The sequence below is a fragment of the Camellia sinensis genome, chromosome 14, assembly GCF_055761805.1.
Source record: "Camellia sinensis isolate YWXY chromosome 14, ASM5576180v1, whole genome shotgun sequence".
Taxonomy (NCBI): domain Eukaryota; kingdom Viridiplantae; phylum Streptophyta; class Magnoliopsida; order Ericales; family Theaceae; genus Camellia; species Camellia sinensis.
The window spans coordinates 79890295-79962383 of NC_138974.1; the positions used below are offsets into that span (position 1 = coordinate 79890295).

At 38.5% G+C, this 72089-nt stretch overlaps 1 protein-coding gene across 1 annotated transcript; it reads left to right on the plus strand.

Moving 5' to 3' along the window:
* Positions 1-8652: 8652 nt before the first annotated feature.
* On the plus strand, positions 8653-16620 carry LOC114272385 (histone deacetylase HDT1). The gene is made up of 10 exons (XM_028214074.2): positions 8653-8907; positions 9901-9971; positions 10104-10318; positions 10910-10926; positions 11018-11071; positions 11170-11339; positions 14197-14292; positions 14387-14477; positions 16068-16209; positions 16290-16620. The coding sequence occupies exons 1-10, from the start codon at positions 8895-8897 to the stop codon at positions 16348-16350; spliced, it is 930 nt and encodes a 309-aa protein (XP_028069875.2). The 5' UTR covers positions 8653-8894; the 3' UTR covers positions 16351-16620.
* Positions 16621-72089: the final 55469 nt, after the last annotated feature.

Sequence of the window (72089 nt, forward strand, 5' to 3'; positions counted from 1 at the left end):
TGGAACCCACTTGATTTCAACATTTTAGCTTCTAAACAAACCCAAATGCATCATGCACAAGATCAAACCATGATTTAAGGTGAAGAATCATAACTATTCATGTAAAAGCTTCATTTCTTCATATCCATGGAGGTTCTTCCTCAAAAATGCCAAATATAAACATAAATCATCAACTTATGCCATACATGCTCAAATTTAAACATATTTCTTCTTCAATCCACTTATTTACCATGAGGTCATGCATGAACCAACCTTATTTCAAGAAATTAGAGAGGAATCCTTACCTTAATCACTTAATTGTAGAAGATTTAGCTTGATTCTCTTTTTCCTCCTCTTCTCCCCCTTTCTCACGAATTCTCTCTCTCTCTCTCTCCTTTCCAGATTTTTCTTCTCTTTTGTTTTGAGTCAAAACATGGTCAACATCTTTATCTATATATATATATATATATACCATAAAAATAGAATTGTGCCATTATCTTGAGCCAAACAAGACTTAACGAATCAGACGAAATTCAGTTCTCAATTTATTTTCCCAAATGGTTCTACAAACTCCCGGTATCACATAGGCGTGTTCAATTTCGTTTTCCGAACCCATTACGGTCATCAATTTCAGTCCCAAAGTTCTCATCTCAACAGATATTCTTCTAAGTTCAACAGATAATCTTCAATTAAATCATGCTAACACATAATTAATTATTGGTAATCATGGTATATGGTTCTGGGTCGTTACACATACATACATACTCAATGCAAGGCGACACAGGCATGCAATCAATGTAAACAACAACTAGCATACACAATGCAAATGGACGTGGCATGCACAACGCAATGAACCACATGGCATACACAATGCTCGATGAACTTAAATCGAAATGGATAGGCCTCAGTCATGTCCCAATCAGTGGCCATACATGCTAAGATGGAAACTCAAAATGCTATACAAACATGCATGCTTAACGGCCCAAGCTTATGGCTTATAACACAACTCCCCAAAAGCATTGAAAGGATGAAACATGGGGTACAATGGCATATGTTCCAGCACTGAAATGGCATGCAAAATGACTTAGAATCATGCCAATAACCCGTGTAATGCATGTTGGAAAGCTCAAGTGTCGAAGCTAGTGAAGTGTATTACACTAGAGGCATGCAAGACAATGCTCAAGTGGCCAAACCAACCCAAACAGACCTTATGCAGGCCAAAACAGTAGCAAAGATAGGTTGAGATGATGGCTTTGAAAGGCATGAAAATGAGGCTCATGTAATGGCTCACAAATAGGGCATAAAGGCACAACCCTCAAGAGCACTTAAAGAGCGGAAAATATGAAAGTGTAAAAGCCCTACATGCTCTAAAATATCATTCTCAATGATGCCAAAACATGCAAATACCTCAAGTTAAGCATGCAAGAGACCTCAAAACTCAAAACTAGTCAAGGCTATTACACTACAAGCATGCATGACAAGCCTCAATCGACCAAGAAGCCTCAAAACAGAGCTAAGACAGCCCAAAATAAGAACAAAATCATGCTAGAACATAGCCAAAATATGCTAGGATAATGAGCCAAAACATCATACAAACAAAGCTAGTAAATGAGATTTGCACTACAAGTATATGAAGCATACAACAGGCTACCAAACCAGCAAAAAATAGAGTCATGACATGTCAAATGATGGCCAAAAATCTACTGAAATGGAGCCAATACATGCTAGAAAGACATGCTACTTTGATGAGCCACAAATGAGAATACACTACACATACAAGAAGCAAACACAAGGTGGCCAAACCAGCCATAGACAGAGCTAAGGCAGGCCCTAAAAGTCATGAAAAAGCGCCTAAACCAAGCCTTAAAAGTATGAAGATGCATGCTCCTTTGATAGGCCAAAAATGTAAGCAAACAAAACAAGAAGAGAGGGGATCACCCCCCTTTGATTTGAGGCCTCAAAACTACATGCCTACCACTGAAAATCCACTGGATTTCAGTGGCTAGAAGGCCAAGCAAGGACTAGCTCAAAGGCCTTAAACCATGGCACAAAACAAGGCCAAACAAGACATGCAAGAGGGTAGAAGACCCTTAACACCCAAGAGGCCTTAAACAAACATCAAAAACACTTAAATACAAAACTTTTTCCAGTTGAAAGCAAGGCCTAAATAAGCATGGAAATGAGACCAAGAGAGCAACCAAAAATAGAGCTTAAAACAGGGAAAAGAGGTTACCCTTGAAGTACTACAAAACCAGCAGATTTCTTGAGCCAAAAACCACCTCTTGAGCTCTCTCAAGACCTTCCAACAACTCAGTAACAAGGCAAGAGAGGTTGTGTGCACAAGTGTGAAGCAAAACACCAATATAAAGAGAGAAAGAGAGGGATCTAGAGAGAGTGTAAGCCTATCTCCTCAGCCCAAAAATCAGAACCTCTGGAGTGGAGAGGGAGCCCTTCTCTTATAGAAAAACCAAAGTTAAAGCTTCTTAGAGAAGCTAAAACTTGGATGCAATCCCTCCATAGACGTGTATGGAGGATACAACATGTGCCTTCCAGCTGGCACAGCTGGCACCCACACAATCTGCCAAAACAGGGGGAGAGGTGCCAACCATTTAGAGTGGTCGGCCTGCTACTTGCAATGGTCGGTCGACCACTTCAAGTGGTCTCCCAAAAAAAAAGTGGTCGGTCAGGGGAATTGGTGGTCTCCACACTGAAAGCAAGCCAATGGTGGGGGGGAGACCAGAAAAGGTGGCCTAAAGACCATGAAAACCAGTTTCTCGACCAGAAAATCGGCTGGCGGGAAGAAAAGTGGTCTCCAAGGGAAAAATTGGTCTCCCACCCTTGTACCACCTTCCAAACAAGGAATACAGGATTTGTACCTAAAACAAACCAACACGGATGCAAAACGAGAGTTCGGGAGGCAAAGCGCGCAGCTGGGAGCCTCGAAACCCAGCTGTTGAGCACCAAAAGTGGTATACGACCACAAAAGTGGTCTCCCAGACCACAGTGTCCTTCTAGATAGAGGAAACAAGGTGTGGTTCAAAAATCACGCCAAACGGAGAACGTTAAGCAGTCCCGAGACAAGGCGCATGGTCGAAGGCTCCAAAAATCGAAAACTAGTCACTAAACGGGAAAAGTGGTCTACGACCACAAAGAGATAGTCTACAAGACCTCTTCCTCCCTCCGGGAAGGGAAACAGAGTTCAGTCCTTACACCGAGCCGAAGCACAAAAGAGTTCAGAGGCCCGGAGGCAAGGCTCTCAGCTAAAACTCTGAAACCTCTAAATGAGCACAACATGCGCCATCACCGAGCGCTCAATCGATGACATCTGAGTCTTAAGGCCAGTCAAAAATGGGGTGTCTACACTTCCCACCAATCGGAAGCCCTTTCAACCACTTGTAGCTCAACTTGCATCTGGAACACATTCTTTGCATGACAGCTGCTTCTAAAGAATCATCATCCCGTGCCTCTTCATCAAAGTCTTCCCTCTGGCTTGTAACACCTTTAGTTTATATTTATAAAAATTTTAAAAACTCAAATAAAAACTTGTTTGGTAAATTTTTTATTTATAAATCAATGGTCTCAGTTTATAAATTTGGCCAAAAAATGTGAATTCAAAAAATGTGTTTCCGTTTTGAGTTTTGAGTTTTTTTTTTTTTACCCACTAAATACTAGCCACCACCCGCCATCATTTTCCACCACCATCTTCCGCCACCACCACCCACCCCCTGCCACTACCACCCACCCCCCACCACCACCTGTCACCACCACCCGCAACTTGCCACCCACTCACCACCACCACCCACCCCTCGCCGCCGCCGCCACCGCCACCACCACCACCACCACCACCACCACCACCCACCACCCACCCGCTACCACCACCCACCACCATTACCAGCACCCGCCACCCACTTGCCACCACAACCACCACCACCATCACTACCATCACCATCACCATCACCACCACCCACCACCCGCCACCCACCCGCCATCACATCACCCACCACCCGCCACCACCACCTGCCACCTACCCGCCACCACCACCCACCCACCACCACCCGCCATCCACCACCCATCTGCTACCACCATCCACCCACCCGTCACTGCTTTCCACCACCGTCTTCCGCCGCCACCACCCGCCACTTGCCACCACTTTCCACCACCATCTTTCGCCACCACCACCCACCAGCCACTTGCCACCACTTTCCACCACCGTCTTCTGCCACCATCACCCACCACCTGCCACCATTTTCCACCACCGTCTTCCGCTGCCACCACCACCCGCCATCGTTTTCCACCACCGTCTTCTACTGCCACCACTCGTCACCACCCACCACTACTTGTCATTTCTCACTCTTTTTTATATTTTTAATTTTTTAAAACATTTTGTCTAAACCAAACGCATTTGTAGTTTATGTTTTTTTAAAAATAAACAAAAATCAATTTATAAAATTTTTGTAAATATAAACTGAAAACGTAAACATTACCAAACAGGCCCATAGCATCTTTCTTGACAGTAGTCTAGCTGGCAACATGCATTTGCACATTGACCTCTTCCAATTCTTTCAAGGATAAGTTCTGGAAGTCTGGCACAATAACATTGGCTGCTACTTCACTAATTTCTGGGAATGGATTAGTGTCAATCCCTATGGCCTTTTTTGCTTTAGCTGGGAATTTTAAGCTTCTTTTTTGAATTTGCTCTTGGATTCTGTCTCGAAAAACAATGCAGTTTTTAGTTGAGTGAGACCACGAATTATGCCATTTATAATACACTCTTCCTTTAAGTTCTTGTGGAGACGGAATTTTGACTCCTTTTGGTAATTTCAAGAAGTTTGCCGCAAGCAAATGATCAAAAATTTCATCTGTCTTCATTAAATCGAAATAGCATTTCCTATGAAGGTCTTTCTTTTTAAACTGCTGGTCTATTGTTGTGTCTTTATGAATTAATGCCTCACAGATCACAGGTTCTTTTCCTACAATCTTTGCTGCATTAATCTCATAATTAGGATCTCTATAATACGTCTTGTATAATGCATTACTTCGATCTTGTTCTTCCTCTAGTAATGCTTCATACGTAGACACCTTATAGGTTAGTTCCACTAAGTCTCTAAACTCAGTTGAGTCGAACTTCTTTCGAAGCCTAAACTCTAGACCATTTTGAGCCAATCTCACAAATTCAAACTCTGGTAGGATGATCCTATATTTGTTTCGTGCTCTTTTGAATCTGGCAATAAACTGAGTAGCCTTCTCATCAGGCTTTTGACTCAACCTTGCCAAGTCTGCCATGGAAACTTTTGCCTCTGTTTGGAAGAATTGGGCATGAAATGCCTCCTCTATTTGTTGCCAAGTTTGGATAGAGCCAGGTGTAAGGTTAATAAACCATACAAACGCTGCCCTAGTTAGAGAATTTGGGAACAATCTTAACTTCATGTAATCATTATTGGTAAATTCACCACATTGAGCAGCGAACCTAGCAATATGCTCAACCGTTGACTGGTTTTCATTCCCATAAAAAAGAGCAAAGTCTGGTATCCTAAATTCTCTTGGGTATTCATGTACCCTATCTACCCTATTCTAGATATGGCTTCATGTACACAGGAGTTTGAACCCCCTGAACCATCGGTCCACATATCTCTCTAACAATATCAACAATTTGGTCCCTAGAAACCATATTTTGTACCTGTTGAACCACTACTAGAGGAGCAAACACAGGATTTGGTGGACAACCTTGTGCCTGAGATCCTCTTGGTCCATAGGGCGACATATTTGGGACTGGTTGTCCCTGTGGTGCTGGCTGTTGTTGAGGGTATGAGTGACCCCTCTGAGCCTATCCTACGAAAGGACCTGCGAAAAGTGTTGGAACAGGTGTTGTGTCTCTTCCAGTTGCAGGAAACTCTACCAACCCCCCGGGTACAAATTCGAACAAAGGATTAGTGAACCCCCTCGTGCCGGGTATGGCTTCGAACATGCTATTTGGAAACATCCTTAGGTCATTTTCTTGTGTTGGACCAGATCCACCAATTTGCATGGCATCATTGTTAAGTAATGAGGCATTTTGATTTGTCACAGGCCTTGAAAGAAGCTCATACCAAGACGGAGGTGATGGTCTTTCATAGTTTTGGTTACTAGTTTAACCATTAGTGTGTCCATTACTCTGTATAGGCTGTTTATCTCTAGCCAATCTTTGCTGAGGGACATTTGAAATTTCCTCTATGTGCCTTGTGTTAGTTGGTTGATGAGTTGATGAGTGTTCATTCGATCCACAAAGGATGTTGCCAATCTTTCCATTGTGTTCGTTAACTGTTGTCCCACAGCATCTACTAGGCCTCTCCATGGATTTATTGACTGAGTAGATGGAACAGTGGATGGTCCAATTCCTTGGCCTCATCCAATATTTTGAATAAGTGGTACTTGTTCCGAAGTGCTGGTCTGTTCGACCATAGGTTCTGACAAAACAGGTACTTTCACAGGATGTGTTATCACATTATCCTCTGGATTAGACATTTCTACCTCTCCTTCCACGCCTTCTTCCAATCGTTCATTTTCTCCTTGTCTCCTATGTCTAGCCATTTCAATTAGTCCCACCGGACGTGCCAAAAATATATGTTGACTTTTTTGGTTTCCGAAGGTTATTATTGTAATTTTGAGCGTGCTAGCAAGGATCAATCAGTCCTTATAGAATATTAATTGCCAACCAATTTTCAGACGATTGTGTTTTAGTTCTTTCAGCCTTAATGAAGAGGATTTTTACTGGTGGCTTTGTTTAAGAGAATTAAGCAAACAATGGTTAAATGAAGAACAATTGCAGCATTTCATTGAGTAAAATGAAGACTTACAAAGATCCAAATCAGCCTTGTAGAGGTTTACAACAACAAACTACTTGAAACCACTCCTATGAACGAAGTGTAGTGTAAGAATTTGAAGTACAGAAATGTAAAAACTGAAAGGAAACACAAAGTAGATAAAACTGGTTTTTTTGGATCTGAGTTTGAGGGCTCTTTCTAGGGCCTTCTCTACTATTTATACTTCTCAATTACAACCGTCGAAATGCATTTCTAACCGTCGAATCATCCCTCCATGATCGCTGATCATGTTGCCTTATAGGTAGCTCCACTATGCCATATCTGCAATTAGGCTTCCTTCCTGATTTTGAATTTAAATATGAGTAACCATTGAAGCCACATCATTTTACATCTCTTTGCTGATCTAGTGCTATGCAGATCCACAATAACCAATACTAACTGTCACGTGTGTGATTACGATTGAAGATTTGAATTATTTTCCCGTATTGTCCTCATCCTGCCACGTGTCAAACTGTGATTAGCTTATACAAAATATGTAGCCAACAGTATGTTTTAAGGGCTTCAAGAAAAAAAAATACAGGACTTATATATTTTCTTTTCTAGAATTTTTTATTTAAATTCAATTTTGATCCATCACTATTCAGCTTTCATAAAAATTTTAAATGATAAAGTGGCTAGGGGATAACATTGGATTTGGAACACAAGTTGAAATCTAAGAACTTAATGGTTGTAATGAAAAAGTGAAAGACCAAAATATAAAAAATATAATTTACTCAAATAAAAAATATAAAGAAGTGGGGATCATGCCATTGTCTTTAATATTTGGTTTAGTTTTTAAAATCTATTTTTTTTTTTGAAAAAAATAAAAGTAGTTTGGTGAAATAAATACATAAAATCTATTTTCACCCTCAAAAGAAAAAGTTATATAAAAATGAGTATTTTTTTGATTATCTTTATCAAATTAGTTTTTAGTTTTTCTATAACAAATTTGTTACAGTATATTAAAATAGGGTATGGCTTCTGTCCAGTTTGGCATCGGATTGGACCGTGTTGTTGGGCCCGTGGAGCCCATCACAGGTCCCGTTTTGACAATCTGAACCGTTCAATGTGTAGAAATCGTTGAGTACTGTATGCTTAAAAAAATAATGTTGATCGGATATCAATAGTTATGTGATCAAAATAGTTTTTTGTCAACCGTTAATTTGTTCACCGTTCAATTTTTTTAATACGAAACTGATTTGATCATATAGCTATCGATATCCGATCAACGTGATTTTTTACAGGCATATAGTATTCGACGAGTTTTACACGTTAAACGGTTCAGATTATCAAAACAGGACCCGTGGTGGGCCTCTATGAACCCAATAATACGGTTCAATCCGATCCTAGACTAGACAGAAGCCATACCCATTAAAATATATACTCCCTCCGTCCCAAAATATTAGTCCCTTATTCCATTTTTCATTGTCCCAAAATATTAGTCCCTCTTCAAAAATCAAGTTCAAAAATAATATAAATTTCCTATTTTACCCTTCTTTTAAATTAATAAACAACATAAAAAGTACAATTATGCATTGATATTCCCAAAAAATGTACTATCAAAAGGATAATTTTGGAAAATCAACTTTTTTCAAATACAATAATTGTACTACTAAAAAAAGTTGAATTCCCCAAAAGGGACTATTATTTTGAGACGGAGGGAGTATATAACAAAATAAGATGAATAATACGAGTCCAGCTTAAGACTTGAAAGTGTGCTTTCTTCGAATCTCAAATTTACCTAAAATTTGTCTAATTCATATAAAAAGAGCGGTTAAACTAATCTCGACACCTACTCATAAAAAAAAAAATAATAAAAAAATGAACACATTGTAGAGTTGCATTTTTGCAAAAATCCCAGGCCCACTAATTTCTCAATTCTCATTAATTCACAGTTTCAAAAAACAAAAAAAAACTCTCTTTTTTCTCTCTCAAAAACCCTAGAACCTCAACCTGGCGGCAACTCCGTTATAAATTCTCTTCAAAATCTCCTCTTTCTGCCTCTTTCAAAGCCTCCTGCCTGCTTTCCTCTCTTTCTCTCTCTACAAAACCCTAGTTTCTCTCTCCTCAGCTTCCATGGAGTTTTGGGGTAAGCTTCCTACACCTTCATCACTCTCTTAGGGTATTCTTTTATTTTCAGTCGATTGTTCGTCTATGTAGTATATGTTCCTTGGGTTTTCTGTGTTTAGAGATTGTTTGGTTCGATATTCTCTCCTCATACTTCGTCTGTATCCCTTGCTTGGGACGTTGCTTGATTCGACTTTTTTCTTTTTATAATTCGTTTGTTTGCCGAGTAAACTAAACTAAGAAAAGAAGAACAAAACACTAAATGGAACATATTTGTGTTTTGCCTCTGCTCTGTTCTTGATGTTCATGAATGTTCTCAAGTATATCTCTTTGTATTTTGCTTTAAAGATAGCTGATCGATCATTCAGCAAGCTTCTAAGATGTGGGTTATTTTCATTTATCCTTTTTTGTTTATTGCCATGTAAATAATATATATTAGATCTTATTGGTGACTACCCATATATTGTCTCCCTGAAATGTGGTGGTTGTGATCATTGATTTCTTAACTACTGGTGCATAAATGTGCCTTCTATTACCTTTTAACATTCGGAATGAAATGAGTTCATTTGTTAAACATGCCTGCTTTGATACATGCAGTTAATTGCAGTATTTTTTTGACAATTTAATAGATGTTATCAGGGCTGTGTTTGGTTGGAGGATTTGATGAGGGAAATGGAAATGGAAATTGAAATAGAAAGAAAAGTTGGATTTGAATTCCAAGCTATTGGTTGAGTTGGGAAATGCAGAAAGAAAAAAGCATAAACGAACTAAAGGACAAAAAGTGGCATTGCATTTCCCTCTCACTCTCTTTTCCCCTTTGTTTTCCATTATAACCAAACAAAATATGGGGTTGCATTTCCTCTTTCCTTTTCATTTCTCTCATCAAATCCTTCAAATGTTATGAAATTCAATTTTCTTCTAATTCAAATTTGTCTTTAATTTTTTGTTTAATACAGTTTGTTTAGTTTTTAATTTTCTGTTAATTTTGGGCGTAATGTTTGCTTGCTAATTCCAGGTGTTGAAGTCAAAGCTGGACAACCCCTTAAGGTCACACCTCAGCTTGGCAAAGTCATACATATTTCCCAGGTTATTATCAACATATAATCAATACACTTGCCCTATGCCAACACAATGACAACCATTTTTTATTTTATCTTTTTTTTTTTTTTTTTGCATGTCTTTTTGTTTGACAAATGTTGGGATGTTGCTGTTTTCCAGGGAGCATTGGGTGAGGGAAAGAAGGAAAAAGGAAATGACCTTATCCCACTCCGTGTGAAGATTAATGGTGAGAAGTTCGTCGTGGGATCACTTTCTGCGGAGAATTTTCCTCAAGTTGCATTTGATTTGGTGTTTGAGAAAGATTTTGAGCTGTCACATGACTGGAAAAATGGAAGTGTCTACTTTTGTGGATATTCAGCAGACAATCCTTTTGTATATCCTTCAAATTCATTCCTTATCATGCTTAATTTCATGCGTTTGCAAATTATCATATTCTTTATTATCAATGTTTAGAGTGTGTGATATGCCAGCCTCAGCTCTAAGATGAGGCTTTTTGAATGCACGCCACATTATTGTTCGCTCTCAGGCTTGTCCCGTGATTTCGATATTTCCTTTATGTAAATATTTTAAGCCTTCACTTGCATGACAGATACATACAGGAGAAGGGTTTTATAACCTGATTAGATGTTAAATGTTTTTCTTCTTCCCATCCTATTAGTATTCAATTGCCTGTGATTTAATTAATTTGAAGTGAAGTTGGATTTTTTGTTTCTCTTGTGAAACTACAATAGTTCTGTTCCCATGTTTTTTTTTTTTTGGTTTCTCACCAAGCATATACAAATGTATATCTTAAAGATTGCTGTTGTGTGATATTTCAGTATCTGTTGTTTAACTTTTTATCTGTAATTATTTGTTGCAATTTTACATTAGAGACTGAGACCATAAATACTATGTTGATGCATTGGGTTGTTTTGTTTCAAATTTATGTTTTGTTTCCTTGACTGCCTGATGTCTTCTCTCTCCACTGATGATGATGAATTTGGTGAGTCCTAAGACATACCTTGAGTAGATATGGTTGTCAAGTGTCATATTCTTTTAGCTGAATGGTCCTTCCTAAATATTTTATTTTTCAGAATCGGATGATTCAAGTGATGATGAAGATATCCCTCTACCCTTGACTGAGAATGGTAGAATTTGTATTGTCATTTGGTATAGTATTTTTTTAAATTATTTTTTTTATATCAGATTCTAAACTGTTGATTTTTTTTCTTTTGAAATTTGTCAGGGAAAATTGAATCTAAGGTGGAGGAAGTGAAACCAGATGCAAGTAAAGGTAAAACTGCTAAACCTGAATCTTCTGCTAAGCCAAAGGTGACTGTTGTGGAGCCAAAAAAAGATGATGAGTCTGATGATGATGATTCAGATGATTCATTTGAGGATGACTCAGATGATGAGGTAAGTCAGTCACACCTTGATTTAAGGATTATTTCTGTGATCCTTGTATAATTACGATAAATTATATGGACATCATTTTCCAATGAAAAATTAATTGATTTTTATGATATATCCATTTTTTTTTGTTTTATAAATATTATACAACAAATATTGTCAACTTCATTTTCTGAGTAAAGCTGTATTGTCAGGAAACCTTTAACGGTAGGTATATGTATTAAGATGCATCTTTCACATCTTTGTTTGCCTATTGTTAATATTATTCGTTTAGAAAGAGTTTGGAATTATAATGGCCAGAAAGGTTGAAAGTTTATGAGTCATAATATAATTGATATAAAAGAAAATTAAAATTGAATGTTGTGTTTGATAGATGAGTGTTATATGATAAAGAGGAGAGAAGGTATTTTAATTTCTCGTACTCTCTCTTGTTTGGTTCTCCAGACGAGAATTTTAGGCAGAATGGTTATCATCTATGAAGCACGGGTACTTCAAAAATAGTGCCGTACGAGTACCGGGTACTTACTGGGTGCGGGTACGCATACCGGTACGGCGGTACGCGTACCGGGTACGGCAAAAGAGGGTTCGGTACGTTTGGCTTATTCGGGTACGGCATGGGTACGGCACGGGTACGCCATGGGTACGGCGTGGGTACGCCAAGGCCATTTTTTTTTTTTTTTTTTTTTTTTTTTTTCTGCCCTTGCAAATTAGCAATTATTATTATTATTTTTTATTTTTTTTGGTGCCCTTGCAGATCAGTAATTTTGATGTTTCTCTGTTGTCCTGTTTGTCTGTATAAATTGTAGAAGCATATCAACAAATGATTTTAATGTTTTTAAAAAGCAATTTGAACAAAAAAAAATAACAAGGCCTATAAAGGGTAGTTCTGTGTATGACTATGCATTATGTTTTTGCTTTAGATCCTCCTAGAATTTCTTTATAAAATCTTTAATCATAACAAACTTTTAAAGTTTATGCACAAAACATTAAAAATTGATACTGTATTAGTTGATTAGTAGTTGTTGGGAATGATGCAATTTTATGTATTATGCAAATTGCAATTGACAACCTGCACCAATTGAGAATTTTTTTCCTTTATTGTTGGTAATTAACTTTAAATCTTTCTTTGGTCTCCTGTTATTTCTTTGGTCTCACCCTATAAAAATAGCAAATTGATGAGCAAAAAGAAAGATTTTAAAAATAAATTATGATCACAAATTCACAGTGCATAACATATCAAAGTGAGAGATTTCACAAATATTATTTTTAACGCTTAATGGTTTTAAATTATAGGAAAATGAGTAGTTCTTTTTTTAGTTTTGATATTTAATTTTAATTTGTAGGTTGGATCCTTTAATCAAAATTATATTTAAAAAAAAATAAAAAAATATCGGCGTACCGTAGCCGTACCCGTATTGTACTTTTTTTGAGTTTTGCCGAATCGGCGTACCCGCACTCGTACCCGTACCATACTCGTACCCGCACCCGTGCTTCCTTGGTTATCATCAGCTTAATAGGTTAAACAGAAGGTGCAAGTATCTAAATGATTTATATTGATCTTTTTGGGTGATATTGCTAAAGAATAATGTAAGCTGTTGCTTTATAGTGAGTTTTACCTTTATAAGACATTAGAAAATATGGCTATAGACTACTCTGGACTTTTATTCTCATCATTGCTTTAAAACCTATGAAGCATGGACACGCCAAAATGGAAGCCGTGGCGGTGTCGGATACGAGGACACGCCGGGGACACGTACGCGTGTCCCCTTAATTTAATTAATTTTTTTGTGAGGGACACGGCGGAGACACGGCAGAGACACGCGTGTCCAAATCTGGACACGCCATGGGACACGGGAGAAGAGTAAATGAAAGAGAGAGTGAGTACAAACCTGGTCAGCGACTTCTCAGCCTTCGATCTCGAGCCAATCGACCTCCATCCAGTCCATTTCGACGATCCAGTCCACTTCAACTCAGAGCTTCTCTCTCGCCTTCGGCTTCGCATTTGCAGAGCTCTCTTTCTCTCGCCTTCTCTCTCTCTCCCTCCCTTGCGATCGTCATCGCGATCGCTTCTGTCTCCCTCTCTCTCGCTGATCGCGATCGCGCAATCGTTGGGCTCCTCTCTCTCGCTGATCACGATCGGTGGTCCCCCTCTCTCTCGCTTTTGTTTCTGTCTCCCTCTGCCTCTTCTGTCTCCCCCGTCTTTATCCACATAATAGTATAATATATGTAACTATTATTTATTATAATAACTATTATTATATTATAATAACAATAACTATTATAATAACTATTATTATTATTATATATTATAACTAATAACTATTATAATTATATATTATATAATAGTTATTATATAACATAAATATACTTAGAAGATAATATATAATACAATGGTTATATATTATATAATAGTTATTATATAACATAAATATACTTATAAGATAATATATAATACATATTATAAAATAATATATACTTATTAATAAATAAATAAATACATATGTAAAATAAAATAAAAAAATTAATTAGAACACATTATTTAAAAAATATAATAAATAAATAAAATAATTAATGTGTATTAAAATAAAAATAATTATAAAAAAATTAAAAAATTTGCCGTGTCCCCTGCCGTGTCCGTGTCCCCATTTTTTAGAAATTACTGTGTCCCGTGTCCGTATCCGTGTCCGTATGCGTGTCCGTGTCCGTGTCCGTGCTTCATAGTTTAAAACCATTTTCAAGACAACAATTGGAATTTTCTTTACTGTTCATCTTAAATGAGCCCAAGTGGCTGTCCTATAATTGGTGATAAAAATTTGTTTACCCCTATGAAGTGAAACCTTTTGAATGGTTTATTGTTGCTTAGGACATGATGGGTGCTTCAGATGACATTGGTGATTCGGACGATGATGACGCTGAGGATGATGACTCAGAGGACGAAGATGATGAGACACCTAAGAAGGTAATAGCTGGTGGGGAAAATTTGACATTGTGGTTTGATTCAATACTGCACTCATTTTTTAACCTACTTTTGTTGTCCTTGTTTCATTTTGAAGGCTGGGCCTGCCAAGAAGAGAGCCACCGATTCTGCAACAAAAACACCTGTGCCCGCTAAAAAGGCAAAATTAGATACACCTCAGAAGACAGGTGAGCTGCTTCATCTTTTTTCTTGTCTGGACTAGATTTTACTCTGAATTGTTTTATACATGATGCAACATATCCCAGTAGTCTTAAGGTAGATTAGTTTTTCGCATATACTTGCATCTTGTCTTGTGACTTTTTTTTATTTATTTTAAAAATGATTATGTCAGGAGTTTGGAAAAAAACTGTCATTTGTATCTTGAGTTGAATTTGTTTACTGAAAGTTGAAAGAACAGCTTATTATTGCTGTTTTGTAGTTTGGACAAATTATTTATGTTGTTTATTTACTTCAGAATTTGTTATTTAATCGTGGAGGAACGTAGAGGAGAAAAGGAATCACACTTTAGAAGCATTGGATAATGGACGGGGAACTCAGGAAAAAACATTTATTGAACTTGAAACATTTAAGAGTTGCTCATATATTTTCTTTCACTTTTTAGCTGTGTTACATGGGCTTTTCTAGTTTGTCTAAAGCACCCCATGTCCACCACATGACAACTATAAGGTTGTGGGATGTGTCTGATACCTGAACTCTTGGATCATCTATTTTTTTTAACATTGTTTGAAGAAGAAAGTCACATTTGCTAATAAAGGATTATTTTTCTACATTGGGACAGAATTAGGAATTGGTATATCGTGAATGGGTAGGAGTAGCACCGATAAAAGATAAGTTGAGAGAGAATAGATTGAGATGGTTTGGTCATATACAACAGAGACCAATAGAGGTAGCAGTGAAGAGATTTGATATAGTGGACGGTAGATGAAAGTGTTAGGGAAGTGACAGACCTAAATTGACATGGATGAGTGTAGTAAATACAGATATGAATCTTCTTAATTTGATTAACTAGATGGCCATTGATAGAGCTGAGTGGAGAAGAAAGATTCATGTAACCGACCCTATTTGATGGGACTTGCGGTTCAGTTTGGTTTGGTTTTGGGATAGAAACTCACATGGATGAGGTTTAGAAAGCATGTATTTTCTTTGTTTTTATTTAATTTAAAGTACATTTATACATATTTTATAACATATTATTTAATAATATTATGGAACAAGCCTGAGACCCTTAAACATGACATCACATTTGCTAATGAAAAAATATTTTGACATTGGGACAGAAACTCACATGAATAAGGGATAGAAACTGTCTGTTATGCGTTTCTGTACCCATATTCAACCTCTTTGTAAGGTCTAGGTCATCACTATTTTGCTGGAACCATGGATTATTTGTTAGGATTGTTGCAACCCGATCTTGATTGTTTTGGTATGCTGCCAATATCCGCTGCTAGATTTTAATGCAATTACTGTATTGGTATTTGATGAAACAAAATTGAGATAACGAATAATCCTCAAGCCTAGTGCCATATTTCTGTCTAATTCAAAGTAAATAAATTATCATTGGCATCTGTTACTATCATTTGATGAATTAGCTGAATTCTTTTCCGATGTACCAAAAAAAAGATGAATTAGCTGAATTATTTTGTATGCTTTATGAATTCTCCGAAGAGAGATGTTTGTGGTCAATACCCACATCGTCCCATAACAAAGTCATTTAGCAGATTTAATGCTGAGATTAGTCTGGTTTATTTTTGGCACAGGTGGTAAGAAAGGTGGTGGTCACACAGCAACTCCCCACCCTTCAAAACAGGTTGGGAAAACTAATGCCACCGCTAATAGCAACAAGTCCAATGAGAAGTCCCCAAAGTCTGAGGCTAAAGTTTCTTGCAAATCCTGTAGCAAGTATGTTCATGATCGGAAAGCTGGTTTGCTCACTCTATTTTGAATTACCAAGACTGACATTAATGTCCCTTTTTTAACAGGACATTCAACTCGGACAATGCCCTACAATCTCATACAAAGGCCAAGCATGATGGCAAATAGGAAATTTATTTTTGGTTGAGAGTATGATGTGAAGACGGGGGAGGGCTTTGTGCTTCGTGTGGGTAGGATTTTCTGCACAGGACAAAACAATTGGTTGGCCTTGTCTTTTATGATATTATCTGTCAATGTTTTACAATCTGGTAGAACCGTAAATTACTGAATACTATTTCTCTTTTTCCAGTTTTGTAAGTTTTGGAAGTTCTATGAAATGATGTTACCTTGGATTATAGTCACCAGTTTTCTATCATATGAGTGTTCTGTTATGTTTCACATTGTTTTGATTTCTGGTTGAAATATTGTTTGTTTGTTTTTTTTTTTTAATGTGTTAATTTTTGCCCAAATGCACATATAGCTGCTGCATCTTGGAAATTATTTACTTGGTCTTTGCTTTTGAGAGGCAAAGATAATATATATATTATGGATATGTATTTTATGTTAATAAAATGTGGTGTATTGTCTTAGGAAACATACCATGGGGGTGTTTGGGAAGAGAGTTGGGTGAAAATAGCCTATTAAAAGATAAAATAAATTAAAATAATTAATAAGATAAAATGTCACATTTAATTTATAATTTTTTTTTCTCATAATCATTAAATAAATTACAAATAAAAGTAAACTAATTCATTGAACTTAGTCAGGTTAAAACAATCAAGAAGTCAAATAATTAAGAGTAATGTTAGAAATTTCAAATAATCTATCAAATATTTTATCAAATCTCTTACATTATCTATGTGAGAGGTTTGGTAAAACGTTTAGGAGATTATTTAGGATCTTTCGCATTACTTAATAATCTATTAAAATAGTTAACTTTTTAAACAAGCCAAAAAATGAACCTAAAAAATGAGAGAAACCATAAAAGTGGTCTGTAAGTATCTCATAAAAGGGTCTGTAAATATCTAGCAGGTTTTCTAAATACAGAAAGTTGAAGAAAATTATGAAGAATAAGAACTTATCAGTTTTGGTTATGTTTATACGATTTGTTTCTTTTCAAGTAACAAGAATTCATGATGTTTCAAAACTCAAAAGTTCAGAATTCCAACAATGTTGTTATCTCGTTATTTTTTATAGGTTTTTTGTCTTGAGAAATTATTCAATGCCGTTTGAGCAAGTTTATCTTTACTTTATGTTGAAGTTTTAAAAGTCTATAATCAAGATAGTTTATAAATTACATAATTCAATGGTTCTAGTTTAAAAATAAAATAAAATAAAAATATCATATAATTTTTAAACCAAATGTGAAACATTAAGGTGCGGTTTAATAACGTATACAGTTTATTGTTTTTAGTTTAAAGAAAACATTAAACTTGTTTATGTTTATTTTGGGTAAAAATGAAAACAAAAAATGTATTTGGTACATGAGTATTTCAAAATTTTGTCTTGAAAACAAGTGAAAAGATGTGGTTATTGTCAGTTGGAGATAGTGATCAGAAGTGATTGTTAGCTGTGAGAGGTAGTGGTCAAAAGTGGTTGATTGTCATGAAAAGTGGTGGTCAAAAGTGATTGCTGCTGGTTGGAGATGTTGGCTGGTTAGCTGCCTATGGTGATAGTTGATGATGACTTTTAATGAAAGGTGGTGGTCAAAAATGGTTACTATCGATGTGAGATAATTGGTGGCGATAGCATGTGATTAGCGGTTGAGACAGGTGGTTGACAAAGGAGATCATTGACGATGATAGCCGGTAGTAATGAGGAATGACTCAATGAGTGGTGATTGAAAAGAGAAGGAGAAAAAAGAAGAAATGAAAAAAAAAAAAATTAAACAAAAAAGTGAAACAAACCTTTTGTGTTTACAAAATCTAATAAATTCTGGAAATTTTTTTACAACTGTTTGAAAATAAAAATAGAAACCAGGCAAGTTTTTGTTTATAATTTAAAAAATTCACTAAATATAAGCAGAAAACTATAAATATAAACATTACTCAATAAATTCTAAACTTAAACATTTTTTTTAATAATTGCATGTTCGGTGTAATTTGTGCAGACACTAATCCCAACCAGATTCATGTGAGTGGATCCTATTACCAACCTAGTCTCTCAATGAACAAGATTAAGATCCTGTTTGTAGCTTATAGTTATTTATTATTTAAAATATAAAAAAATTATTTCAGAGTATTTTGTGTATCCTGTTTATAACTTTTATGACAAAAAAAATTAAATAAATTGATTATTTAAAAATTATTATTATTTTTTAAAGTTTTGCTTTCTAATCGTAAACTTCCAGTTTGTACTAAAGAAAGTATTGATGCGTTGCATAGTTTTACATCGCTTTTACTGCAGAAATCGTTTGCCAAAAATATATATATATATATATAAATAAAAACATACACATAAACACACCAAGTTACCAAGTTACATAAACCCACACATAAACCCACCAAATTACTGTGCACATCGGTGGAAACTTGCATATAAAAAACAAAGTAAATGCACATTTTCGTATTGTTGGCTATATATTTTGTACAAGTCAATTACAATTCGACGCGTGGCAGAATAAGGGTAATACATGAAGGCTAGTCAAGTCTTCGATCCTGATCGTACACGTGGCAGTTAGTATTGGTTATTACGAGATCTAAGTAGCAGTGGATCAACAAAGATAGGCAATGTGATGTGGCTTCAACGGTTACTCACATTTAAATTCAAATTTAGAAGGGAAGTTTAACCGCGAGTGATGGCATAGTGGGCTAATTACAATGCAACATGATCAACAAACATGGAGGAGCAATTCGACGGTTGGAAACACAGTTCGATGGTCATCCTTGAGAAGTATAAATAGCAGAGAAGGTCCCAGAAAAGCCCCCCAGACTCAGATTAAAAAAACTAGTCTTATTCTACTTATTTTACATTTTCAGTTTTACATTTCTAGTCTTACATTTCCTGTACTTTAAATTGCTGCATTGCACTTCGTTAATAGGAGTAGTTTGAAGTAGATTGTTGCTGTAAACCTTTGCGAGGCTGAGTTCGAATCATTGTAAGTTTTTCATTTTAATGAAATACTGCGACTGTTCTTCATTTAATTGTTATTTTGCTTAATTCTCCTAAATCAAGCCACCAGCAAAAGTCCTCTTCATTGAGGCTGAAAGAACTAAAATACAATCGTCTGATAATTGGTTGGCAATTAATTTTCTGTAAGGACTGATTGATTCTTGCTGGCACGCTTGTAATTACAATAATAATAACCTTCGAAAGGCAAAAAGTCAACATATATTTTTTGGCACGTCCAGTGGGACTAATTGAAATGGCTAGACGTAGGAGATAAGGAGAAAATGAACGCTTGAAAGAAGGCGTGGAAGGAGAGGTAGAGATACCTAATCCGGAGGATAATGTGATAACACATCCTCTGGAAACTCCCATTTTATCAAAACCTATGGTTGAACAGACCAGCACTTCAGAACAAGTACCACATGTTCATAATATTGGACGAGACCAAGGAATTAGACCATCCACTGTTTCATCTGCTCAGCCAATAAATCCATGGGATGGCCTAGTAGATGCTATGGGACAGCAATTAATGAACACAATGGAAAGGTGGGCAACATCCTTTTTGGATCGAATGAATAACCACTAACTACCAAACGTAAGACACATGGAGGAAGTTTCGAATGTCCCCCAGCGAAGATTGGCTAGAGATAAACAGCCTATGCAAGTTAATGGACATTCTAATGGTCAAACTAGTAATCAGAATCATGAAAGACCATCACCTCAGTCTTGGCACGAACCTATTCCGAGGCCTATAGCAGGTCAAAATGTCTCAGTACTTAACAGTGAAGCCATGCAATTTGGTGGATCTGGCTCAGTACAAGAAAATGGCATAAGAATGGTTCTAAGTCCCATGTTTGAAGCCATACTTGGCACAAGGGGTTTCACTAATCCCTTATTCGAATTTATACCCGGGGGGTTGGAAGGTTTTCTTACAAATAGAAGAGATACAACACCAGTTCCAGCACCTTTCGTAGGTCCTTTCGCAGGACATGCTTAAAGGGGTTACCCACACCCCCAACAGCAACCCACACCACAGGGACAACCAGTCCCAAATATACCACCTTATGGACCAAGAGGACCACAGGCATAAGTTTGTCCACCAAATCCTGTGTTTGCCTCTCCAATAGTGGCTCAACAGGCACAAAATATGGTCCCTAGGGACCAAATTGCTAACATTGTTAGAGAGATGTGTGGACCAATGGCTCGGGGGGTCCAGACTCTAGTGTACAGGAAACCATACCCAGAATGGGTAGACAGGGTACATGAATACCCAAGAGGTTTCAGAATACCAGACTTTACCCTTTTTTATGGGAATGGAAACCAATCAACAGTAGAGCATGTTGCTAGGTTTGCTGCTCAATGTGGTGAATTTACTAATAATGACTATATGAAGTTAAGGTTATTCCCAAATTCCCTAACTGGGGGAGCATTTGTATGGTATATTAACCTTACACCTGGCTCTATCCAAACTTAGCAACAAATGGAAGAGGCATTTCATGCCCAATTTTTCCAATCGGAGCCAGAGGTTTCCATGGCAGACTTGGCAAGATTGAGTCAAAGGCCTGACGAGAAGGCTACTTAGTTTATTGCCAGATTTAAAAGAGCTCGAAATAAATGTAGAGTCATCCTGCCAGAGCCAGAATTCGTGAGATTGACTCAAAGTGGCTTAGAGTTTAGGCTTCGAAAGAAGTTTGACTCAACTGAGTTCAGAGACGTAGTGGAACTCACTTATAAGGTGTCCAGATACGAAACATTACTAGAGGAGGAACAAGATCGAAATAATGCATCGTACAAGACATATTATGGAGATCCTAATTATGAGATCGATGCAGCAGAGATTGTGGGAAAGGACCTGTGATTTATGAAGCATTAATTCATAAGGACACAACAATTGACCAGCAATTTAAAAAGAAAGACCTTCACAGGAAATACTCTTTCGATTTAACTAAAGTAGATGACATTTTTGATCATTTGTTTGCGGCTAACATCCTTAAGTTACCAAAATGAGTTAAAATTCCATCTCTTGATGAACTTAAAGGAAAAGTATATTGTAAATGGCATAATTTTTGGTCTCACTTGACTAAGAACTGTATTGTTTTTCGAGACAGGATCCAAGAACAAATTCGGAAAGGAAGTTTGAAAATCCCAGCCAAAGCTGAAAAGGCCATGAGGATCGACAGTAATCCATTTCTAGAAATTGGAGAGGTGACAGCCAATGTCATTATGCCGGACTTTCAGAACCTGTCTTTGAAAGAATTGGAAGAAGTCAATGTGCAGGTGCATGTGGCCAACCAGACAACTATCAAGAAAGACACTAGAAATCTACCAGCTATTGGACAAGGTTTCTCACACCTGAGGGAAGACTCTGATGAAGAAGCACTGGATGACGATTCCTTAGAGGCAGCTGTAATGCAAAGGATGTGTCCTAGGTGCAGACTAAGCTACAAGTGGTTGAAAGGACTTCCAATTGATGGGAAGCAATACTACAAGGATGTGCAGAGACGTCCTAAACCAACCAATGCTTACAATAAAGGGCCATATCTATCTGGTGTTAGGCAGCAGCCATTGAGGGTTGAACCAACAGCTGATAAAATGCATTCCAAAGGCAAGAGGCCTTTACATGAGTCCAGGCCACTTAATTATTACAGAATAGAGAGCAGTCATTCTGAGAGGAGATTGGAGAGAGGTTCAATTTATGGGATCAAAACCAGAGATTGGCCCCCTAGACCAGACTCATGCAGGATAGAAAGTGGACACCTTCATCGAAGACCTGAGTTAGGCCTAAAGCATGAAGTCAAGGCCAAGCAGTGGCCTTCATAGCCAGCTTCGAAAGCGACTTCGAAAGAAGAAAGAAGCAGTGCAACAGTTGGGTCAGTAAGTTCGTGGGTACCTGGGGTTCTAGATTGGTTTGTGATGCAGAACAAACCTAGGGAAGTGTTTACCCAAAGAGATGTAACTGGAAACCAAGGCAAGATGGTCAAGCCTCCTTTGGTGGCTCTAAACAGTTGGGTATTGCTTAAGCACCCAAAAACAAAGGAACCAGATATGGTCCCCGTAATTTCTAGATCATAAAGGAGGAAAATTCAGCATAGGTACACTCAGTACCAGCAAGACTTGAAAGAGAGTGGAGAGAGTTCTTCATTGGTGCAGATAGAAGGAAAGACAAATCCAAAGTCAGACCATACTCAAAAACCAACTCTACAAGGCAAAATGGGTTGCAGCAGAGAACAGTTGGCCAAAGTTCACTCTGAACTAAAAGCCAGAGAGAAGTCCAGTTTAGCAGGACTAGAGAAGGCATTGATGGAGAGTGACAGCGACAAAGAAAAAGAAGTTGGCTTAGGCCAAAAGAAACAAATGGTTGAGGAAGAAATGTTCGAAGCTTTCATGGCTGAACAAATATTTCTGGTTAAAAAGCTGGTCGCGACAGACCATTCGAAGGATGAAGTGCCAGAAAGTAGTATGGAGGATGCTTCTGGGGTAACTGAACAAGGTGGCCAAAAGGAGAAACAGACACAACCAGCCATCCAATTTGGCTCAATGTCAGTGAATATGGTACACATACTACCGCATGAATTCCAAGCTGGAGATGAGAACCAAGAGGGGCAAGAAATTGACCCAATTCTAGTCTCTAGTGAAGATTCACAAGTGAGTATGGTGCAGGATGAATCCGTAATGGATACCCCAATGGAAACTGAATATGAGAGTGAAGAAGAGGTAAGCATTAACCTCTCATATCCTTTTGAGTATCCCTCGGATTCTATGACACAACATGTCAAGCCTTTGTATATCAAGACCTTTTTTGATGGGATACAATTGAACCGAGTCTTGGTGGATAATGGGGCAGCGGTGAACTTACTACCAAAATCTTCTTTGAAGAAACTAGGGAAAAGGAATCCTAGGTTAATCCCAACCAGTACAACCATTGCTGGTTTCGCTGGAGACAGACAGATGGCTCAGGGAATTCTGCCCATCAACCTGAGTGTGGGAACCAGGGACTGCATGACGGCATTCTTCGTGATCGACAGTAATTCTAAGTACAATGCTTTACATGGTAGAGATTGGATCCACACTAACAAATGTGTGCCTTCCTCTTTGCATCAGAAAATAATGATGACCTTGGGCAATGAAGAGACAGAGGAAATTGATGCAGATCCTTAACCTTTCATAGCCTGCGTAGACTTCGCAGAGGCCAAGTTGTATATTGAGGAAGTGACACCACTCAGTATACTGAGGAAACCTGATGGTTCAGCCGAAGTGACGGCTGATGAGGAAGTGACGAATAACTTTCACAATTTTCACATGATGCTAAGGATGCCACGAATAACTTTCACAATTTTGGACAACCATTCATTCATTTCCAACATAGCATAGCATTTCAGAGAACTAATTACTTCGTATCATAATATTCAGAAAATACTTAACATTGAACATAACTTTACAAAGTTATTACTCGCAGTGGGCTTGGAGACAGACAGACAGAGCAGATCGATCAGACAGGACGTGGCACGTGACCTAGGTTCCTTAATTTCAAGTCTAGAGGCTCAATTATGCAATTAACCTTCAATATCTTTAAGTCTCCAAGCTAAATGCCTAGATGAACTCAATTTCTCCTATCTCTCTCTCTCTAGTCGGCTGAAGCTCTCAAAATGGCTGAAGAAATATGTTGTATGATCAAGTGTAATAAGGCTTCGACATAGTCTAAGGTAGTGGCCCACTCAAGGGCAATTTCATAAATAATTGGACTAATGTAATTTAACGTTATTTAATCTAATTTAATCGCTCCGAACCAAATTTTAATTAAACCTACTATAAAATTCTATAAATCCTAACTAGCACATAAATCAAGTCAATTTCTAATTTGGACGCCGATAAGGCTTTCAATTCGCAATTTAAAATCAAAGACATGAACAGATCATTTTATGGCAAACAGATAGGAACACATAAATAATGCAATATACATGTAAATAAATCCTAAATCCTTCCTAAATTACTGTTAAGCATAATTAATCATAAATTAGCATTAATCGGAGGTCAGGGTCATTACAGTCTCCCCACCTTAAGAAGTTTGGTCCTCCAAACTCGAGTTATCTTATATCAAAGAAATGATGTCCAACAAAAATATAACTTTAACTCTACAAAGCAGGAGCATAACCATATTCATGACCTAATCTCGACCTTAGCTTCGTACAGAAACATAATCATAAATCATATACAGAGATTAGGGTTCGTAACAAAACAGAGTCTTATACACATTCAGATTTTAGTCAAGAACAAATTCAGATACGTGTTCATATTCATATTCTTGTCCAGATCATACATAGATGTCACAAGTCTTGCTTAAACATACGTGGTGCATTTAATAGCACAACAAAGCAGATACAGAACAGATACAGACACGTGATGGTTATAAATAACCAGTTCCATAAAGGAACCTCCGAATCTGGGTAACAGAACAGAATAGAAGCTGAGCCCCCGTGGCAGGGCCTCCGGTACGGGTAACAGAGTGCAGACAGAAATAAGTTCCATAAAGGAACCTCCGATACCGGGTAACAGCCAACAGATACCATATAGTGCCAAGAGTCACACGAATACATATCAGAGATTGGACAATCATTCAGTACACAACATATAGCATTTCAGAAAGCAAAACTTATTTCATCACACAGAAAACAAATATAGTGGAACACGACTTTACTAAGTTATTGATCACCTTACTTATATCAAGTACTAATCGGACGACTTAGACTCACACTGTTTCCATTTTCACAAATAATTTCCCGTTGTCAAGTTACAAAGATTTAATTTATTCAATTTCGTGTCATCCATCCGGTCTTTGTTCAATTTGGTTTTCCATTCGGTAACCCATCACAGTTAGTCCAGGTCATTTTGAAGTTATCAGGAATACAAGGTAATTCCGTACGTTAACCCCATAGCAGTAAACGAAATTCTGAAGTAATCACTTATATACTATTCATCAGCCTCAGTTCCCACAAATTAAATCGTACTACGTGTCAATACAGAAGCAGTCATGCTGATTACATATATTTCTAGGTAGTTAGAGTTTCTAATCAAACCAGCTTGTTGTCAACAAATCCCATCAGTTTTGAAGTACAGTAACACAAAAGCAATCGTTCTCTAGTCAAACCAGTTCATAGTCATAACGGTAATACCGGGTAATTAATCACATGTCATATATACAGTATTCCCATATTCTCCAAGCATAAGTTACCAATCCCATAATCCCATTCACATGTTTCCAATCGGTTATAGGCATATGGTATAAAGCTATTCATAATCACGTAGTCTGCTGTTGACGATTCACATTCTTCCTAAGCGTTCAAGATTCAAAATTTCCTTCGGTTAGTTCTCTTAGCAGCATAGCCCTGTCATTCAATCATAAGCAATTCACAATCCCCCATAATGTAATCAAATCAAATAGTAGCTCTCAACAAAGTTCTCCTCAGATCAGATCAATGGAAGTTCAACCAAGTCATATCAGGTGAAAGTTCTACCCAGTCATATCAAACAGGAATTCAAAGCGTGAGTCATCAAATAGAAGTTCTCTCAGGTAACCAAAGGTCCCATCAAACTACGGTTCTATCAGGTCAGATCCTGTAAAAGTTCTATAGTTCATACTCCATTCGCATTGGTGCATAATCAATGGTTCCACAGTTGTTCTAAGTTCATCCGTTCTCAAAATCACATCAGAGTCATGGATCAATAGTTCCTGTCAAAGTGTTTCGGGTCATATGCAACGTGTTTCTCCTAATAGGTTTATAGGTAAATGCACAGGCATGTAGTTATTCATATCGAGAGGTAAGCATCATAGTCAACATGACAGCTTCCTAAATAAGTCTTTCATAGGCAAACGGTACACAACAGCATATCATATACAGTTTTTCGGTGGCACACAATGGCAGGTTGTTATGCAGGAGTCCCAAATTGTTGTACAGTCACCAGGGCATAGGTTCACTGGTCTAGTCAAATATTTTCGTCAGTTTTCAACAATCATAGTTCACGGTTTAAAGTTCACCGTTCGGGGTCTCTACTTAGTCACACAATCCCAGAGTCATAGTCCCCACGGTTAAGTTATCAAACACTTAACATATCAATCATTCTGAGCAAAGGTATGGTCATATATGTACATGTCCAGAGTTTAATAGCATTCACAAGTATAAGTAATTGGTAAACATGAGGATTCAAGGTGTCATACATTGAGTTCATATCAGACAGTAGGTTTTCAAAGCGCTCATTAGTCACAGTCTAGCCCTGTCAATTCTTCCTGATTTATAATTCAATATAACATAATTAGTCACTATCAATGTTTCGCTAGTTCCTAAATGAAATAATTTCAGTAAATGAAGTCTTACTTCTTCGGACATCAAGTGGGGAAATTTGCATTGGCTCAAATCGTTTAGTCGCTTATTTAATTCAAATCTTAGCGATACTCTAATAATAATTTTCTTTTTAGCAACCTCGGTTGAGTTCTAAATGATTCCAACAAATGGGTTCCGTCTTAATCAAATAACATATAACGTAGCTTGTAACAAAACATGGGATGAATTGAGTTCATCACGTAAAATCTTTCAAAGCCTCTAGGGTTGTTACTAACATCTACATAACACAAGGGATGACATTCTTGATAGAACAGAGGAATAATCATCCCGGAATCGAAGCACACCCGTTCATGACTGTCGGTGGCCGACTCGGAATCGGTTTGACAACCCACCCGTACATCAGACTGTTGGTGGGGCCATCCGTACACCAGACCGTCGATGGCAAAGAGATATCTCAACAAAGGTGCTACATAAGCTTAACGTCCCCTTGCACGAAAGGACCTTTCAAGAATGTCATCAAAAGAAGCTAATACTTAATACAGAGTTAATGGATCATCATTCAAGCTAGATCAAATTCTTTTCCAAAATAAAGCAAAGCAAAGCCTCATCAAAACATCGTAATATAGCGTTATTAAAACACCACTTACAGATAAACTGTTAACTTCAAGCAGTCCTACTTGTACTAAAGTACTATCCTTAACCAATTAGATTATTTGAGCTTTCTCTTAGGTTTGGGACAGTCTTCTATTTGATGTCCAACTTCTCACATTTCCAATAATTTTATAACACAGTCCCCGATGATTCTTGTGACATGTGACATACTAGGGTAACTTATTTTTCTTACAACTTTGCCTGAAATTACTCGTCCTTCTTACCACAAAATTCTTAGTTTTCTTCTTTGATTCACTTTTCACTTCCACACTTAACTCTCGCCTTTTGACCTTACCATGTAGGGTAGGATTCACAACTTCCACCACGTTCTCTAGTACCTCTTCTACTTTACCTAATCACTCTGGTTAAGACTCAATTTCCATTCCATTCATACTTTCTCACTATCTTCTCCTGATGATGGAAGGGAAGGGTTAAACACAAGAAAATGGTTGACAACACTTGGGTTAATTAATTGACTTAAGTTATAGTACAAAGCACATATCAAGCACAAGTAGACATACATACATAGACATATAAGGACACTGGTAAGATGACCTATCCCTTCCCAAGGAATTTACCAAGAATTTCCGATTCGAAGCTACGTTGGCCAAACATGATTCCAATCAGACTTTCGAGGTCATTCGGCAAAGGCATGAGACACTACGATTTGACATACCACATAATAAGTTCCCACCAAAATGTACTATCTTACATATCAAATGGTTTTTCCTGTCCTCAATTACCAAATATTCTCATAGTCCAATTTAACATATAACCTATATGGCTTTCATGACTTTCGTTGAAGGTTCTAATTCTTCATGATACTATGATTCCACAAATCAACATACTCGTTCCCACCAATGTACTAGTCAAATATTTTGATTTCCTTATGACAATAGAAGTTTCAGAGATTTCACCATAATTCTTGACTTTCAGCCTCACTGCTACACTGATTCCACAATCCAGTTTCCCTATAATCACCAAAAATCCACAATAGTTCTTAATTCTTAGTTTTAGTACATAAACATACTACACAAACATATATACATATTCTTGAATGCACAACTTTTTACTTACTTACTAGATGCATGAAACGTAAATCCGTTGTAAACATTCTAATCCTCAATGGACACGTGTGTGAGATATTAACGCGCGCTTTGATACCACACTGTCATGACCCAAACCCGCCCCTATGGGTTTAGCACCGTAACCGGCCAGTAATCCGTGGATTACCAAAGGCCTCTGAACAGATTAACAAATAATAAGGGGCTGCGGAAGCAATAATACAAAATAGACAAGGTCCAATGAGCTGTGATGACGTACATGGGACAGAACATTTCAAAACTTACTTATAGATATATAAACATGCCAGTCCAGATATATAATATTTACAAAATATTTACAGAAGTGAACTTCCCAAGATCTGACTTTACAAATAGTTACAGAGACTAGCATGAAAACAAAAGAAAACAGCCATGGCATTAGACTTCGATCGGAACCTCCTCGGGAGGTACAACGGTTGGCTAACAAAAAAAACAGTACAAAAGGCCGTCAACTCTGGCCCTGGTCATGTGCCGGCTCACCTACATACATAATATAAATTGTGAGCGAAAGCCCAGTGGATAATAACAGAGTAAAGGGGTTAATGAATGATGTCCATCACAGGGTTAGAAATCAAATTCTTATCAGAAACAGAGTCTTACGCATATTCAGATTCCAAATCAGAAACAGATTCATATACATATTCATAATCATTTCCATATTTAGATTTCGCATATAATTATGCGTGGTACATCCATTAGCGTTAACAAATCTGATGACCCATAAAGGGATGACCTTAAAGGCATTCCGATGACTTATGTGCATAGAGACGTTTCTAATGACCTATAAAGGGGCCTGATGACCCATGAAGGGACCTAATGACCCATAAAGAGACGCATATCATATGATGCTAAGGATGCCACAAATAACTTTCACAATTTTGGACAACCATTCATTCATTTCCAACATAGCATAGCATTTTAGAGAACTAATTACTTCGCATCATAATATTCAGAAAATACTTAACATTGAACATAACTTTACAAAGTTATTACTCACAGTGGGCTTGGAGACAGACAGACAGAGCAGATCGATCAGACAGGACGTGGCACGTGACCTAGGTTCCTCAATTTCAAGTCTAGAGGCTCAATTATGCAATTAACCTTCAATATCTTTAAGTCTCCAATCTAAATGCCTAGATGAACTCAATTTCTCCTATCTCTCTCTCTCTAGTCGGCTGAAGCTCTCAAAATGGCTGAAGAAATATGTTGTATGATCAAGTGTAATAAGGCTTCAACATAGTCTAAGGCAGTGGCCCATTCAAGGGCAATTTCGTAAATAATTGGACTAATGTAATTTAACGTTATTTAATCTAATTTAATCGCTCCAAACCGAATTTTAATTAAACCTACTATAAAATTCTATAAATCATAACTGGCACATAAATCAAGTCAATTTCTGATTCGGACGCTGATAAGGTTTTCAATTCGTAATTTAAAATCTAAGACAAGAACAGATCATTTTATGGCAAACAGATAGGAACATATAAATAATGCAATACACATGCAAATAAATCCCAAATCCTTCCTAAATTACTGTTAAGCATAATTAATCATGAATTAGCATTAGTCGGATGTCGGGGTCATTACACGTACAAGCAAAAACCAAGAAGAATGGGTCCAGAAGTGATTCAAAAAGTTAATGAGGAAATTCTTAGACTACTTTAGGCAGGCTTTATTAGGACAGTCAGGTATGTTGAATGGCTATCTAATATTGTGCCTGTAGTTAAGAAGAATGGTAAAATGAGGGTATGCATTGATTTTAGAAACTTAAATCTAGCAACTTCAAAAGATGAGTATCCGATGCCTATGGTAGATTTGCTGGTAGACAGTTCAGCAGGGCATCAAATTTTATCAATGATGGATGGGCACTCTAGTTATAACCAAATTTGCATTGCAGAGGCGGATGTTTACAAAACAACATTCAGATGTCCTGGGAATATTGGCACCTTCGAATGGGTTAAAATGCTATTTGGTCTGAAGAATGCTGGGGCTACATATCAGTGGGCTATGAACACTATCTTTCACGACCTCATTGGAGGGTATTTAGAGTGTTATATTGATGATATTGTAGTTAAATCCCAATCCATGGAGGAGCATCTGTTTCACTTAGAAGCAGCTTTCGAAAGAATGAGAAAGTTCAAGTTGAAACTCAATCCTCTTAAGTGTGCTTTTGGCGTATCATTTGGAAATTTCTTGGGCTATGTAGTACACAAGAAAGGAATACAGATTGAATAGAATAAAGCCAAAGCCATCATTGAAGCCAGACCCTCATCAAGTAAGAAGGAATTACAAAAGTTCCTTGGACAGGTTAATTTTCTTCGAAGATTCATTTCTAACACTGCAGGGAAAACTAAAGTATTTTCTTCCTTGTTAAGGTTAAGAGATGAAGAGGAATTTGTGTGGACAACAGAGCATCGAATTGCTTTCGAAAGAATCAAAGCCTACTTGGCCAACCCTCCAGTGCTAATACCACCAAAGGGTGATAAGCCCTTGAAGTTGTACATAGCTGCAGCAGAAGATTTATTAGGAGCTTTCTTAGCCCCAGACAATGAAGAAGGCAAGGAGCAAGCTGTTTATTATCTTAGTAGGTTTTTAAATTCTTGTGAATGTAAATATTCAGCTGTAGAAAAGCTATGCCTTGTATTGTATTTTGTTGCAATGAAATTAAGATACTATCTTTTGCCTACAACTGTCTTGGTAATTGCAACCACAGATTTGGTTAAGTATATGTTATCTAGACCTATGTTGATGGGAAGACTTGGCAAATGGGTATTGGCCTTATCAGAATTTCATTTAGAATATGTTCCCCAAAAGGCAGTGAAAGGACAAGTTTTAGCCAATTTTTTGGCAGACCATCCATCTCAAATAGAAAGCCAAGAGATAATGGAACTTGTTATGGCTAGTGTTAAGCTGTGGCAAATGTGGTTCGATGGATTGAAAGCCAATAGCCTAACTGGAATTGGTATAGTGATTAAATCACCACAAGAAATAGAAACCACACATGGTTTCAGAGGATGAAATTACTTGTTCTAATAATCAAGCTGAATATGAAGCCTTAATAGTGGGATTGGAAATTCTTATTGGATTACAAGTTCATGCAGTTAACATATTTAGAGATTCTCAATTGGTGGTTAACCAAGTGAAAGAGATTTGCAAATGTCAAAGTATAAGCATGCTGCCATATTATGTTGTTGCATTACATCTGCTTTCTCAATTTCAAATAGCAAATGTAACTCATGTCCCAAGATTCTTGAATAATAGAGCTAATGATGTGGCTCAGAAAGTTTCAAATTTCAAGAGGAGGGATAATACTCAAAGGGACATAAGCCAAACAACATACCAGAAATCTATACCACTCTTAAATAAAAGGAATGTGGTCCTGGAAGTCCATCATAATGACTTACAGGAACAAGATTGGAGGCATCCAATAATGCAGTACTTGGCTGGCCCATACTCGAAGGCTAGCAGAAAAATTAAATTGCAATCTATGCAATACATCATATCTAGCAATGCTCTCTACAAAAGGGGGGGAGATGGTTTATTGCTGGAATTTTTATGCCCAAAAGAAGCATTAACAGCTATGGCTGAGGTTCATAAAGCATCTGTGGTGCTCATCAGCCTGGTGTGAAAATCAGATGGTTGCTTCAAAGGCATTCCTACTATTGGTCAACTATCCTTAAAGACTGCATAGAATATGCAAAGGGTTGCCAGGCATGCAAAAAACATGGCACAATAAGGCATGTGCCCATAACTGACCTGCATGCAGTAGTAAAGCCTTGGCCATTCAGAGGATGGGCCATGGATATGATGGGGAAAATACACCCACCCTCTTCGAAGCATCATTGTTTCATTTTAGTGGCTACTGATTACTTCACTAAGTGGGTCGAAGCTAAGCCATACAAGGCTGTAGACCAAACTGAGGTCATTGGATTCATCATGGATTTAATCCATAGGTTTGGCATCCCACAAACTATAACTGTTGATAATGGGACTGTGTTCGATGGGAAAATGGTGAAGTCTTTTGTGGCAGAGTTTGGAATTAGCCTTATTAATTCCACCCCCTATTATGCATAAGCCAACAGTCAAGCTGAATCATTCAATAAGTCCTTGAAGAAAGGAATATAAAAGGTTATGGAAGACAATCCTAGGGATTGACATAACTTATTGTTGGATGTATTGTGGGCTTATAGAACTTCCCTAAGGTCAAGCACAGGAGTTACTCTTTATGCCTTGGTGTATGGGCATGATGTAGTGTTGCCTGTGGAAATTAATGTTGAGTCTTTGAGGGTAAGATGCCAAGACCAGCTAGATCCTAAGCAATACCATCAGAGTATGTGCTTGGAATTAGAAGGCATAGATGAAGCCAGAATTCTGGCATTAAATAACATTCTCTTTCAAAAGAAGAAAGCAGCCAAAAATTACAATAAGAAAGTCAAACACATTGGCTTCGATGAAGGTGATTTGGTATGGAAGACAATACTCTCAATAGGAATTAAAAGCCATAAGTTTCGTAAATGGTCACCTAACTGGGAAGGACCATATCAAATTCATAGAGTCTTGCCTTTTGGAGCATACCATTTGAGAAATTTGAATGGATACATACATCTCAAAAAGATTAATGGCAGATATTTGAAGCCTTATTTTCCAACTATTTGGGAAACACAAGGAATAGAATAAATGTCAAGCAAAAGAACACAAGAGTACTCAAATGATAAATCAGAATTTGTTTTTTCATAAAGAGTTAAATACATTTTACCATAAATTGGCCCATAAATTATTACAATGCTTTAATTGTTCTTTTACAACAGACTTCCTATTTTTAAATGAAGAAAACAACTGGATGGCTATGGTCATTTCTTGCTTCGATCGGCCAGTCCTTGGTTGGTGATTTGCAGTTTAGTGTTGGTTCGGATTAAGGCCTGGTTCACTGCAGATAGCTCCTCCTCAAGTTGAGCATTCCTCTCCAGTAGTTGGGTTCGAAAATGGGAGACAAAGGAATGTTGTTCCTTTAGCCCGGAGACTTCAGCATGTACTGTGGAAACAAAGCTCTGGTCTCTCACTAATTTCTCCTCTGCAGCCCTGGCAGTATGACAAATGTTGATATAAAAGTCAATAGTAGATGCTGTCTGAGATAGATGACTTGAGACAGGTATATTGGATTGCTCAACAACTTTACAGCACTGAAGGAAGCCATTTCTTATTATAGGCCTTTGTAAAGCCTCGAAAGGAATCCTTGAAAAAGATGTCAATAACTCTAGATAGCTGTCTAAGTCCATCAGGGGTGTAGAAGGCTTACTACTGGAGGAAGAGGAGCTCTCAAGAATTGCTAACAAAGAATCAGCCAGAACTAATAGCTCAGCCTCATCATTAGCTATTGGAGAGGTAGAGGGCATGTCGAAGAGACTGGCTAGTCTTGCTTCGAAGATATCTACCTCATCTGAGGACATAAGGGGTGCAGAAAGAGCAGCGGTGGAAGGCACAGAAGATTGCATAGGGATAGGAGAAATGGGTGGAGCATCTTCAGTAGTTTCTATGGTCCTAGCCACCAATAGGTCAAGGGAAGAAGGGCTGGAAGTAGGTAAAGGTAATAAACCATGGGTTGGAGAGCTGCCAGTACCGTCTGTAGGGGAATCAGCTACCATCAAAGATGGAGGAGCAGCAGCAGTTGAAATTTCCTTAGGCGAAAGGGGAAGAGCAAGGCTCGAAAGAGAACTGAATTAAGGTAGATCTAAAGATAAGTAAGGAAGATACGGATTTAATCTACAGGAAAGAGATGCAGGAATGCTTGGCCTCAAGGAGGGTACATTGAATGTAGGCTTAGGAAGTGGGAGTATTATCTGAATAGTCCTTACATTTTGCATCTGATCAACTTCAACTGAAACGGAAGAAGTCCTTATTAGAAGAATAGGTTCAGTAGTTGTTGCTGCAAAAGAAGAGATGTAAAGTAATGTCAAGTTTCAACACCAAAAATCTAATAAGGGAGAAATAGTAGAAGCATGAAAGAAATTACTTGTTTCAAAAGTGATAGCAGCAATAGGAGAGCTTCGAAGGGAATAGTGCTCAGCAATGTGTTGCCTTCTTGCAGTTTCCCTTTGAATTGCATCAGCAACAGCTGCTTCATCTCTTAAGAATTGTTGCTGCTGTCTTTTCTCAGCCCTTTCAAAGACAATTATGGCCTTACAATGCTCTTGTTCTACTTCCTTAGCAGCTGCTTCATGAATAGGGTCTTCGACCAAATTAGAAGGAGAGATAGTCATCTTCTTTCTCTTTTTTCTTTGTACTGGTATTGCTTGTTCCTTTTCAATTTCTTTCTCTCCAATTTGGGATTCAGATTTTTCAGAAGTGAGTTCCTCTTCCATTACTCTGGCAGCTGTCTCATGAGTGGGATCTTCAATCGAAAGAGAGACAGTCATCTGTTCCATCTTTCTCCTCTGTAATGGTACTTCCTGTTCTTTCTCAATCTCTTCTTCTTCAATCTGGGATTTGGATTCCTCAGGAGTGAGTATCAGTTTCCTTTTCTTTTTCTGCTTTTGTTTATCCTTGAGAGTAGCTAGGATTTCAGCCCTCTTAGGAGATTCCAGCCCTCTTAGGAGATTCTTCTTGTGGAGACCCTGCACCAAGAGGCTTGAATGTAAAGGAAACAAACAAAAGAGTCTAAGAGGAAACCTGAAAATATTTACCCCTCTTTGAAGCAGCTTTGGTAACTCTAGCAGGAGAAGATGAGGCTACAGGAGCAGTTTTGGTAGTTGTGGAAAGATGGGGGATGTTCTCAACTGTTGTTGATTTGGCCTTTGAAGGCACTCCTAACCCTATCAGTAAGTCATGAGGGTGTACGGATACGTGCACTTCCATATTGGCTGTCCACCAGTTTTGAAATCTTTTCAAAGCCAGGCCAGAAGGAAGGAAGGGGACAAATTTGAACTCGCTCATTTCTTTCAACAGTTTGAATGTTGCTTCTTCTAGTTTTGTTTTGGGTATTCTCAGGTCTCTGACTGTAAGATGGACATTCAAGAGACTGCAGAGTGGAATGGGAATCCCCTGAGTTAACCCAAATTGCCTGGCAAATTGAGAAGGACAGTACACCTCAGCTATACACTTATAAGCTCGAGGGTTTAAAGTGCCAATGAACAACTCCTTCGGCAGCAAAATAGAAGCCCACATGCCTTTGAGGGGTGGGGTAGAGCACTCTTTATCAGCTAAGAATGTTCGTAGCCAAGCAGGTCCTTTGTTGGCATCAAAGGGGCAGAAGAAGGTAGCAGGTGGAGAAATAGGAAGTTGGTGAAAAAAGGTGAAGTAGTAGGCAAAGGAAGCATGATAAAGAACAACTCTGGCATATTTTTCCCCATAAGTGCTAGGGTCTTGAACAAGGAATCTTAAGCATTTGGGATGCAAATCAATGAAGTAAGCAAAAAGCCAGAGTTGGAGCACCCAAAGGGGACCCTCTTGGTTCACATCAAGAGGTTTCTTACAGAATTAGGAACAGGCTCTATAAACATGGCCTAAGAGATAAGGGGCCAGGGCTATGCATTTTTTCAAAACAAGTGCCTTCGCAAGTGGAGCGAACTCAGGCATAATCCTCTAAGATGATGTACAAAAGAAAAATTTGCACAACCAGTACAAAATGAAGGAAAAAAGTTCTCTATCTCTCATGGGACCTACCCTTTTATTTTCGGCTTTTATAAAATCACTGTAAGAAGAGTTTAAGGGTGGAAGGAAGAACTTAATGAGAAGGTCTGGATAGCCGAGAGTGAAAGGAGAGCCAAGGGGTGAAGCCCTAAAAGATGGCAAATATCAAGAATGGTGGGAGCCATCATGCCACACCGAAATTGGAAAAAATTGAAAGCCATGTTCCAAAAACAAAGAGCAGCAGGAATCAAGAAAGGATCTTCAGGAATGATAAACCTGGAAAGACGGAGGGCATCGAGAATACAGAGCTCTTGCAGGTCGTCTTCTCGCGCAGGTACAACTCTGTCATACCATTCTTCTCATTTAGCTCTCAATGTCGGCTAGCAGCGATGAGGTCGGGTCACCCTCCAATTTCCCCAGTCGAGCCCTCCTTCGTAGAGAAGAAAATGGTCCTCCAGACGAGGGTATAAAGTTGGAAGTTGAGCAGGAGCCTCTCGAAATATGGGACCCAAGACGTATTCTTGTTTGTTGCTATGACGAGGAACGAAGAGGCGGCCGTCTATGGCGCTTGACGCATTAGATGTTAACTTGGCGATCTCTTCATCAATACATCTTTTCAAAGCCATAGTTGGGCTTATACGATCGCCAGCAAGCACTTTCGAAGAAGAAGGGTCCATTGGTAGCAAGCAGCAAGGAAGAGGCAAGGAAGAGGGGGTTAACAGAGGAAAGGGGTTTATGTTTTGAGCGATCAAGTGATTTCAGAGCACGAAATAAAAAGGGTTTTAAAAAAAACCTTTGTGTCCGGAAGATATATCGCGTAATTCGTTAAATACTAAAAGTACAAATACGAAGAGCTTCCTTCAATATTGATACTTTTGGAGGGAAAAACACATCCCAGACGTTGAAGCCAGCTTCAAAGTATAGTATTTGGCTTCGAAACCAGATTTTGGCGCCAAAAGTCAAATAACAAACGGCTTCGAAACTAAGAAGCCAACTTCGAAGTATATTTCATACTTATGGACGTAAGAATGCTCAAGTATTCGTTTACTTCGAAGGGATTAAAGACCCGTTTTAGGTTTCTCAATGAAAATAATATCCTTCGAAGCAAGACTCGAGATCCCTTAAGGATGGGAATTGCTGTTCGAAACATCAAAACCAATAATTGGTTTATATATATTTAAGAAAGATTCTCTTTCTAAACTAAAACAGTGCAGCCCTAAAAAGGAGCTTTCATATTTTTGAAAGTATGGACTGTTATTCTAGGGAAAAATGGTCAATTTAAAACTGATTGATCATACTGACCATGACCATATGTTGGTTATGATCGAAATAAACTTTAAGGGGTAGGACTGTCGAATTCGAAGCACTGATTCTAAATGAAAATCAGCAAAATTGGCAACTATTATTCCATAAACTGGAAAGTTCATGTTGGTTTTTAATGTTTCATTTTAAACAACTGAGTCCAGATTCGAAGCCCTGAATTTGCTTTTAAAGACAAATGGAGACAAGATCAAACAATGCCAAATAAAGAGAAAAGTCTTAGTTGTATTAAAGCAAAAGCAATTACATCGAATGGCCCTCTTTGGGTACAAATTCAAATGCATAAAAGTAAGGAATAGAATAAATAACAAGATCATGAAATTTGGTCCAACTATGATCAATGAATTTCTGTTCTTTCTTTATTCTATCCTCTATTTCTTCTAACAATGGCTGCATGAGTTGATGTGCTCTCACTTCGTAAAAGAGCTCTTCAGCCTTTATTTCGAATGTTGTTTCTCTCAATCCGTGTTCCAATTCGTCTATATCCAAGTCATCCCAGTACACAGAATCTTTATTCTTGAAATCATCAAATTCTTCAATGAAGTTCTCTGCTTCGTACTGGGCATAAACTCGAAGGGACGAGAGTTGGTCTAAAGATTGTGTGGTGGCCATAGAGGTCCGATGCCAGTGGAGAAGGAACGGAAGTTGGTCCAAAAACATGTGAAGCTCTGCTTAGGCGAGGGGATTAAGGACATGACCTCGAGTCAGAATATCACAAGCCCATCGAAGGTTCTTGAGAGGGACTTCGTCTTCAAGAACATTGAAGGGCAAGTGAGAGAAAGCCGCGAGCAGAAGTTGAGCTTGCTTCCGCCCAGCTGGATTAGGGGAAGGTAGAGGCTTGTAAGGTGGAAAGACCATATCCGTGGAGAGGGCAAGCCTCAGTCTTTCTGTCCAGCAAGGATTTGGCGAAGAAGAAGGTGTGGATGCTTCTATTTCAGGAGATGGAGCAAGGGCAGAAGGAATAAGGGCATTAATATAATCGAGTCAGTCAGAAGAACAAATCTTCGCCTTCTGGGCTAAGAATGATGGATTGTACCTTTGTGCCTCTTCTAGGTGTCGGGCAGCGTGCATTATCTTTGTAGGCATGGAGGATGTATACCATGCCATAAGCAGATTCTCCTCCAAACTGCGTCGATGGTCAATGGGCACGTAGGGATAGACCACCGAGCTTCGCGCATAAGAGGGGAACTCTAAAGGGTCAGTAAACTCGACGAAGTGATGGTTGATTCGTTCCCTCAAATCACAGGCCTCAGGTTTTGACCAGCTTGTCTAGTCAGAAGCCCCAAAAGAGGAAGAAATTACAGCATTATCCCATGCAGGGGGTTGTGAAGAAGAACTTCCCATGTCCATATTTGTGACTTTCTGAATCAAAGGATTGAGAGCAGTTTGTTCGTAGTCCAAGGGTGAGTCAGAAGAAGAACTTTCCATGTCCATATTTGTAAGTTTCTGAATTGAAAGATTAAGGGCAATATGTTCGAAGTCCAAGGGTTGATAATTCGCAAAGGCATCCATGACCTGAATATAGAAAGGTGGGTAAAGGTGGCTAATTAATGCATGGAGGTTCTTTCGAGGAAGAACAACATCATCATATGACTCTTCGTGTGCTCGATCAATGGAGGGGAAAATTGATTCGGCCATAAAAAATATATCAGTCTGTTCGAATACTAAGGTGGTGAGAGTGTTCAAAAGATTGAAGGAGAGTTTAATGCATATGATGGATGACAGTTGCATTTTTGGGAGAATGCAAAACCCATGCACGTTCTAAGACGTGGAAAAAAGACCTTGATCCACTAATATCACCAAGTATTAGGTATATTAGTGCGGGGGGTAATGTTGGCTACATATTTTGTACAAGCCCATTACAATTCGACATGTGATAGAATAAGGGTAATACAGGAAGGCTAGTCAAGTCTTCGATCCTGATAGTACACGTGGCAGTTAGTATTGGTTATTACGAGATCTGAGTAGCAGTGGATCAACAAAGATAGGCAAGGTGATGTGGCTTCAACGGTTACTCACATTTAAATTCAAATTTAGGAGGGAAGTTTAACCGTAAGTGATGGCATAGTGGGCTAATTACAAGGCAACATGATCAGCGAGCATGGAGGAGCAGTTCGACGGTTGGAAACACAGTTCATTGGTCATCCTTGAGAAGTATAAATAGCAGAGAATGCCCCAGAAAAGCCCCCTAGACTCAGATCCAAAAAATTAGTCTTATTCTACTTATTTTACATTTCCAGTTTTACATTTCTAGTCTTACATTTCCTGTACTTTAAATTCCTGCATTGCACTTCGTTAATAGGAGTAGTTTCAAGTAGATTGTTACTGTAAACCTCTGCGAGACTGAGTTTGAATCATTGTAAGTTTTTCATTTTAATGAAATACTTCGACTGTTCTTCATTTAATTGTTATTTTGCTTAATTCTCCTAAATCAAGCCACCAGCAAAAGTCTTCTTAATTGAGACTGAAAGAACTAAAATAAAATCGTCTGATAATTGGTTGGCAATTAATTTTCTGTAAAGACTGATTGATCCTTACTGGCACGCTCACAATTACAATAATAACCTTCGAAAGCCAAAAAGCCAACACGTATATCTACATATATATTTATCTGTGGAGTGAATTGCAAAGGAGAGCAAGGGACTAAACCATGGACACTCCATAGATCATGCGCCTTCTCTTCAAGAGCATACTCCTTCTGCTCTTCATGGTCTTCATAAGATGTGTATGGTTTATGACCAGGGACGGGACGAGATGTAGCATGACTAATTTAAAAAAATACATATCATCACATTAAGTGGGTATAAAGTTCTGTATAAATTCTACATTCGTAAGTTTTTTTCTTTACATTATTTGGTTAACTCAATAAAATCAATTTTTTATTATTATTATTTGGTTAACTCAATAAAATCAATTTATTATTATTATTATTATTATTGTTTTGTGCACATTGGAGACAAAAAAATAAGAATTTACTTGTGGCATGAATAAAACCCTTAACCTCTTAATATGATTAAATTAGTCCTAATGTTATATTTGATTCATTAGAATAAGAGTGAAATAAAATGGAATTATTCGTTAACCTTTATTTGAAATGACAATTCACTTATAATGGTGAATGATAATTTTATTTGTAACGTATTTTTTATTAATATTTTTAATAAATCAAATGTACAAATCAACATTCTAATAATCATTCCATTATATCTTCATTTCATTAAATCAAAAAACTACCCAATTATAAACAAAATGCTTATAAAATGTCAAGATATAAAATGGGCCTTGATTTCAACTGTGTAGTATTTTCGGGCCAATATATCAATCAAATGGTAAGCATATTATCAACTACAAAAATGTTTGGGAGCTCTAATTAGAGCCACCACTAATGATGTGGCAGTGGGTCCCACCCACTGCCACAGTGTTGCTATGCCTTGGTTTCTTTTTTTTTTTTTTGTGAGGTTGCCACTTGTTTAGAGCTCTTGTTAGAGTTGGTGTTTTAGTGGTCTCTAGCAGGACTGTATCAGCTATTAGGTATCATATACTCAATTGTTTCTCATGAGTGGAGGGCCCACGGCCCCTCATGGTCTTGCCATAATTCTGTCACTGGTTACGACCAGGGTTTTTGAAAGAAAAAATAGGTTGGAAAGAGTATTAACTTCAATATTTCCTTTTTAAAATTTATAAATCATACTTTTTGAAAATCATAAATAAAGAAATAATTATCAGTTTTAAATAAGGGCGAAAAGAACTTAACCCTATGTGGTTTTGGGCTATTTCAAATGACTTTTCTAACATTTGAAAATATGCAGACACCTCCCCTATGGTTTTTCACCCCCCTAAATTACTCATCAATAATTCTCAATTCTCAATCATTATGAATCCTTTACAATTTAATAATCATGTGTATATTCAAGACATTTATTTTAGAGATGTAAAGGCTCTGCATGCATTTATACATTCATAACTTCTAAGACAATAATTTACAGCATATAATGAGGATTCAATAGAAATTAAAACACAAAAAAATGCCCCTACAGGCTACATGTTCCGAGGTTTAAGCCCGGTTATAGATCAGTGGTTTTCTAACTCATACAAATGTAACCTTTGGCTTATCAAAATAAAACAACAAGAGACAAGAGCCTCGTGCTCCCAAAACAATTCTCCACGTCTGTACTTTGACAGGATCACAATAGCCTTTCTTGTAACAAATCCACTAGGGGTAAGCACAAAGCCTAATAGGAAATTCTTAATAAAGTATATACATTTTACACAGTCTCATGAGATAGATGCACATGCCATGCCATGCTCAAAATAGTTTTTCTCTTTTGAAAATCTCATGCACAATGCTCATTCTAAAATATAATCAATCCAATGATTTTCATATCAACTAGGAGTGGCAAATACGACTCAACCAAATCTCCAAGGCTAGTGTCTGCAAGTAGACGTATCAAGCACTACAAAATCCTACTTTACTAGCTTCTAATCAGAGGGCTTAGGCACCCGCATGCGCATGTTTTTTGGTCTTACACCAAAGACACTCAGGCCAACTTAATTCTTAAATTATATACCCTCTAATCGAATTTCCCACTGTATTTATCCTAATGGTTTAATAACAATATTTGTTCCACAAAACCATTTCCGTTTTAAAAGTAATCTCAACAATGCCAATTTAAAAGAAAACAATGAACATGAAATGAAATGCCAATGCAATGTATATATATATATACAATATATATTCCAAGAGATAGATAAAAACACATCACCAAATACATTTCTTTTTTCTTTAAATCGAAGAAATCTCAACATGATAATCATCATTTCCAATTTGCATCTTTTCAAGATAAATATATCAATTCACTATTTTCTCAATATCAATTTCTCTCTTACAAGGAATTTTAACAATAGGGATAAATATATCAATTTCCTCATCATTTTTTAAAAATAGATCTCAACAATTCATGATTTAACAAAATCTCAACTTTTCTCCAAATTTCCAAAATCTAGGTTTTTCATAAAAGAAAAATAAAGTTTCTCTTTTAAAAATATTTTACGCAATTAGAAACCCCAACTATCACACAACTTATATTTTTCTTCGATACAATATTTTTCTCAACTTCCTCAAGGGTTTCACAAAATTAGAGTTTCCATATTTTTGAAAAGATTTTTACTCATAAAACTCCCAAAACATTCCCATAGTTCATAAATTAAAAGATTTAAGAAAACCCTCTTTAAACAAAACACAATCTCATTAAAAAAAATAAAATAAAATCAAACCCTAACTCAATGCACTCCAACAACATCAAAACTACCGTAGACTTGCAAAAAATATATACAACTCAAAGAAAATCCCTACTTCAAGCTCTAGGAAAAAGATGAGAAAATCGATCTCCACCGCATAAGATGAAACTCTCCAAACTTTCCAAAAGGACTAGAGTCAAAATCATTATGGATTGGGAGTAATCAAAGAAAGAGTGAGTTTTGGTGAGATTGATTAGAGAGAAGGAAGATAAAAGATTGGTATAAAGAGAGAGGTAAGGGAAAAGTGAAGGGAGAGAGAGAGAGGGAATCAGGTTTTATAAAAAGTGGCTCAAATTTCGAAATTGAAATAGACATTTCCGCATGTATGGGCCCCTGGCTACACGTGCAGTGCCCCTTCTGCACATGCGGGACCCTTGGCCGCATGTGCGACACTCTTCTTACACGTGCCCACCACACGTGCTTTAATTTCAGAATGCAACCCAAGAAACCAAGCCTTCATCGCACGTGCGGTTTCATCCCTGCACATGTGGTTTTGTTTATCTGGTAGGTTTAAAAAACTCAACAAGGTATTACTCCACCTTGGCTTTGCCTCCGCACTTGAAACAAGAAATTTTGAACCCAAAGTAAGTTAAGGTGACCACACAAGAAGATTTTTGAAAAATGGCGAACTCACACGACCAACAAAGCCTCAGATTGAGATCAAAACTCTCGATATAGAGATTAAACGAGGATAAGAAAGGAAGGAAATCGGGTTATGTACCCAGGACATCATAGTTTTGAACTGATCTGCAATCGTCATGCCGTTAATGTTTATGTCAAAAAGACTAGTTTTATCCTTACACAAGTGATACACTCACCCCCCACATGTCACACACATGCACTTTCCTTCTCTCCTCTCTCTCTACACACATATTACATCACATCACTCACCTCACTTTTTTAATTAAAAACAAAACAAAATTTATTCAATTTTGGAATTGAAATAGACATTTCCGCACGTGTGGGCCCCTGGCTACACGTGCAGTGCCCCTTTTGCATGTGTGGGACCCTTGGACGCACGTGCAACACTCTCCCCACATGTGCCCACCACATGAGCTTGAATTCCAGAATGCAACCCAAGAAACCAAGCCTTCACCGTATGTGCGGCCCTCCTCCCTGCACTTGCGGTTCCATCCCTCCACATGTGGTTTTGTTTATCTGGTAGGTTTAAAAAACTCAACAAGGTATTTCTCCACCTCGGCTTTGCCTCTGCACCCGAAACAAGAAATTTTGAACCCAAAGTTAAGGTGACCACACAAGAAGATTTTTGAAAAATGGCGAACTCACACGACCAACAAAGCCTCAGATTGAGATCAAAACTCTAGATGTAGAGATTAAATGAGGAGAAGAGAGGAAGGAAATCGGGTTATGTACCCAGGACATCATAATTTTGAACTGATCTACAATCGTCACGCCGTTAATGTTTATGTCAAAAAGACTAGTTTTATCCTTACACACAGTGATACACTCACCCTCCACATGTCACACACATGCACTTTCCTTCTCTCCTCTCTCTCTACACACATATTACATCACATCACTCACCTCACTTTTTTAATTAAAAAACAAAACAAAATTTATTCAATTTTATTTTAATAAGATACATATAAGTTTTAATATATAAATTCAATTTTCATAAAATTAATATTATTCAAAAAAAATATCAAAAAAAATATTTAAAATAAGACTCATATTTAACATATTTAATAAAAATTTAAATTAATAATTCAATAAATATGTAAAAAGAACTTACATAATTAAAATAATTTGTATGATTTGAAATTAATGTAAATAACAATTATTTAGAATTATTTTTTGAACATAAAAATATTATTTTTTATTAACTAAAAAAAACGTAAAGACTAATAGAAAATATTAACTCAAATTACACAAAATTAATAATAATAATAATATTCAAACTACACAAATGTTAACTTAAATTGTATAAATAAAAAATACTAATAAACCATACAGATAATAATAATTAAATCACACAAATATTATTTTATATTTTTATTAACTCAAATCATACAATAAAAATAATATAACTTAATAACAAAAAAATAGTCACATATATTTTAGCATTAAAAATAATTTCAAAAAATTATGTCATGAGAAATCCAATTCATCATATTTGATTCAATTCTGTCTTTTATTTTTCTAAACAAAAATAAAAATTAATTTGTTAAAGAAAAAACCATTTCTTATGGTTCTATAATAAAAATTCTAAAAACCCTCAAAATAGTGATTTTCGATTATTATCTAATTTAAAACAACGAATAACAATCCCAATCAAATAATCAACAACAAATTGGTACAACGATTTAACGTAGAAAAAAACCCAAGGACTTCTCCAATTGTGATAAAAAAATCAGGGGTCAAAATCACAAAATGATCTACTAAGAAGACAAAAATGAATTACACCCGTGAACTCTCAATTACTTAGCGAATCCACGCTCGAATTGAACCGAACTCGATGTGCCTCTTCCACTACCGTCTTCACCTTTAAATTGCTTTGCCTAATATTGAATCCACAACGTCAATCTTGAATCCACGATGATGAGCCATTCTGAAATTTATGAAAATTTCCGGCCCAAGTTTTTCGGAATCCACCGATGAACACCTCTCTCTTTTTGTGAATGAAAAAACAAAACCAAACTCTTAATGTTTGTCAATATATAATTCATTGATCAATCGATCACATTCTATATATCAAGGAAACTCATATACAAATACCCTCTAATATAGAATACTTTATTTTTTCTTCCTCTCTAAGAATTTGAACGGGTTAAACCTTAAAAATAGCAAATGGTGCATTTTTTACTAATCAGAGCCGCGAACACCGCTTGAGCACTCACTTTACCGCTTGAGCAGTGTGACTAAAGACAGTATTCACATATAGACCAACCGCTCGAACACAATATCTACCGTTTGAGTGGTAAAACTTATTTCCCATAAGTTGAGAATACAGGCATAAATACTGGATGAACCACTTCACCACTTGAGCACACAAAAGATTGCTCAAGCGGTTAATCAAATTTGATTTCTTTCTTGGCTTCGGGTATAGCGACCCCGGTCTTTTCTCTTTAAATTATTGTATCCGGACTTAGGTTCCGTGGATCCTGTCATTACTTATTGGTTGTTGTTGTCCTTTAATCTCTTTGTATTTGAAGTATAGGTTGTGTTGGACGGGTCTGTTACAGGTTGGTTGATTTTAGATGCCGATAGGTGATGCCCAGATTTTGGCCTTCACGCTCGAGCGGAAGTTTTAACGCTCGAGCGGTCCCTTCGTTGTTGCTTCTCCGCTCGAGCGGGATTTTTGACGCTCGAGCGGGATTTTCCATCTCCCAGTATTTTGCTCTGCAGTTCTTCCGCTCGAGCGGTAGTTTTTACGCTCGAGCGTGATCCCTTGTTTTTGCTCCTCCGCTCGAGCGGGGAGTTTGACGCTCGAGCGGGTGCAGCGCCTGCAAAACTTCTGGAAGGGTGCAATCGACGCTCGAGCGGCTTTCTTCACGCTCGAGCATGATTCTGTGTCTTACGCTCGAGCGGGGCTTTCTACGCTCGAGCGTAGAGTCGATTATATCAGTCCGTGATTTCACTTTTTGGATCACTTTTTGACCTACTTTTCCTTCATAACCCTCTAAAAACCGCCCCTGGAGTGTTTTTATCTCTCTCTCTCCCTCTACACACCTTCTCTCTTACGATTGATCTACTTAGAGTGAGTTTCTACCTTAGATCCTTTATTAAAAAGTTAGAGTAAGTTGAGGGCTTCGTTTTAATCTGAGAAACTTGGGATTTGGAGCACGTTGGTCTTTGGTCTTCATCTCCATCTTCTCTATACGGATTATTTTCTTCGAGGTAGGGATTTCCTACTCCATTCTATAAGTTTTGTTCTAAGTTTTGGTTTTTGATATGTTGGGGATACTTTGGTAATTTGGGGAAAAACCCGAGTTGTATTAATAAATTGATTTGTATAATTAGTTTAAGGGAATTTGGTTAAATTCATGAAATTGAGGAATTCATTGATTAAATGGTGTGGTGGGATAATTTAAACCACTCGCCTAGTGAATTGTTGTTATATTTATTTCCAGTCTAGAAATAACTGTTTTGGGCTATCGGTGGAGGATAGTCGTGATTGTTGTAGACATTGCATGTGGATTAGGAATAACTGAAACTAATCACATTGGTTAAGTCATTAATTTTGACTATTGCATTAATACAGAAAATACGTGTATTGTTTGAGCATTGCATTTGCATACATTGTTTTGTGTGGGAGGAGATAGGGGATGTACTCCACGGTTTAGGGGAAGATAGGGGATGGACCTCTAAACCGGATTTTTGTTTGGGAGGAGATAGGGGATGGACTCCATTAGCACCATTTTTTTATGTGTGCTTATTATATTGAAGTGTTTTTACATGATTATTGATACAGTACTAAAATGTGTATCAAATGGGAAGTATGAAGTGTTTTGATATGAGCATGAGTCTCGTTTGTTTTGTTGATATTGGAAGTAATGTGAATATGATATACAATTCATTGTTGTAAGTTGGCCAGGTTCTGAGCCATGTTGATAATAATGGAAAGTGAAATGTGTCTTAGACATTAGTGTCATGAGACTGTTTAATGGTAAAATTGGTTATCTTAGTTAACCATCTATTGAATGCTATAGCTTTATTCAATGCTTATATTTGGTTTAGTATTTTTCTACTGGGCTGTGGCTCACCCTTTATGGGAACATCATTTTCAGGTTCAGGTGATAAGCTACCTCCACGGACTTAGCCTGGAAGGATTTGATGTTTGAGATTTTGAAGACTTGTCTTTAGTTATATGTTTTATTTTGTTATTTTTTTGAGATTTCATGTAAACATTCAAGCCTAGGGCTTAACTTGTAAATGAGTTAGTACTCATCCTTTTTGTGTCCAAGTGTTAGCTTGGAAAGATGTAAGCCCTTAGGGCATTTATTTTGATGTTGCAGGATGTTACATGTGATGTCTTTCAATAAGAATACTCTGATGAATAACTCAAATGATTCAGTTTCTTTTATAAATGCATGTTAATGTTATGGTTATTATGGGTTTATTTTGAGGGCGTGACATCGGGGGTGTTGCCCCTCGAACCCGCCTAGGCGCTGCCCTGTGGACTCTTGCGAGCTGACCATACAGTTCAATCCCCGCAAACAATGAATGCTCAAAACAAGATAGGGAATGTCAGCACAAACTCCTTTACTCAGGCACAATTCGGATTGGATTTGCATCTAAACTCTTATAACTCACAAATATAATAGAGCAAATAAAAATACACATGAATAAATTTTTGTCCAATGAGATTGCCAATTATAAAAACCTAACACAATTGTATAATAAAGTTTAATAAAATATAATTAATTGTTTCCCCTCTAATATTATTTGTAGAAGACATTTCAATATTTATAACAAATTGTATAATAAAGTTTAAAGAAATTAAATAATAAAATTAGGATAAATTACAAACATACCCTCTGAGGTTTATTTAAATTACAAATTATCCCTTGTAGTTTTAGAAATTACAATATCCCCCCTAAGGTTTCTAATTTCATTACAAATAAGACCTTTTATTAATAAATCATTAAGTTAATTAACAATTTTTAATGATGTTAAAATTTTATTTCAATTAATAATTCAAATAATTTTACTATTGTATAGGAGAATAGTTAGAAATTTTATTTTTTCAATTAATTCTGTTAAATAAACAATTTTGACAAGGAGATATTTGTAATTTTTCAAATCATATGGGGTAATTTATATTTTAAGCTAATATCAGGGGGTGTATTTGTAATTTATCCATAAAATTAAAAGATAAAAAAGACACTACAAACTGGAAGACAAATTAAACAAATAAATATTTGATTAAATAAAAAATAAAATAAATAAGAGATAAAAATATAATAGGAAAAAAATAAAATGTATAATAAAGTTTAATAAAATATAATCAAGTGTATCCCCTCTAATGTTGCTTGTAGAGGACATTTCAATACTCCTAATCAGTGGCAGAGCCAGAAATTTAATTTAGAGGGGGCACTTACTAATTATAATAATTTTTACAAAAAATATTTCACGTAAATTTTTTACAATTGATTTCAGGAAGCATAAAAAAAATATATTATTTATAACTAGTGTATCATGGACAATACCAAAAAAAAAATATGGATGTAAGTCTTAAAATAAATTATATAATGATAAATTATTTTTTGATACAAAATTTGATTAAAAATTCAATATAATGGTAATACCATGTCATCATTGGTATGTAATATCACCCACTAATGGTAAATAAATGCATAAAAAGTGAACCTCACATGTCAAATGTAACTAACAATCTAATAAATTTCATATCTTTATAGTGAGATTACTTATACTTGCATATCACTAATAATGATATCGTCGTTACATTCAAAAAATTTCATAGCTAATATAGTTTATTTATAATAGTCTCTTCATTTTCAATCAAAACAGCCATTATTGTTTTCATAATTTTTAAAATGTCATTGACATTTCACTCTAATAATATTTTTGTAATTTTTTTTTTATGTTTGCAAAAAAAAAAAAATCCAAAATCCAAGGGGGGCACGTGACCCCCCGGTCACATGATGCCTCCGCCCCTGCTCCTAATAAATTGTGTAATAAAGTTTAAAGAAAATTAAACAATAAAATTAAAAAATGAAAAGGACAATATAAAGTGGTAGACAAATTAAACAAATATATATTTGATTAAATAAAAAATAAAATAAATAATAGATAAAAATATAATTAAAAAATAAACAAATTAAAAAGAAATTAAAATAAAAAAAGAGAGGGAGTACTAATTGTTCCAGAATGATTCCACTTTTCCCTCCAATATGGGGGGAGTATAACATCCATTTCATAGTATTGTCTTATATAGTGAAGGGTAAGGTCGTTTTAATCTTTTGGTCAAACCATTTTTGGAGAGAAAGCTGTCAAATGGATCAATATATGCAAATTGGGGACGTGCAGCCCATTTGTCATTTGTTTGGACGGAAAATGTAACAGTTGCAGATCAGCCCAAAACTATAGGAGAGGTGTCTGTATATTTCCAAACCTCAGGGGGTCATTGTAGCTCGACTTTTCGTGCTCCTTTCGGATACGATAGCCTTATAGTTCGGACTCCCATGGTTCTGAATTTGATTTTACAAGTGCAATGCCAAATAGATAAACACGAAAGAGTCCAAATCCAGCAAATCTTTTGAAAAATCGATTTTGAATCAAAATATCAAAAATGAACTGCTTTACTAGATACAGAGTCGTCACCTAAATATTTTTGAAAAATTTAGGAAACCCATGACTCGTGCCAAAGGCCACGTGTTGGTCATTACCAAAGTTGCCTCAGCTCGGGAACTTAGGTACGAGAGGGGAAGGTCATAAATTGAGCACCCCCCCTCGCTCGTTCAAAGATCAGCCTCTACTAATCATGATGTGATTCTTATTTACATTATATGTTCTTGCTCCGATTATTAGGCTAACTTTACTATGTGTTGCACACAAGTATAGACTAATTTGTAAAAATTGAAACACTTTGATTTCATGCTTGTTTTGAAAATTGTTTCGAATATGTATCACTTGAAAAAGTGATCTCATATGTACATTACTCAAATTATTCCAATTCAAGTGATTAGTCTTCATCCACAAGCATTCAAACAGATATAGCACTTAAGCACTTAGCCTCACGGTATCATGCTAGATATGGCAACAATCACACTCATGCAAATATGCTAAAGCAATAAAAATGCTCACCTAGTACTCCGAAGCGAGCCAAAAGAAACAAAATAATTAGAAAACATGCATGTCCCTAATTAATGCAATATGACTAATGCAACACATGCAAGATGTAATTAACAGGCTCGGCTACTAATATATCATGTGAAACAACTTGATAGCATGTGGTCTAAACACGTATTCAACAGAGTAATAAACGACAATGCTTGTTAGAATGATGAGCCAAGCCTCGATTCATGCAAGACAAGTGGGTGCAAACATGGAAAATGCTAAAAGAAACATGATGTTATAAGCTACCGATTATAAGTGAGTAAATAAAAGAGAGAAAAATGTGGGGTTGGAAGATATACACATTATTACAAGTTTGCCCTCACGCAGGAGAGTCCGAATGAATGCCCTAGATAATTACTACGAATTAACTAATCTATTACAACCCAAATAAAATGAATCAACTATGCTAGCTAATTATTAGAACACCACAGATTAACTAACTACTTTAGCTAATTAATTAAGTACAACACAAAACTAACTAGCTATTCTACTTAGTTTAATACAAAAACTAACTAGCTAATTACAATGCACAATTAATTAGCTAATTAATTAACTATTATGAGCCCTGGGAAATGAGGGTTGACCCATGTATGCACGCGGATTTCCATCCAAAAAAGTCCCCTGTTTTGCTGCCAGAGTGCCTCTATTGCATAGTTAGAAAATTGTACTGTTTTTTCCACCTCAACCTCTACTTTGCTCTGCTGGAAAAAGAACACTGCCTGGCTGGTAGTGGCCGGCCGACCACTAATAGTGGTTTGCTGCCTAGTAAAAGTGGCTTGCCGGCCACCAATGTTGGTTCTTTCCTGTTGCAACATACAACAAACAGAGCACAAACAGAGTATTCTCAGGGGATATCTGTCCACCCTACCTCTCCTTATCAGCAAACAGGTCAAATGAGGGGTAGGCTTGATTCGTAAACCATCAATTGACGCAATTTCATTGCGTGATGACTTATGAACCAATGGATACAATTTCAATAAATGGTGAAGAAAGACCAACAAAATCTCCTCCCTATCATGGATTGATCAAGGGAAGTGGTTGACCTTGGAAACTTGAACCATTTCATCATTAACAAGTATGAAATGACCCAAGTCTCCATGTGTTCAATTAACGTCCGATTGAACACTAAATCATTTTATTATCTTACTTCATTTTAACCCAAATTTTATTACTCCATTTTAATTACCTTCCATTAATTAGTCAATTGAGTCCAATAATGAGCTTTGAGTCCACTAATGGAGAGAAGTACCAAACCAAATGTTATTTTAGGCATGAGAGGGAGATCATGTTGTTGGTAATGAACTCCCAAAGAAATTAAACAATTAAGCATAATATCACCCCTTCAAGCTTAAAGAACACTCCTTTTGGAGCAACTTTCAAAACAAAGAGAAAAAGCCAAGAAATGAAGGAGATTGCAAAGATGATTAGAGGTGAACACAAGAATGGAAAGTAAGAAATAAATGCTATCAATTCAAATAGGTTGGTGGCTAAGGCCTAAACCACAAAGCCTATGAGAACCATTACACAATAAGCATACTATACAAAGCATGAATGAAACTAACTCATAAAAATAGTCCTAAAACAGTAAAAAAAAAAAAAAAAAGTGCTAGAATGAAGACAAAAACAACTACAACAATAAGCTAAAATATTAAGCGATTAAAACTAGCACACAAGCACAAGAAGTGGAGGCTAACCCCTCCACTTTTGGGACTTCAAAACATGATTTTAGTCTTTGAAAAACCTCTAAAAATCAATGGTAAAAAGCTCAAAAAAAGTTGATGAGAAGATGAGAAATACTAGGACAAAGGCCTAAGAAACAAGGTTCAAAGAAGGGTTGTCAACCCCTCTACCTTTAATGGCCTTAAACCACAATTTTCAGCCCAAAAATACAGGTAATAAACAGCTCAAAAACAACAAGAAAAGATGAGAAAAAGATGGTACAAAAGAACTAGAATGTATACCTCTTGAAGAGGGATGATCTCTTGAATTTCCAAACCACTAATTCCACACTCTCAAGTGCTAAAATGCAAGCTTAATCACCTCAGCAAAGATCCCTCAAAATTTGGTTTAGAGTATCTAGGCAAAGGTTATGTACGTTGCACATGAGAGAGAAATTTTCTAAACTTTTGCTCTCCAAAATTTTCTAAACTCAAAATTTTTTCTAACCTCTCTAATAAAAGAGAGGATCATTTATATATAGAAATATATGAGGGACCGTTCGAAAATATCCTTACAAACACAGCTGGAATGATGCATATATCTGTGGAGACAGCTGGCCAAAAATATCTGGTTTTTTGCATTAGTGGCCAGCAGGCCACACTAGTGGGTCTGCAAGTCCCTGGATGCTCAGGCCTAAAAAATCACTGTTTTGGTCCAAAACAAGGCACAAGGTTTGTAGGACAAGGCTGAGGCTTCCTGTTGAGGAAGTCAAGCATTCGACAAGCATACACATTCATTATTGAGAAATCAATTAGTGGCGCCTAAGCTTTAAGGGCCGTAAAAAATGGGGTGTCTACAGTCATCTGCAATAGCCCAAAACTGTAGTGCCCCAAAATAATAATAAAAACAATCAATCTCATGATATTCAATAGTAACATCACATGCGACATAATAACTTTTCATTCATATTCTTTTGCTGTACAAAAGATGACATACGCGAGTATACATTCATAAATCCTAAATCCTAAATCTATAGCGTATGCCACATATGAGTAATTTGAAGTAAAATGTTATACAGATAAGTCAATGCCCTAATGGCTACATTTTTCCAACATGATACTTGGTTACAACAAAAGTGAGTTATACTCAATATAGTTAAAGCCCAAGGCATGTACAAAATAATTACAACAAGAAATAAAAAATGAGTCTTCAGCTCTACGGTCCTCCCAAGCTAAGTCCTTGGTGGAGGCATATCATCAGCACCTGAAAGTTGTTTTCCACATACGATGAGCCAAAGCAAGTAGAGATGCTTTAACACAATGTATGAATCTTAACGAAGTCGTAAGGTGAATGCATGTGCATGCCATTTGTCAAACGTTTTACATTTTCATCTTAAAACAATGCATTGCCAGGATTATACATCAGTTCATGAGAAATATCATTTTATTATAAAAAACAGGGTAGTGGATACAAAATAGTAGGAATGTCTAGGTATGTGTTTGCCAGGAGGTTATATAAACACTACCAAAACCATTTTACTGATACTAACCGGAAGGATCGGCACCTAACTGCACGGGTTTCTTGATTTTCACCAAGACACATGCCAACATAATGACTACAACTACAGCCTCTAACCAGATTCACCAAAGTATTCACCCATTCTTCTCAAATTCAATACATTTTCAATGTTAGGTATGAAACAATACTCAATGCAAGATGTACGAGTAATTAGTTTTAATTCACCTAATCCTCATGCAATTTCTACAACAATCAAAGCTATTTTCCACCGAATAGCCCAATACAAATATTTTCATTCAATAGATAATTTCCAACAAAAGATATAATGTTATCATTTTCAAAATAGAAGTGATACTCTATATCTAACTCCACCCTTATCACTAATAGATACAATCATTACATCTTTTCAAAACCCCATATCTTTTTCCTTTTCTTCCGTAAACCAAATATCAATGATTTGAACAAAGCTTCATTTACTTTCAAAATCATATTTAGGTAAGGAAATTTTAATATTTCAACATATCTCAATCATAAACACATTTCTACAACCTTTCTCAAGCACCCATTTGAAAACCCCTTTTTTACATTTCAAAATTAAACCCTAGGTTTAACCCAAAATCCCCAAATCACTAAATCCTTTCAATGAACAAGGTAAAAATCATATCAAAGGTTGAAGAAATCTCTACCTCAAGATTAGAAGAGGAAATGAGCAAGGGTGAAACTTTGATGGAGCCGAAAACAATATCCTCTCTGATTAAAATGAAATTTTTGACGAGCTCTACCTTTTTCTCCAAAGAGCAATGTTACCCAAGAAAGCAACCCAAGAGGGGGGGTGAATTGGGTAATTAAAAAAATATGAACAGAAAATTGATTGCAATTAATCAAGTAAGTAAATGTAGCAAGTAATTAATTAATACATAGAAAATAAAGGAGAAGGAATGAAGAGCTCAAACACAAGGATTTATAGTGTTTCGGCTCACCGGCCTACGTCCACTCCTCAAGATAACTCCTAGAGAATTTCTTCACTATGAATCAAATCAATACATCACCAAGCTTCACCTAGCTTGTGGATTTTTACAAAGGACTTACTTCTATTTATTGAGGACCTCTCAACGAAATGCCTCTGTAGACATCCCATTTTTGACGGCCCTTCAAGACTTGGATGTCCTTGAGTTTGTTTGCTCACCAAGTGCTCGAAGTCCTTAGTAGAGGCATTTAGTTGGACCATACAACTTTGAGCCTTTCAAACTCTACATCCCTTTTGTACCATTGTTGGGCCATGCCTTGATCTTTCTAGCCTGCAACCTCTGGTGGCCTACTGGCCATCCCTAGAGGTCGCCAGCCATCACTTTTGGTTTGCCAGCCACTGATGTGGCTTAACGGCTCCAGTGATAGCCTCCTGCCACTATTGATGGCCGGCCGACCACTAGTGTTTTCTGCAGATATTTTATACCAACTGTGCCAGCTGTTTGCACAGATGCATGCATTTGTCCATACGTGGAGGGCTGGATCCCCTTGTGTTTTGAGATTAGAAAAATTTTAGACTCAAAAATTTTCCTCTCTCTACAATTCTCTCACTCTCTCTCTACAAATCCTCTACACTTTTGCTTACTTACACCACACTCTTGCCTATACACTCTTAACCAAATCCACTCATCTCTGAGCTGAGGTGTTCTTGAGCTTGGTTTGAGCTCTAGAAGGTGTATTTACTTGGAATTGTTGCCTAGAATCACTCTTCTCTTCAAGAGGTATAATTCTAGCTTTGTTAGCTTACTTTACATACTTGTTTTCCCATCTTTTTCCCATTGTTTTGGGCTATTTTTGAGCTATAAAAACTCTGTTTTTGTGGGCTAAAATTGGTGATTTTGGCCATTTAAGGTTAGGGGGTGGTTCATCCCTCTTTATTCCTTGTTGTTAAGGCCATTTCACCTTTGTTTCCCATTTTAAAACCATATTTTTTTGGGCCTTTAAACACTGATTTTCAGAGTATTTTTAGTGGTAAAAATCAAGTTTTGAAGTCCAAAATTGGAGGGGTTAACCACCCCTCCTCGTGTCTTGTTTGTTAGCCTAGTTGGTGCCATGCTTTACCTTATTTTTCTAGCTTGTTTTAGCTTTATTCCAGCATGCTTTAGGCTTTGTTTTGGACTATTTTCATTCTATTTTGGGTTGGTTATTGCATGTTTTTGGTGCTTTTTCATACTCATTTTCAGTACTAATCATCTTTGCAACCTTCCTCTTTCTTGGCTTTTACTTTTGCTTTGAAAGTGGTTTTAAGTCACTTGTTTGCCTAAGTACGGAATTGACGTTTCATACCTAATGGTTTAATCCCTTAGAGGGTTCATTACCAATGGTATGATGCTTCTTTCATACCCAAAGCAACTTGTGTTTTGAGCTCTCTTTCCATTAGAGGACTTTAATTCACCCTTTGGACTTAATTGGATTAAAGGATGGTTGGTAAAGTAAAATGAGTAACTAAAACTTGGGACTAAAAGATGAGTAAGATAATAACTTGGTGTGTTCAATCGGACGTTAATTGAACGCATGGAACTTGGACCATTTCATACTTGCTAGTGATGAAATGATCCAAGTCTCCAAGGTCAACTTCTTCCCTAGATCTTTCATGAAAGGGAGAAGGTTTGTGTCTCATTTTGTATTTATTGAACTTGCACATCTTAAACCACAAGCCATCATGTAATGAAATTGCTTGAGTTGGTGGTTTGTGGCTTAAGTTTGCCTTTCCTTGGATTTGTTCATGAAAAAGAGAGGTGAGTTGTGCAAACCATTTGTGAAAATACCCTGTATATGCTCTGTTTGTCCTTTGTTACAGCGAGATGAACCAGTGCATCAGTGGCCAGCAGGTGGCCGGCAGACCGCCATCCATGGCCGGTAGGCCACTTCCACGGTCGGTAGATGGCAGGCAATATTCACCAGTGGCCGGCTGGCCACTGATGCACATCTCAACAGAGTGTTGGTAAGGTGTAGTAAAATTGTTCTGGAAATGTTCAATTGTACAAACAGAGGCTTTCGAGAGCAAAACAGAGGTCTTTTCGGGTGGAAACCGAGCATGTGCGTGCACATATTTCATTTCTCGAGGCGGAACAACAAATTAGCTTAGTTTAGTTACTTAGTTAAATTATTAGTTGCAATTGTTTTGTAATTATTTAATTAGTTAGTTAGCTAATTAGTTCGTTTGTTGTTGTAATAATTGGTTAATTAGTTTAGTTAGCTATTTATTCGGTGTGTAATAATTAGTTTAATTAGCTTAGTTAGCTTAGCTTAGTTTATTCATTCGGACTCTCCTTCGTAAGAGCAAATGTTGTAATAATGTGTATGTCTTCTAACCCCACGTCTTTCTCCATTTTATTTACCTGCTTTTGATGGTTAGATTAGGGACATATTTCAATTAGCATACCTTATGCTTGCATACATTCATCTTGTCTTGCATGCACCAAGGCTCGGCGCATCATTCAAACTGCATTGTCATTTCAATACTTCTTTGAATACGTGTTTAAACGCATGCTATTTAAATTGATTCATATGCCACATTAATAGCCGAGCCTATTAATTGCGTAATGCATGTGTTGCATTAGTCATAATTGTATAGTTAGGAATCATGCTTATTTTCTAACTCATATTTTCTTGGCTTGGAGCACTAAGTGAGTTTTTAATGCTTTAGCATACTTGCATGAATGCGAGTGATTGCCATGACTAGTATGCTTGCCATGAGGCTATGTACTTAAGTGATAAGCTGCTTGAATACCTATGGATGAAGGCTTGTTGCTTGAATTTGAATAATTCAACGAATGTACGTTTTAAGCCCACTATGTCAGTGGCAAATTCACAGTTTTAAGCCCACTTTGTTAAGTGGCAAAATCGCAAACCTTAAGCCCACTTAAGGTGGCAAAATCAAACTCTTTTCACAAAACAAACATGGAATTGAATTGTTCCAATTCAGGCAAACTAGTCTATGCTTGCTTGTGTGCATCACATAGTAATGCTAGTCTAATAACCGGAACAAAAGCACATAATGTTGATAAAAATCATATCATGATTAGTAGAGGTCGATCTTTGATCGGGCGAGCAGGGGTGCTCAATTTGTGACCTTCCCCTTTTGTACCCAAGTTCCCGAGCCAAGGCAACTTTGGTGATTATGGACGCGTGGCCTTTGGCACAAATCATGGGCTTCCTAAATTTCCCTAAAATAAAATATTTATGTGGCGACTCTGTATCTGGCAAAGCAGTCCAATTTTGGCATTTTTGATTCTAAAATCGATCTTCAAAAGATTTGCTGGATTTGGACTCTTTGGTGTTTATTAATTTCACATTGCACTTGTGAGATTAGATTCAGAACCACGGGAGTTCGAATTGTAGGGCTTTATTTCAAACCTCCGAAAGGGGGTGCAACAAAGTCGGGCTACAGTTTCTGGAGACTCTGCTGGGGATTTAGAGAAGTTGACTCGAACTCATGATATGAAGTTTTATCTACACTTATGTGTTTTTTTGCATTTGCATTTGCATTGGTGCGCCAAAGTCACTGTGTTTGCCATCTGCTATTCCTGGATGGTTTGCTGGAGGCTTGCTTGGAAAAGATTTCCAAAAGGTTGACCGGTCATGGGCTCTGCAACGATGGGAATACAACCCTTGGATCTGGACTACCGCTATACCGTTTGATCCTCCTTTCACTTCTCGGTGTTAGGTGTGAGTGGTATATTAGATAGTTTTGCTGAGGTGCCCTTTTTGACCATTTGGCCTAGTTGCATATTGAAAGCCATTGAGACTGTTCCAAACTAGGACAGGATGCTCACCCGAATCCAGGATTGTGTGAAACACTTTTCTTGAATAGTGAACCCTAGTTCCTGACGAAACTAGGACAGAGTTACCTTACCCATTCATAGAGGTGTTTTGGCTCTCACTTAATTGGTATGTGCTTTTAGAGTGAAACTCTATAGGAATGTACGTATCAGTTACAAGTTTGGGTATAAGATTTGGGGGTAGAAATTAGTGTTGAGTGCAATTCTATAGCTTATGCTTACAACTGTGTCTTGTTCACATCTGAGTTGAGGTGCTGTGTGGTTTTTGATTTTTGTTTTCCTTTTGTTTTATTTTTTTTGCAAGGTAGTTTATCACGATTGCTTTGGACAGTTCTGTTACCCCCCAAGCACTTTGGATCCGTGTGAGAAGACTCTACAGATCTAGGGATCTTGTTAGGGGACAACCAGTGTTTACTTCGCTCCCACCGGTTATGAGACGGAGGAGAGTTAGATATAATTCACCAGTTCAGCAATCACCCGCATCCAGTCAGGATCAAACCTTTACATCTAGACCAGCAAGAGACCACTCGCCTATTTAGATGGCCCAGTATCCTTCAGGAATAGAAGATTTGATTTGTAATCCCCAGTAAACCATTGAGGCCATATAGCAGGATGCTGCCCGCCAAGCTGAAGTTACAGCCCACCAAGCTGAAGTCATAAACAGGCTGCAGCAGTAACAACCACAGCCCGCAACGGCTTCTGCTTCCCATTTACCTCCTATGGGTATTCTGGTACTTGGAACCACTGCCAATGTCCAAGAGAATCTGGGCAACCCAATAGACCCCATTCCACCGCAAGCCTCCAAGGCACCAGTGTACCAAACGGAGGCACCATTTGAATTCAAAGTTGACTTCACTGTACTAAAGGTCAACAAGCTAGAAAAGCTTCTCAAACGGGCATAGGGTGTGAACTCAATCCCTGACATCAAATATGGATACACTAACTCCACAGTAACTCTGCCAAATAGATTTAAGATGTCGCATATAGACCGGTTCGATGGTTTTGGGGATCCCGTGGTCCATTTGCGGTTGTTCTCTAATATCCTGCGGCCAATAGGGCTCACCAGACTTCAAAAGCTATCTCTTTTCGGTTGGACCTTCTCAATAATAGCGGCTATCTGGTATGCAAAACTGGAAGACTCTGTGAAATGAAGCTGGGAGGAAATGGCTGAGGCCTCCATTGCACAGTACTCCTACAATACCCAGATCGAGGTCACAACCCGTGATCTTGAGGCAACCCATCAGGAGCCAAATGAGGGCTTCTCGGACTTTGTAACGAGATGGAGGGCCAAGGCTTTGATGATGACTACCACGCCATCCGAAAAGTATCAAATCAGGATGATGGTTCGCAATCTGCAAGGGAAATTACTGCAGAAGATGATTGTCTTGCCATTGTTTATGTTCACTGAACTCCATGAAATGGAGGTTCAGATTGAAGATGCGATGAACCAGGGGTTGATAACCGACGAGAAGGAATAGCCCAAGAGGCCTTTCACGCGCAGTTCCAATGTAACCACGAGTGGAAACACAACTGCACGGCCATCTGATGTGAATGTCATCACCACGACACCCAAAACTTCCAACCTTTTTGCCAGTACAAATCCACAAACCTCAATATCAAACAACCAGGCCCGATCTCAAAGGGTCTTTACCCCACTATACATGCCTTTATCCCAAGTCCTGAGGGTGCTGATAAAAAAGGGGCATCTTAAGCCATTAGAACAACGCCCACTACCTGATCCTCTTCTGACTAAACATAACCTGGCCAAATACTGTGTTTTTCAACAGTAGCATGGTCATGACACCGACCAATGCTACAGGCTGGGTCATAAGATTCAAGATCTCATTGATAACAAAGTGATAGCACCACCTCAAAAGTCGAATGTAACCGCCAACCCTCTTTCGGCCCACAACCACATTCCTCCAGCTCGACACTTAAACGTAATACACACACTAGACATCCCATATGACCTTAGCATATACATCACCCCAGCCCATTTACCCAAGCCTGAAGTGTTCATTCCAGAAAGCATAGACTTGTGCATGATGGACATGTCCACACCTCTGCTTGAACTCGTGGTGGTGACGGTAGCAGAAGGAGGGAGGTTGGCCTTGGAGAGTGTTAGTCTATTACTTGAGAGCTTTGCAGACTTATTTGAGGGGGTGTATGACCCGTGCTACTATATTGTACCAGTTGAGCAAGCCAAGCCCGAAATGGTATTGCCGACAACAGCGGAGGTCAGTGTGGTGAGAAAGGATGGTCCAAGTCAAGGTCTGGATGATCTAACCGAGCTGGAAGAAAACTTAGGCAATCTGCAGTTCTACGATGAACAAGATCAGGGAGACGTGCAGATTGATTGGTTTGATCTGAATGAGTCGACAGACAACTTTGGATGGCTTAGTAATGAACCTGACCAGGAGGAAACAACTGAACCAAAACTTGAAAAAAAGGAATCAAGAATACCTACAGTGGCCAGAATGGCCGAGGACAAGGGGAAGTTCCCAGAGAGCACCAGTATTAAGAATTTAGCTCAAGAACTGGGCGTTGGGAGTATCGCAGATACTGAACAGGAATCCGCGTTGAAGCGGTTTGTGCAAGAAAGGGATCAAGGTAAACAGGACGCTAGAAAAGCCCAATGCCCTGCGGGGGATGCTTCTGATGAAGAAATGATTAGAACGGAACCGAACAATTGCTTTTCAGTTACCGGAGGAATATGGTAGGAAGATGATGATTTGCATCTTGCCCACACTGATAAAGATTGGGGTGAAGACCTACCAGACAATACCTAGTACTCTGAAGAGGTGAACCATATGACTAGAAGTGAGCGGTATTTCAATCCCCTACATTTGGACCAAGCTGAAGCCTCCGGAGAGGATAAAGAGGTAGAGAAGCAGAGGGAAAATAAGTTGGAAGAGGAGGTGGTGCTGAAACAGCTGTAGAAAATTTAGGCTGATATTTCAATCTGAGGCCTACTCATGGCTTCTCATGTATGCCGATAGGCTGTACTATCAGCGATGGATAAAGCCAAATTATCCATTGATACGACTCCTGAATAGCTTGTTGGAGTAGTCTTTTCGGGGGGCGCTGCGCCGATTCTAACTTTCTCAGAACAGAATTGCCACCGGAAGGCTCGGCACACAACAAACTTCTATACATATCAGTAGAGTGCAGAGAAAAGTGGGTACCAGTGGTATTGATCGATACTAGGTCAGTAATCAATGTTTGCCCATCTCGTACAGCCTATGCCATCGGTCTGAAACTAACGGATTTTGTGCTTACAACCCAGGTGATTTGGGCGTATGACAACACCAGCAGGGAGGTGATGGGCACAATACAAATTAGGGTTCAAGTGGGCCCGACTCAACAGGATATTGAGTTTCACGTCCTAGATGTGCCGGCTACTTTCAACCTATTACTAGGAAGGCCGTGGCTACACCAAGTAAAAGTTGTTTCCTCTACCCTTCACCAAATGCTGAAATACCCCCATAGAAAATGGGTGGCTATTGTGTTCAAGAATTCATCTATCCATTCTCTGCCAGTGGTAACTACGCATGTGCTAGAAATTGTTCATGGCGAAGATGATGTATTTTTTTCAGGATTTACCCTAGCTGAGGCCCGGGCAGTACAGAATATCTTGGCAGCTGATGAGGGCTTGTATTTTAGCGCCTAATTAATCTACTTCATGAACAAGCTCCAACATATACCAGGAATGGGTTTGGGAAGAAGTGGCCAGGAGGGTGTTGCTGCATTGACCGATGTGCCACATAATCTACATACCTTTGGTCTTGGCTATACAATTACCAAAGAGGATTGGGTTAGGAAAGGGAATGAGATGGCAAGAAGAGCCAGAGTTAAGCAGACCGGAAAGCACTATGAGCTTGTGTACAGACCAATCTGAGGAACCCTGAATGGTCATTTTATTCAGGAGGGTGAAGACTTCCCCTTTTGCGGTTTCTTTGAACCCTAGTTCGACTCTGACAGACAATAGGTTCCTAGCTTTGAAATTTTCTTCGACTTGCAACTGCAAGACAATGATACAGAGGAAAGGGCTGAGCCAATTACTACTAAAGTTGAGAAGATGATGAAAAATGACTCAAGCAGCAATGAACTTGAAGTAGGGACGACATTGGCATGTCTCTTTTCAAATCCTCCGATCGATTTAGAGAGCTTGGGGGATAACCTGGCCGTTTCCATGATCGGGGACCAACCTGGTGTGAACCCTTCTAGTAGCATTTTGGATGCATTTGACGCACCATCTCTCGTTTGGCAGATGAAGAAGAGCTACTTGTCTAGTAGTTCTGAGTCAGGTAGTGAGCCAGAATCTGATTCCACAGAGTCTATGGAGTCAGAATTAGATTTCGGTGCTTTTGAGTCAGAGTCCGGTACTCTTGGGAGTGATAACCCGGATACCGAGGTCTTGTCTAGGTCATCCTTTTCTTTTTCTTTTGAGTCGGTTGTAACCGAAGAACTAGATAAGCCGGACCTTTTGAATGAGAAATTCCACTGCAGATTCTGAGTATTTCTCTGTGCCACTTGTTTATTGCATTGATTAAGACTTCTAAAATTTTAATGAAAATGATGAGAAAGGAATTCCTTTGGTTTTGAAAAATTTGATTAATCGAAAGGAGGAGAGGTTTGTAAAACCCCTAGCTGATGAAATCATTACTTTTAATGTGGGTATTGAGAAGGATCTGCGTCTGGTCCAGATCGGGTCCACGTTGTCTTCGAAGGAACGCGAGCATTTAGTTGCTTTATTAAAAGATTTCAAAGATGTTTTCTCGTGGTCCTACGAAGACATGCCTGGAATCGATCCTGAGATCGTACAGCATCGGATCCCTCTCGACTTCGAGGCCTGACTCGTCAAACAGAAGTTGCGGAGAATACGCCTGGATTGGGCTTTGAAGATTAAGGAGGAGGTCACCAAGCAGATAGACGTAGAGTTCTTGCTGGTATCTAAGTATCCAACTTGCTTGACCAACATCATCCTAGTGCCGAAGAAAAATGGTAGGTTTTGGGTGTGTATGGACTTCAGGGATTTGAATAGAGCCAGTCCAAAGGACGACTTTCCTTTACCACACATTGATGAATTGGTGGACTTCACCGTAGGTCATGCGTTGCTCTCTTTCATGGATGGATTTTTTGAGTATAACCAGATTTTCATGGCACGCGAGGACAGAGAGAAAACCGCCTTCACTACGCCGTAGGGAACCTACTGCTACAGAGTGATGTCGTTTGGGTTGAAGAATGCTGGGACTACCTATCAAAGGGCTGCAACCACAATTCTGCATGATATGATCCATAAAGAGGTTGAGGTGTACGTGGACGACATGGTTGTCAAATCCAAAGAAAGAGAGGGCCACTACACCGCTTTGAAGAAATTCTTTCAACAGATCAGAGAATACAAATTAAGGTTGAATCCACAGAAGTGTACTTTCAGCATAACAGCAGGAAAAATGATGGGTTTCTTGATCACACAGATGGGCATCGAGGTAGATCTTTCCAAAATCAAGGCCATCCTAGAAATACAACCACCAAGGACTGAAAAAGAGGTGAGAAGTTTTCTAGGTAAATTTCAATTCATAAGACGGTTTATTTCTAAATTAAAATTGACTTGTGAACCACTTTTTGGTCTCCTGAAGAAAGGAAAGAAGTTTCGATGGGATGATTGATGTTAATTCGCTTTTGAGTAGATCAAGTAGTATCTTTAGAATCTGCCTGTGTTGTCGCCACCAGAGCCGGAGAAGCCCTTAATTTTGTATTTGTCAATAATGGACACAACAATGGGATGCATGCTTGCTCGGGAATATGAGGATAGGGCGAAGAAAGCCATCTATTACTTTAACAGGAAAATGCTGGAGTATGACACCCATTGCACCCCGCTGGAGAAAGCTTTCTTAGCCTTGGTATGGGCTACTAGGAAGTTGAGGCACTACTTGTTAGCTCACTCCATAATTCTGGTTTCGAGATTAGATCCCATCAAATATATCTTTGAGAAACCAGCGGTTATGGGTAAGCTAGCCCGATGGTTGCTTCTCCTTTTCGAATTTGATCTGAAGTATGTTAATCGCAAGTCGGTCAAGGGGAGAGTTGTGGCAGAGTTCCTGGCAGATCACCCAGTGGAAGGGAATGAAGCGGTAGAATACCTGTTCCCAGATGAAGCCATTCTACAAGTCGAGAAAGAGATCTGGACAATGTACTTTGACGGAGTGTCTAATCAATACAGTTATGGGATAGGTGTGTTGCTGATAGTACCCGACAATTCCCATATACCTTTAGCCTTCAAACTCCAATTCAAGGTATCCAATAGCGAAGCAAAATACGAGACGTGTATTGCTGGTTTAGAAGCCGTCCTGAAACTAGGGGCAAAAAGGTTGGACATAATCGGGGACTCGAACTTAGTTGTTTCTCAAGCCAATGGACACTGGAAGGTCAGAGAAGAAAATATGAAGATTTATCACCAGACCTTGGACATTTTGATTCCTAGGTTTGAGAAGTTGACTTTCACACATCTACTAAGAGAGAACAACAGGTTCGTTGACGCCTTATCAACTCTATCATCCATGATAGACATCCCGCTTGGAGTCCGAATGCGTCCGTCCATCATTGAGCAGAGGTATACGCTGGCCTACAAGACTATCGCCGCAATAGATGAAGTACAAGATCAAATCCCTTGGTCCTATGATATCTGAAACTTCTTGGAAAAGGAGGTTTATCCACCAGGGGCAAACACCAAATATAAGAGGGCAATACGACGGATGGCTGTTCAATTTATCATATCATATGCGGAGGTAAACTGTACAAGAGGGGTCATCTAGGAATGCACAAGTTGTGTGTCGAAGCAAAAGAATCAAAGCGCCTAATAGAGGCCATCCATGAGGGAGAGTGCGAAGCACACATGAATGGAGTAATGTTAGCCCGAAAGATTCTCAGGCAAGGTTACTACTGGTCTACTATGGAGGATGATTGTATCAGTTTTGTTCGGCGATGCCACAAATGCCAAATCCATGCCAATCGCATGAATATCCCGCCGTCGAAGTTGTACAACATGACTTCACCATGGCCTTTCTCAGTCTAGGGAATCGATGTCATCGGTGCAGTTACACCGAAAGGGTCAAATGGGCATGAATACATTCTGGTGGCAATCGATTACTTCACAAAGTGGGTGGAAGCTTAGTCCTACACAGTGTTGAAAGCATTGTATGTGGCTAAGTTCATCCGAAACAACATCATTTGTCAATATGGAGTCTCAAATGAGATCATTTTAGATAATGGCTCTCATTTCAAGAAAGAAGTGATTGACTTGTTGGAGAAATACAATGTGACTTTTCATAAGTCATCTACATACTGACCACAAACCAACGGAGCTGTTGAGGCCACGAACAAGAACATCAAGCATATTCTATAGAAGATGGTTAAGACCTACAGGGATTGGCCAGACAAATTGCCATTTGCACTCTGGGGCTATAGAACTTTAATCTGGACGTTTACAGGGGTGACTCCTTATTCTCTTATCTATGGAATAGAAGTTGTTTTGCCAATCGAAATAGAAGTGTCGTCGCTGCGAGTTATGGCTGAGTGTCAAATAGTAGAGACAGATTGGTAGCAGAGCAGGTTTGAAGAACTGATACTGTTTGATGAGAGAAGGTTGAAAGCATTGTATCATGTTTAGGGTTATCAACGTAGGATTGCTAGGGCTTTCAACAAGAAAGTTAAGTCCCGGAATCTCAAAGAAGGGGATTTAGTGCTGAAAGACAACCGAGCTCCTATCCATGGCCCTAGGGGAAAGTTCAGACCCAATAGGACTGGTCGTTATATCATTAAAACTATCCAGTCAGGTGGAGCTGTTATTCTTATGGACCTGGATGGCCTAGAATTTTCCCAACCAACCAACATGGGCAAGTTGAAGATATATTATCCTTGAGAGGCTCGCTAGGCCAAAAACTCAAAAGGGCGACCTAGGAAAAAGTTAAGAGCACAAAAAATTAGAAATAAAGAAAACTGAGCTCGCAAGGTTGAAAACCCTAAAGGGCGGCCTTGGCAAAAGTTAGAGCGCAAAAGGAGAGCATTAATACTCGAGTGAACCCAAACCGAACTACGTAAGGCCTGATTCCCATCTTCGGGATATGTAGGCAACTTCATCCTGAAGTCCGGCCGTAAACACCTCCAAATCAACTGTCCATATGACAGATCAGGTCATCTTTGTCTGTTCCATATCTGAAAGCTCGATTGTGATCCTCATTTTGAGAGAAGAACTGGTTATAGTGTAGAGTAGTGCTATTCAATCAAGGGGCAATTTGTGATCTTTTGGATTCGGGGTTGTACATCTCGAGGATAGATTGTGTGTGTGTCAAGTGGTGATCCTTATCGAAAATGGTTTTGAAAAGTTTTGATAAAAGTTGATTTTTGCTTAAATTTTACCTTTTACAACTTAGACAATTTTTGGACCAAAAGGAAAATTTTCAGTGCTCACAACTTTAATTTCATTGATTTCAATACAAAGTTCTCCAACTCTCGATACAAATCAAAGTTGCTTTTATTACATCACAAAAACTTGAAAAGTAAAGATCAAAGTAATAAACTAAGGGCATAAATGAGTCAGGTGTTCCTGTGTCCCCCGATTGTACTTGTGAAAGCCTCTGATGCTAAAGTGGGCCCAGTTTGTGCCTCATCTTTGAGCCATGTCAAGCATTCACCAGAAAGGGTGCAACTGAAACTAGGGGTAGGAGACAGAAGCTCTTTTGTCCTCCAAGCAATAAGGTACCTAGCCAAATATGAACCTGGGATGGGGAAAGAAACTGGGTACTCTACTCCCTTTTCTGGGCAAGTCTGATCATGTCCAAACTGATGTCTAAATCAGAAAAATGAAGTAGAATACACAGTGTGTCAGGCCGATCAGCTGAATACCAGGCTCCCGAGTCATGTTGTAGATCATTTTGGTCAGATTAAGTAAAGGGCAACGCCAATCAATGTCAGCAGTAGACTTGTTGCACATCTAGTGGCACCACCATCCTTCATTCGGGAAATCTACTAGCTGTTGGCGAAAAAAGTATGCTCGGGCTGAGTATGCGAGGCAAGAGTCCACTACCTTCAGTTTGTCCATTAGACACACCTGGGGGAGGGATAAAAGAAAAGAGAGATCAAAGAATAGAGAGATGTATATTGAGAGAAAAGGGCTTTGAGAGAAATACAAAGCATGAGTGCCGAGAGAAGTGAGAAATGCATATTAGAAAGGGTGGGAAACATTACCTGAAGGAGTAGTGGACTCCTTGCGAACTTGGTCGTCTCTTGTCCATGGAAGGCGTCTAGGCCCATCAAAGTCTCGGCCAGTACTAAGCCAATGCAACTCTTGCCCTCTTTCAAACCTTGGGCTACTTCAACTAGTCGAATGCTAGACCCACCAAAACTAAGGGCAAGAAGGAAATGTGCCAGCATACATAAGCAAATGACGTGTTGCCGAAAACCCCACCAAAGAAAATTACCTCGGTTACCGACCTAAAAAAATCTATGAATCAGGCTGGGAATATCCAGGTCTCCTTTGTGGACCAAGGATCGAGCCTCGTGTAGAGTGAGCCCGTACATCCGTCCCAAAGCTTGGACGTGATCGAAACAGGGCTAAGGAACGATTTCCTTATCGCGCCGGGATTCCATTAGCACTTGAAATTCTTTAATTGTCGAGCATATCTCTTGTCCCCCAAAGCTAAAGACATGTGTAATCGGGTTCCAGCATCTAGCCGCGGCACGAAAGAACAGAAAATAAAGCGGAGAACGACTCAGAGGGAAAAGTACATTTATCCCGAAACCCTGAAAATTTACCTTTTCCAAGCCGTCTAAAGTTGTAATCTAATTTGAGAGTTTTTGGGTGAAAAATGGCTCCATTTGTGAAAAATGTACAGCTGAAATGAAGAAACCACGAAGCTCAACCTTTTGTAGAAGATAAGACAGTGAGTGGAAGTCAGGTGTCAACAATCTGGAGGTCCTGCATATTGATGGCCGGCAGGTAGCCGGCAAGCCACATTTCTGGCTGACAAAGGACATTTGTGGCTGGTAGGCCACCTATCATGGCTGGCATGTGGTCAGCAACCCCTACTTATGGCCGGCAATCTCTCACTCTCTTTTGTGCTGAACAATGCTGAAAGCATGTGTTTTGCTCTGATCTTTATGTGTCTTGAGATCTTGTTTTGAGTCCTTTTGGCTTGCAAGTTCATTGAGCTTGTATCTTTATTGTGTTGAGTGTTTATCGAGTTGTTTTTGTTTATTAAGTTGAATATTGCTTTTAATGTCAGTTGTTGGTCAGTTCATTACCTGATTAAGATTTTGTTTCAATCAAAAGTGCTCTTGGCCGTTTTGTTTCCATGTCCATTCCATGCTATATGGTGCTCATGATGCAAAATAAAACATTTTTTCATAAAAACTGGCTTTCACTCCAATCACGGCTGTTTTTGCAAAAGTGCAGTACAAGTTTTTAAAACAAATAAAACTTGTCTGAAGCTATACAATGTGCTAATGCTAAAAAAGAAAAGAAACTAAGCAAAATATACAAAAAATCAGCACTGGTCGCCTTAGGCTCGAGAAGCCCTCTTCGTCCTCTTCCTCGGATGAGAGGACTCTGGGGCATTGTCTCCGTCAGCGCCACTATCTGAATCTAAATCAGAGCCCTCCTCGGCATCATCTCCACTCTCTGCTCCAGAGCTCGCCTCGACATCACCTCCACTCTTAGATGAATCTGAATGCTAACTCACTGCCTCCTCAGAGTCGCTCGTCTCAGCATCATTATCACTCAGAATGGGCTTTGAAGGACCGCTCTCGGCTCGAATGCCCGTAGCTTTGCCTCGACCGCGTGTTGGAGCCTGTCTCTTTCTCCTCCCTACTGCCGAAGGAGGTACTGCTGGCGCGGGTGCTGCAACTGCTGCTGGTGCCATCGGTAGGGGTGGGATCTGAAAAGGCAGTTATCACATGCTAGCAACAGTATGCATATCAAATGCAGATACAAGCACAATGTGTAGAATGAGTGTATGCAAAAGTCAGATATAGTTTATGAATACAGTGTGCGAGATGTGTGTCAGATGAAGTGTATCAGTGCAGTTTGGGAAGTTTTCAGTTGAAATGTCAGTGTTAGTGTGTCAGTGGAAATTTGATGCCCGGAATGTAAAATTGAAGAACTTACCTAAATACCGTAGAGGCTGAGCAACGCCTCTCTCCTCTATACCATCCCTATCAGGGAGGCCATCAGCTCGAGAGCACCTCTTGTATACTCGATGGACGCCTATAAATACAATTTGAATGATCAACATTTGCAAATGAATATATCTAAAATGAAGTATGGGGTGCAAATGTAAAGTGTGGTTCATACCTGTGTCGGGCCTCGGACCCCGACAAGCTCGTGACCAACTGTTGCAGGCTCAATCGGGACTTGGTAGGCATCCCCGGTGTGTCGCCAGCAAGTCAGAGTGGGAGGAAGCTCTGGCCAATCAACTCTCTGCCTTGCCCGGGAATCCCCTCTGCCACGGGCCCTACTCACCTGGGTCACTCTAGGACTCTCTCTCGCGGCAGGAGCTCTTGCATTCTCAGCTCCACAAACGCCAGTCAGGGGCGGGCATTAGATGTGTTTGGATGAAGGCTGCATAATCACCCTCTACTCGGAAATAGTTGGCGTCGAGGCCCACCATAAATTGAATGACCTTCTTAGTGGATAGGCTATCTGTAGATCGCATGGACTCCAGTAGAGCCATCGGAATGATCGGATTAGGCAGGCCCATAACCTGGTGCACGAAGCGTTCGCCCAAGAACCAGGCCCGACAGACTGGGCCCTTGAGGTAAATGCGGTAGCAGGAGGTGGCCTAGGCTCCGACAAACTAATCTCGAATCCCCACTGGCATCGTGGCCCATGGCTGCCACATGATCTACAAATAGAGGTTGTACAAGAACATTAGTTGTTGTTAGTTGCTAAATGTGTGAAGCAGAACAGTTTCAAAACAAAAATGACTGTGTTTCTAATTACATCATAGGCAGCTACTATGTCGAAGTAATGCTTGAAGAACATGAAGGGCTTACGGGTCCTATGGCGGAGCCAACCGTCATATATCGGCGGGTAGGGAACTGCCAATGGAAGCTTCTTTACAGGCTCCGGGGCAAGAGTCCGAAAGTATGCGTACACCCATAGCTACGGGGAAAATACAGCAAGTATGTGATCAGTGTGAGCAGACACAGCAAATATGTGATCAATATTGCGCAGATGCAGAAAGTGCAAAACAGAAAGCACAGTGTATGAATAGTGTCTAAGCAGATACAGAAAGTGCAAAGCAGAAAGCATATGTGGTGAACAGATGTAAAGCAAAAACTGTAAAGTACTAAGAGAGAATTGGGATGTGTACCTCCCAGGCTCTCCAGTAGCCTCTAATCAAGTCTCCTCGCAGACAGGAGGTAGAGCTCATATATCCATATAAAGCGGGGAGGTCGGCTCCACCCCAGTCATAAAAATGAACCTGGGGGAGGGTCACCAGGGCACTCAGCAAATACAGGCCTATGGTGTTCCAGTTGTTCGAAAACAAGGTGGTACCGAAGACAAACATTAGGAAGCCCCTGGCGTACTGGTCGAACTTCTCTATCGTCTCGAGCTCAGTCCCTCTGAATCGCTCGGTGAACCAAGTATATCTGACCATCCCCATTCGGTATATAGGTGGATGTGCCCCCAGCAGCTTGAACCAGGCTGCCTCCCACTCCTCCATATCTGTATTGATAGGGATCGGATCACCCCCTACGTCTAAGCTGATGATCATGGCAAAGTCGTAAGGAGTCATCGTCATCTCCCTTGTGGTGGAAAAGTGGAAAGAGTTGGTAGTATCAAACCATCTCTCCATGAGTGCTCCTATGAGGGAACGACTCACGACGACCCAAGTCAAACCAGAGCAGAAGAGGTTGAAGCCAATCTCATCAGTGATATCTCGAACTCTAGAGGGGAGCTCGTCGTACCAGTCTCGAGGTCGTAGCACCGTAGCCTCTGAAGGCACGGGACTTGCCTTGTGATAAAAGAGAAATGTAATTAGATAAGAGCAGTGTAAGAAATACAAGTAAAGAAATGCAGAAATACATGAAAACATAATTCATACCTTAACAGTAATCACAGACAAGTGAGAAGCCGGCTCCCTCAGTAGGAGGTCCTTCGGTGCGCCGCGAGCAAACTCAGTGAAGCGTCTGATGCCTCCGGTAGTAGGCAATATATGTGTCTAAGGGTGATATCTCGCCGGATCGAAAGGTCATACCCTCAGCGGTATCAGCTCTGGCTCGGTCACAGGCTCAAACTCTACCTCTAGGTCGGCCTCAAGGTTAGCTACCGGCTCCTCTACCTCGGGAACAGATGGAACTACTGGGGGAATCTCGGGAGGAGCCCCGTCATGAGGAATCTCATCCGCCATCTGAAAATGGGTGCGAAGTTGGTGAAAAAGTGAAGAAAAATGCCAAAAAGAGGGTAAACTTGGAAAAAGTCAGCCCTAGGAGAGAGAAAATTAAAGAAAAAGTCAAAGTCGGGAAAAGTACATAGAACTCAAGAGAAACTTGAGGGGAATAAGCCTAGAATGGTGGAAATGAGGAAAGAAACACCAAATCAAATTTCAATCGGT

Coding starts and splice junctions, on each gene's coding strand:
- LOC114272385 (XM_028214074.2), top strand. Junction 14,478..16,067: donor AGATACACCTCAGAAGACAG/GTGAGCTGCTTC, acceptor TTTTTGGCACAG/GTGGTAAGAAAGGTGGTGGT. Junction 16,210..16,289: donor TCTTGCAAATCCTGTAGCAA/GTATGTTCATGA, acceptor CTTTTTTAACAG/GACATTCAACTCGGACAATG.